This window comes from Magnolia sinica, chromosome 14, assembly GCF_029962835.1.
Source record: "Magnolia sinica isolate HGM2019 chromosome 14, MsV1, whole genome shotgun sequence".
Taxonomy (NCBI): domain Eukaryota; kingdom Viridiplantae; phylum Streptophyta; class Magnoliopsida; order Magnoliales; family Magnoliaceae; genus Magnolia; species Magnolia sinica.
Genome location: NC_080586.1, coordinates 20147659 through 20219747, shown reverse-complemented (window position 1 = coordinate 20219747; position 72089 = coordinate 20147659). Strand labels below are relative to the sequence as shown.

General features: G+C 42.5%; 2 protein-coding genes across 3 annotated transcripts; one reads left to right on the top strand and one right to left on the bottom strand.

The window, feature by feature from the left end:
* The first annotated feature begins 17363 nt into the window (after nucleotides 1-17363).
* LOC131225316 (uncharacterized) lies at nucleotides 17364-29874 on the top strand. Its single transcript, XM_058220838.1, has 5 exons — nucleotides 17364-18041; nucleotides 25245-25362; nucleotides 25944-26296; nucleotides 26403-26501; nucleotides 28035-29874. The coding sequence occupies exons 1-5, from the start codon at nucleotides 17407-17409 to the stop codon at nucleotides 29368-29370; spliced, it is 2541 nt and encodes an 846-aa protein (XP_058076821.1). The 5' UTR covers nucleotides 17364-17406; the 3' UTR covers nucleotides 29371-29874.
* Nucleotides 29875-31307: 1433 nt separating this feature from the next.
* Nucleotides 31308-45103, bottom strand: LOC131225640 (BTB/POZ domain-containing protein At1g03010-like). Of its 2 annotated transcripts, none has more exons than XM_058221204.1 (4): nucleotides 44884-45103; nucleotides 35142-35208; nucleotides 33042-34232; nucleotides 31308-31987 (listed from the first exon to the last, which is right to left on the bottom strand). In XM_058221204.1, exons 1-4 carry the CDS (start codon nucleotides 44973-44975, stop codon nucleotides 31475-31477), a joined length of 1863 nt encoding a protein of 620 aa, XP_058077187.1. In that variant the 5' UTR covers nucleotides 44976-45103; the 3' UTR covers nucleotides 31308-31474. The 2 variants fall into 2 exon arrangements, with proteins under 2 accessions (XP_058077187.1, XP_058077188.1); XM_058221205.1 differs by lacking the exon at nucleotides 44884-45103 and adding an exon at nucleotides 35294-35471.
* Between the last annotated feature and the right edge of the window lie 26986 nt (nucleotides 45104-72089).

The following is a 72089-nucleotide window of genomic DNA, read 5'->3' as shown; positions in this document are numbered from 1 at the left end:
ATCATCAGTAATGATGGATTCTGACCATGCAAGCTCACTCGATTACATCTAAACCAAAATGCACCTGTTGATCGACAAACATCCGCACCAAAATCATAAGCTCATACGGGTGCTAGTTAATCTCAAATGACCTTAAAAGATGGTTACAGAAACCTATAAACTCTGCCTTTTAGGGCAGCCATCGTCCAAAAGAAAGAAAAAAAAAAAAAAAGAAGAAGAAACGTGAGAGGGAGACAGAGAGAGAGCCGCTCGAGACATTCTGCTGCTGCACCAAGTCACGGACTCGGCCAAGCTGCTATCTGAGTTGGGTCCGAGTTCGAGCTAGGCTTCGTCCTGGTCCGTTGATGAGAAGAGAAAAGGGAAGAAGCATGGGGAGAAAAGTGAGCGAGGAGTGTTGTCACACCCCCTGTTTCAACATGAATCAAAGGGGGCTGCACCCAGCTGCTGGGACAAGTCCAGCTCGCGCTGATCTTAGTGCGACTCAGGCGCTGGTCTGCTCTAGCTTTGGCTAGAGATTCCAAGAAGGAGAAGAAGAAGAAAAGAAAGAGAAATCAAGGACGGAAGAGAAAAAGAGAAGCAGAGAAAGAAGCAGGGGAAGAAGGGGAGAGAGAGAGTGTGTGTGGGTGCGAGTAGCACCTTGACTCGCTGCTAAGTTCGAGCCGAGTCTGGGTCCGAGTTGGGGCTTGGACCCGGTCCAGATTTGGGTCATCCAAACCCATTGTTGGAATTTCAGCAGGAAAGGAAAAAAAAGGGGGGGAGGGAGAAGGAGAGAGAGAGAGAGAGAGAGAGAGAGAGAGAGAGAGGAGGGGATGCACTGTTGGGAAGAAACTGAGTTGAGTTAGTTGAGTCATTGAGTCCCAAGGTTGCGGCTAATCTTGGCCCATCTTCGTAGCTGCCGACCTTTGCGGTTCTCGCCAATTCACTATTTTGCTGAATCGAGGTCACGTTAAGCCAAACTGGGCTTTGCCAATTTAACTAGGATTCAAGGTGAACTAGCATTTACTTTTATTAATTTGAGCTTAAAGGATAACTAATCCATGATTTTTTTAAATTTCATATTTGATTGGGTAATGTAGGGTATGATCGTTCCCCGAAAGGCAACATTCCAGTCTAGCCGGTTATGTTCATTGAATCTAGATAGGGTACGCTAGTAAGCTGCTCGGAGTAGTAGAATTTGGGTGCTTTAATTCTACAATAATCCCAGATTAAGCGGGAGAAAAACCCACATCTAAGGTGAGGACTCACCCTTTGAGCTTCCCACTTGATTTCATCAATCTAGATATAGATTATGACATGATTTCCTTAACTGAGTTACTTACTTTACTATTGAATATGCTAACTTGTTGTATAGTTAATTCATGTGTTAGACGATAAACGTTTCTTTTAAATTATAACATGCATGAATGGTTCGATGATAACATGTTATTCTTTATTGTATATGTATTAATTTATTTATACGCTACCACTTGTGCTTGAATGATAAATTGAATGGAACTTACGTTGGACTTATGATCCTACGGTCCACATTTGCCTCACACGGCTTGAATCGCACATTTGCCCTTGTGGCTTGGATGGGTTATTGGTGCCCTTCATGGCTTATTGGTTATATTTACACATCTTGTTGTTTCCTAGCTATCTTATGGTGTTCAGTCGTACCATAATTTCTGGGTGGAGCTGAAGTTCGTTGATCGATTTTCTAGCCATGTTGCGGTGTTCACATACGATATGATTTTCGGGTGGTCTAGAGTTTGTATGTTGATGTCTCTTCATCTTATAAAGTTCAGTCATACTATGATTTTTAGGTAGAGCTAAAGTTCGTTTATCAATTTTCTAGTCATCTTGCAGAGTTTACGTACGACATGATTCCTGGGTGAAGTGGGGGATTTAAAGGGTGATTTTCAATTCGCTTTGCGAATTCCACTTGTACCATGATTTTCGGGTGGAGCTGAAGTTCGCTTATCGATTTTCTAGCCATCTTGCAGAGTTCACATACAATGTGATTTTGGGCACAATAGAAAATCATATGTTTGATTGTTTGGTTATTTGGACATGTTTCTTTGTATTGCAATTGCCATTATATTTTGCTTATGATGAAATTCTGTTGATTGGTTCGATTTTCTTAATATGAGTATGACTATGAAATGCCCTGTTTAGTGTATCTAATTTCATGACTTGTAATCTATGCTGGATTATGAACGATGAGTGCATAATCTTAGAGGGTGCTCCTCACTGCAATAGCCATTGACGCTATCAAACCGTAACAGTTAATGCAGGTATAGAGCGAGTCGATGCTGTTCACTAAGTTGCTAGAGCAGGTTGGATAGCTGAGGAGCTAGGCGGGGTCCCTGCGGCCCACATCGATCCCCCACCACTAGTTGATGGACTCATATTTTTGCTTACCTGAACCTTGTTATTTGAGATTATATAAGTCTTGTATGGGTGCTACATTTGGAATTCCATTATGGTTGGAATGTTCTTATTCAATGCATGGTTTATTCTAGCTTCGTTGCTGTTAACTCTGATTAATGATAAAGGGTTCAAATTTACACTGGATTTTATAAGCTAACACTCGGGTTTTTGAGAAACGGGTTATATACTCGGGTCCTGAAAACACGTGGTGTTACACGATACCATGGCACGATTATTTCACCTATCACTGCACTTTGATTTGTGAAAGTCTTCAAGTATTCTTGGGTCTTTGACTATCAATGGTGCTCACCTGGACTTGACGACGCATATCACATATAATTGACAAACTTTTACACTTACACCCACTGCTTTCTATGGTATGGTCCACTTGAGCTTCAAATCTGCCTCATTTTTTGGACCATGCCCAGAAATGACCACGTAAAATGGATGGATGGTGTGGATATAACATATGCATCATTGTGGGACCCATAAAACTTCGTGATGTCAACATGCTATGGAGGTCGGTGGTGTGTGGCACACCATGCAATCCGTTCAACTACGTTGACACTGCTCACTACTCTGCTCTATGGGGCCTACACTGTCCATCCATTTTTACTGCGCATTTTAGGGAATGATCCCAAAATGAGTAAGATCAATGGTGACTGAATGCCCACCATTAAAATTTTCTCAAAAGCCATAAAACTTTTGGATCAAGCTGATATTTATGTCTTCTTTTCATCTGGATTTTTGTGACCTAGTTGGATGGCAAATAAACATTACAGTGGGCGTTAGTGTTCAATCAACACTGTGTTTTCTTATTTTGTATGTCCACATAAGATTTTGGATATGCCTTATTTTGTGGATCATGCCGTAAAATGATAAGCCAAAAATGGATAGGTGGTGTTTACACCCAATTTTAACACCTTGACGTGGACCAATCAAAGGTCGTCACGTGTCAACACCACGTGACCGCAACTGGCATGAAACATACTCTCATCCGTGAGTATTATCATTTGTGTTTCCTTTGACAATACACATTTTGTTATAAATACAAAAGCACGAACCCTTATGGCCTTTAGGAAAGCAAATCATCACATGCCACATGGGCCATGTTTATTATGCCCATTAATGTGGTACTGTACCTAGCACATCGATAAGAGATTCACTGAGAAAATAAATCTAACACAAATATGGTTATGATATTCTCGGTGATATCGTCTTTCATAGTCCTTCCAGAATGGGAGATCTCCCCATAAATGTTCAGAGAATCAGTAGCGTTCGAGAAGATTTCAAAGATAAGATCGATGTCGAAGCGAACCCAGCCCAGATCAGGAGAAACAGATACATCAGCTTGTGTAAGACCCGTGTCCTAGTCCGTACCGTTCCGTTGCCTTCCGCGGTCCTTCCGGTCAAATTCCGGCAACCTTCGCACCATAACCGACGATTGCGCGCGATCCTAAGCCAGGTCCCGCACACCGATGTCAGCTCGACCCGAAACTTGTATCATAGCGACCGCGTCGTCACCGCGGTTCCAACGCCGTGACTCGCGCACCGAACCATTACCCAAGCTAAAAGATGTCAATCTGCGTTTATTCTAAAAAAACGCAGCTCGTTGCGAATTTCGAGGAAATCTCTACGATATGTCTCACCAATCAATGTCAAGTACAAGTCAAGTCACACCTTACCCAAGTACAACAACGCATCCCTCTTTCTCCACAAAGTTAACTCTCTCTCTCTTCACCCATTCCTCTTTTTCTAAAATTTCAACCCAAACCATACCTTCTATCACCTCTCCTTACATCACCCATCACTCCATCACCTCATATCACCCATCACTTCTCTCTCTCCCTCATTTCTTCCAAGCAAAAAAATTCACACGCCCACCCCAGGTCTAAGTGACCTTGTACACAAGTTGGGCGGCAAATAAATGTCACGGTGGGCTCCCTGCCCACGTGACCTTATCAACTGTTGGATGGCAATAAACATTACCGTGGGCCCATGGTCCACGTGACCCCTGGCCGTTTGGGTGGCAACAAACATCACTGTGGGCCCTACCCTCCTATGGTCCACGTGACCTTATGAATGGATTGGATGATAAATAAATAGTGCAGTGGGCCCTAGGTTTGAGTGACCTTATGAACAGTTTGGGGGGGGGGGGGGGTCATATAAACAGTGTAGTGGGCCCTAGTCCAGTGGGCCCTACCCTGGTCCACATGACCTTATGAATAGTTGGTTAGAAGATAAACATTATGTTGGGCCCTAGGTTGCTTGGAAAATAAACATTACTGTGGGTCCCGGTCTGAATGGCCTTATCAATGGGTTGGATGAGAAATAAACATTATGGTAGACCCCACATGGGACCCACTTATTTATGTATTGTAAACCACACCCTCCATTAGAGTGGGCTCCATCATGATGCATGTATTTCATCCAGCTGTCCAACCATTTTGGAGATAATTTAAGGCCCATTGTGAAGTATGTAAGACTTGTGTGTTTAAGCCCAGCTTGATGTATTTGTGGCCTGCCCACTAAGGCCCACTTGAGATATATGAGCCCATGGTTTGAGGCCCATTTGATGTATTTAGGCCCTTAGGTCGAGGCCCATCAAGATCTATAAAAGGCCCATTACAACGTGATTCTACCATGGTTCATGTGTTGATTATTGTAGTAGGTCATGCCTTGGGAACAATGTTAGTTTGACGTCCACATTGCAAGTACAATGTTGGTTAAATGTCTGCATTGTCACTCTCCCTAAGGCCCATTGATAGGCCCATACTTGTAGTAAGTAGGCCGTCTAGGCCTATTTCCGTTATACACAGAGTCCATCTCTTTATACATGTTTAGTATAGGTCCATGATTCATGATCATACGCATCATATGTATGCCTGATATGAGGAGTGACCAATCATAGCATATGCTTTCGGACGGACTGTTTATGGGCTCCCTGATAGGTGGAGTTGCCGCATATACGTGCATGGTACACGCAGGACTGTTGCATGACTGGTAGTGTGACTCATGCACTTGCATTTGTGTGATTGTAGTTACTATATGCCCTAGCGACATCAGGGCCATAACCTCCACAGACACATCATGGATGGTAGGATTGGATACCGAAAATATTTGGTTCTAGCATACGGGCGTCATAGATGTCCCTAGGTGAAAATTCCTAAACCCGATGGTACCAGAGGATGACTCCAACGTCGAGACCGAGTGGATACACGAGCGCGCGAGGGCCGTATACCAGTAGGCCTCGTCTCCCACTGTGTCGTGGTCGGTTGGAAAGGGGTGTGACCTTACCCGCCTGAGTGAGGGGGCAATTTATAGGTTGAGTTTGACCAGCTTGAGGAATCGGTCCACTATCGACGAGCCGGGCCTGATATTGGCAGGCGGATAGTGAGGTCTCTTCCATCCTCCCAGTTGTGCGTCCGGATAGGGGCGACAGCTGGCGTAGAGTGTACTTGACCCCCAGTGATTATCCATACTAAGAACCGCACTGATTTGATGCTCTAGTGAGGAGCTGCATTGATATGTGGATGAAGATTGACATGTTTGACTTGCATTCTACATCGCATGGCCTTGGTATGGCTGATTGCATACATATGTTCATCAGCATGATTCCGCATTACTCTGACCTTGCATTCTGAGCACGCTTATATTGCGCACACACTTACACCACCCTTTAAGCTTTCTATAAGCTTATGCACGATTAATGCGTGCAGGTGATGCCAGGATGCAGTCATAGCCTCGTCAGAGTTGGAGCGTGCAGTCGAGCTTTTGGAGTTCCTGTTATTATCATCAATTTGTATTTCCCTTTCAGACGCATTGTATTCAAAAGTTTTTTATCATAGTGAATTTTGTGGTGGTGTTCTTGTGGTTATTGTTCGTGGGTTATGCTTTTGGTTATTCTTATTATGAATCAGACTGATGATTATAAATTCTCCTTGTAGTATCCCAGGATCGGAACCTGGTGAATGAGTGCCGGGAGCTAAGAATGGGGTTCTACGGAGGCTGCCGGCGCCGGATTCGGGGATCGAAAATTTTGTGAGCCCGGTTTTCGAGTTCGGGGCGTGACAAAAGTTGGTATCAGAACATAACTTGGGAGTAACCGAGAACAACATCACATGTTTGCTATGAGTGTAGGGCGATTAGGTTCTGAGTGCAATTCTCAAGGGTGATTAGTGTCATTGTTCTTTCCTATAGGACATGCCGCCTAGGAGAGTGACTCGAGCGCACCCCGCTCCACCACCTGATGCTCTAGCTTTACCGCCTGCGCCTCTCGTTCCACCTCCAGAGATCCCTGCTCCCTTGCCTGATGATGTCGTTCCTCCACCCAAGGCCGGTGCGGACCCGACCATGCCTGTGAGTGCCTCGCAGCTACAACAGATGTTGCAGGCTGTGACGGCTGCACTTCAGGGGCAGGGTAGGCGCCCAGTTGTTTCTCCAGCCCAAGCCGAGCAGGAGCGTGCGAGCGCCCTTCTTCATGAGTTCAGACAGCTTGATCCTCCGCGTTTCCAGAGCGAGCCAAATCCGACAGCAGCTGAGAGATGGCGCTCCGATGTGGAGAAAATTTTTGATACCATGTCATGTACGACCGAGCAGCGAGTCCAGTTGGCAGCATTTCTTTTTCAGGGTAAGACCGAGCACTGGTGGACCTTCGTTACCCGCGTCGCAGGACCTGTCTACGTCTGGACATGGGATGACTTTATCGACCAGTTCGAGGAGCAGTATTTCCCTGACCACATACGACGTCAGAGGGCACTAGAGTTCGAGACTCTGGTGCAAGGGGACATGACAGTGGTACAATACATGGCCCGTTTCGTGGCGCTATCAAGGTTCGGGCCATATATGGTTGATGATAAGGGGCGGAACCCGCCGTTTCGAGAACGGCTTACGTTACGGCCTTCGAGGCCGTGTGATTGGGCATGAGCTCCCAACTTTCCAGGTAGTAGTGCGAAGGGCTCAGATTTATGAGACAGAGTCGGCCGACACGCAAGCCGACAGAGATCAGAGGAGGGGTCAGAAGAGGCAGGCCCTCTCCAGTAGCTCCCAGCAGCAGCGACGACCACAGAGGTATAGGAGTCACCCACCTGCCAGAGCACCAGTAGCACCGTCGGCACCCCTAGTGACACCACCGCTGAGACAACTTTCTGACACTTGCTATGGATGCGGTGGGATAGGACACCGTAGGTGGGAGTGTCCCCGACCTCGGTAGCAGCAGCCGAGAGCACCATAGCAGCCTCCACAGCAGCAGCCGAGAGTACCGCAGCAGCCTCCGCAGCAGCAGCGACAGCAGATCCCACCACCGAGGCCCCCTCAGCAGCAGCACCATCCTCTGAGACCCCAACAGCAGAGGCAGCAGTTTCGAGCGCCTCAACGACATCACCAGCAGCAGCATCCTCCAAGGGGACAGTCGCCTCCCCAGCCAGCTCAAGCTAGATTCTACGCGGCTCAGCAGGACCCGCAGTCATCCAGAGGAGTTGTCGAGGGTATACTTCACATCTCTTCATGCATCGCCCGAGTATTATTTGATTCTGGTGCTTCTCACTCATTCATGTCTGAGGATTTCTGCCGATCGACTGGATTACCGACAGATTCTACTAGCGAGAGATTGACCGTATCGATGCCCTTGGGGAGGACCACAGTATTGGGTTATTTCTGTTCATCTTGCCTTGTTCTGGTCGGTGATATCTTTTTACCCGCTGACTTATTTGTGCTGCCGATGACAGATTTTGACGTTATCTTGGGCATGGATTGGCTTGCCGAGTACCACACTATCTTGGACTTTTCTGCGAGGACAGTCACATTCTATATACCAGGCTTGCCGCAGTTTCAATTCGTTGCAGAGCCCCAAGGAGAGCCGTTATCTTGCTTGATGTCTTGCGCAGTCGAAGAGCCTATTGCTTTGTGTATTGATCGGTTGCCGGTGGTCTGCGACTTCCCCAACGTGTTTAAGGAGATTCCGGGATTGCCTCCTCGCCGTCATATTGAGTTCCAGATTGATCTTGTGCCCGGTATCGCGCCTATCTCAAAGGCCCCGTACCGTATGGCACCGATGAAGTTGCATGAGCTGCAGCGTCAGTTGGACGAGTTGCGTGATTTGGGATTCATTCGTCCGAACAGTTCGCCTTGAGGAGCGCCTATACTCTTTGTTAGGAAGAAGGATGGCTCGTTGAGGCTCTGCATGGACTACCGCGAGCTTAACCGGGTCACGATTAAGAACAAGTACTCGCTCCCGAGGATAGACGATTTATTTGATCAGCTGCAGGGTGCACAGTTCTTTTCGAAGATTGACCTGCATTTTGGTTACCATCAGATTCGTGTCCGAGAGGAGGACGTCCCGAAGACGGCTTTCAAGACGCGTTATGGTCATTTTGAGTTTCAGGTCATGTCCTTTGGACTAACCAATGCACCTGCAGTCTTCATGCAGTTGATGAACGAGGTCTTTCGTCCATATCTCGATCAATTTATTGTAGTTTTCATCGACGACATTCTGATATATTCGAGGACCCTTGAGGACCATATGCAGCATCTGGAGATCGCCTTGCAGACCCTTCGTGCCCACCAGCTGTATGCGAAGCTGGAGAAGTGTGAGTTCTGGCAGGAGGAGGTGAGATTCCTCGGTCACGTGGTGACGAGGGAAGGTGTCGCAGTGGACCCCTCGAAGGTTAGGCAGTGCGTCAGTGGAGCCAGCCCACGACCGCGTCTGAGATCCGCAGTTTCCTTGGTTTAGCGGGATATTATTGGCGTTTCATTGAGGGCTTCTCCCGTATTGTAGCCCCATTGACCAAGTTAACTCAGAAGGGCGCAGAGTTTATTTGGGGTGATGCCTGTGAGTGAGCATTTATGGAGCTGAAGAACCGTCTAACATCCGCTCCTATCCTCACTCTTCCTTCTGGGAGTGATGGATTCGTGGTATTTACTGATGTTTCGCGTATTAGATTGAGTGCTATCCTAATGCAGCACAGCAGACCTGTAGCATTTGCATCTCGTCAGCTCAAGGTTCATGAGCTGAACTACCCCACACACGATTTGGAGTTGGCAGCAGTTGTCTTCGCACTGAAGGTGTGGAGACACTATCTCTATGGGGTTCGATTCGAGCTCTTCTCCAACCACAAGAGCTTGAAGTATCTATTCTCTCAGTCCGAGTTGAACATGAGACACAGACGCTGGATGGAGCTTCTAAAGGACTATGATTTTGACCTCCAGTACCACCCAGGCAAGGTAAATGTGGTGGAGGATGCCCTCAGCCGTCAGCCACGAGGCCTGGTGGCACACATGATGATTCAAGAGTAGAGGATATAGCAGAGTACGACTTTGATTTTGGTCTGCAGTCTTCTATCGTTCAGTTATCGAGCCTATCGATTCAACCCTCTCTTGTCGCAAGGGTGATCGAGGCTCAGCAGACAGATGAGTTGTTACAGGATTAACGAGCAGAGGCGGTATCTGAGAGTCAGACAGATTGGCAGATTGGTTCTGATGGTGGACTTCGCTTCGGAGGCCGATTATGTGTCCCGGATATTTTCGAGTTGCGCAAAGATCTTATGACGAGGCACATCGATCGCGATTTTTTATCCACCCTGGCTCGACGAAGATGTACCGTGATATGAGAGACAGTATTATTGGGTGGGGATGAAGCGTCAGATTGCCAGTTTTGTGGCCCAGTGTGACACATGCCAGCGTGTCAAGGCCGATCATCAGAGACCCCCTGGTCTATTGCAGCCATTGAGTGTCCCTACGTGGAAGTGGGAGCATGTATCTACAGATTTCATTATGGGTTTGCCGAGGACTCAGCGCGGTCATGACGCCATTTGGGTCGTCGTCGATCGTCTGACGAAGTCGGCACATTTTCTTGCGATTCGTGCCACTTGGCCTTTGAACCGGCTTGCGAGGTTATTCATTAAGGAGATTGTGAGACTGCACGGCGTACCAGTCTCGATCGTTTCTGACCAAGATTCGAGGTTCACGTCTCAGTTTTGGAGGAGCTTTCAGAGAGCTATGGGCACTGATTTGCAGCTCAGTACCGTGTATCATCCGCAGACTGATGGCCAGACCGAGAGGGTCAACCAGATCCTTAAGGATATGCTTTAGGCCTGCGTGATTGACTTTGGTGGTAGCTGGGATGAGCATCTGTGATTGGCTGAGTTCGCATACAACAACAGCTATCAGGTGACCATTGGCATGGCTCCTTTTGAGGCATTGTATGGCAGACCGTGCAGATCTCCGAGTTGTTGGACCGAGATTGGAGAGCGGCGTCTCCTAGGTCCCGAGCTTGTGCAGGAGACATCTGAGGTTATCGATATCATTAGGCAGAGGATGTGCACAGCTCAGAGCAAGCAGAAGAGTTTTACGGATCGCCGGCGTCGTCCCTTAGAGTTTGATGTAGGGGACCACGTGTATCTTAAGGTCTCGCCTATGAAGGGCATAGTTCGATTTGGAGCGAAGGACAAGCTTGCCCCGAGATTCATAGTTACTTTCGAGATCACTGAACGCATTGGCACTGTGGCCTATCGGCTTGCCTTACCATCTCAGTTGTCTGGCATCCACAATATTTTTCACGTCTCTATGTTGAGGAAGTGTGGGTCAGACATAGTTCCTATTATCGATTGACAGCCGTTGGAGGTTCGTGAGGACGCTTCTTATATTGAGCAGCCAATACGTATCCTTGATCGGAAGGAGCAGGTCCTCCGAACCAAGGTCATCCCCTTAGTGAAGGTTCAGTGGGGTCACCATTCTGTTGATGAGGCATCTTGGGAATGCGAGGCTGAGATTCAAGAGCGTTATCCCCATCTCTTTGATGATTGATTACATGTTGTATCTTGTATGCTGTCTTCGATTTGATATGACGATGCCTTGCTTCTTCTTCTATTATGATTTATGTTTTCTTGTGATGATTGTATAAATTTTGAGGATGAAATTTATATTTGGAGGGGAGAGTTGTAAGACCCGTGTCCTAGTCCGTACCGTTCCGTTGCCTTCCGCGGTCCTTTCGGTCAAATTCCGGCAACCTTCGCACCATAACCAACATTTGCGCATGATCCTAAGCCAGGTCCCGCACACCGACGTCGGCTCGACCTGAAACTTGTATCATAGCGACCGCGTCGTCGCCGCGGTTCCAACACCGTGACTCGCGCACCGAACCGATACCCAGGCTAAAAGATGTCGATCTACGTTTATTCCGAAGAAACGCCGCTCGTTGCAAATTTCGAGAGAATCTCTACGATATGTCTCATCAATCAATGTCAAGTACAAGTCAAGTCACACCTTACCCAAGTACAACAACCCATCCCTCTTTCTCCACAAAGTCAACTCTCTCTCTCTCTTTACCCATTCTTCTTTTTCCAAAATTTCAACCCAAACCATACCTTCCATCACCTCTCCTTACATCACCCATCACTCCATCACCTCATATCACCCATCACTTCTCTCTCTCCCTCATTTCTTCCAAGCAAAAAAATTCACACGCCCACCCCAGGTCTAAGTGACCTTGTAAACAGGTTGGGCGGCAAATAAATGTCACGGTGGGCTCCCTACCCACGTGACCTTATCAACTGTTGGATGGCAATAAACATTACCGTGGGCCCATGGTCCACGTGACCCCTATCCGTTTGGGTGGCAACAAACATCACTGTGGGCCCTACCCTCCTATGGTCCACGTGACCTTATGAATGGATTGGATGATAAATAAATAGTGCAGTGGGCCCTAGGTTTGAGTGACCTTATGAACAGTTTGGGGGGGGGGTGTCATATAAACAGTGCAGTGGGCCCCAGTCCAGTGGGCCCTACCCTGGTCCACATGACCTTATGAATAGTTGGTTGGAAGATAAACATTATGTTGGGCCCTAGGTTGCTTGGAAAATAAACATTACTGTGGGCCCCGGTTTGAATGACCTTATCAATGGGTTGGATGAGAAATAAACATTATGGTAGACCCCCACATGGGACCCACTTATTTATGTATTGTAAACCACACCCTCCATTAGAGTGGGCTCCATCATGATGCATGTATTTCATCCAACTGTCCAACCATTTTGGAGATAATTTAAGGCCCATTGTGAAGTATGTAAGACTTGTGTGTTTAGGCCCAGCTTGATGTATTTGTGGCCTGCCCACTAAGGCCCACTTGAGATATATGAGCCCATGGTTTGAGGCCCATTTGATGTATTTGGACCCTTGGGTCGAGGCCCAGCAAGATCTATAAAAGGCCCATTACAACGTGATTCTACCATGGTTCATGTGTTGATTATTGTAGTAGGCCATGCCTTGGGAATAATATTGGTTTGACATCCACATTGCAAGTACAATGTTGGTTAAATGTCTGCATTGTCACTCTCCCTAAGGCCCATTGATAGGCCCATACTTGTAGTAAGTAGGCCGTCTAGGCCTATTTCCGTTATACACAGAGTCCATCTCTTTATACATGTTTAGTATAGGTCCATGATTCATGATCATACGCATCATATGTATGCCTGATATGAGGAGTGACCGATCATAGCATATGCTTTCGGGCGGACTGTTTATGGGCTCCCTGATAGGCGGAGTTACCCCATATACATGCATGGTACACGCAGGACTGTTGCATGACTGGTAGTGTGACTCATGCACTTGCATTTGTGTGATTGTAGTTACTGTATACCCTAGCGACATCAGGGCCATAGCCTCCACAGACACATCGTGGATGGTAGGATTGGATACCGAAAATATTTGGTTCTAGCATACGGGCGTCATAGATGTCCCTGGGTGAAAATCCCTAAACCCAATGGTACCAGAGGATGACTCCAACGTCGAGACCGAGTGGATACACGAGCGCGCGAGGGCCGTATACCAGTAGGCCACGTCTCCCACTATGTCGTGGTTTTGGAAAGGGGTGTGACCTTACCCGCCTGAGTGAGGGGGTAATTTCTAGGTTGAGTTTGACCAGCTTGAGGAATCGATCCGCTATCGACGAGCCGGGCCTGATATTGGCAGGCGGATAGTGAGGTCTCTTCCACCCTCCTAGTTGTGCGTCCGGATAGGGGCGGCAAGCTGGCGTAGAGTGTACTTGACCCTGGTGATTATCCATACTAAGAACCGCACTGATTTGATGCTCTAGTGAGGAGCTGCATTGATATGTGGATGAGGATTGACATATTTGACTTGCATTCTGCATCACATGGCTTTGGTATGGCTGATTGCATACATGTGTTCATCAGCATGATTCCGCATTACTCTGACCTTGCATTCTGAGCACGCTTATATTGTGCACACACTTACACCACCCTCTAAGCTTTCTATAAGCTTATGCACGATTGATGCGTGCAGGTGACGCCAAGATGCAGCCGTAGTCTCGTCAGAGTTGGAGCGTGCAGTCGAGCTTTTGGAGTTCTTGTTATTATCATAAATTTGTATTTCCCTTTCAGACGCATTATATTCAAAAGTTTTTGATCATAGTGGATTTTGTGGTGGTATTCTTGTGGTTATTGTTCGTGGGTTATGCTTTTGGTTATGCTTATTATGAATCAGATTGATGATTATAAATCTTCCTTGTAGTATCCCAGGATCGAAACCTGATGAATGGGTGCCGGGAGTCGAGAATGGAGTTCTACGGAGGCTGTCGGTGCCGAATTCGGCGATCGAAAATTTTGTGAGCCCGGTTTCCGAGTTCGGGGCATGACAGCTTGGTTGGGTCCAGAGTCGTGCCCTGATCAGAATAGGGAGAACGTGAAGGGGCCCCGAAAAAGGATATGATATGACTGATAACGGATTAGTATCGGACAGATCTAGACCACTCATTAAGGAGATCGGAAGAGTTAAAGAGATCACCTAAATGCCTTACGGGGTGATCCGATCTCATGACCGTGGTCCCATTGGAATTAAATGAATGGGAGATCTCGACTTGATGGATCTAGCCCATCTTCGATAATAGATCAGCATCAAGTGTCAAAATTCCACTCTTATAGTCAGGAACTGAGTGATCTAGACTAGACCACTTGGGTGAATGGTCGTGATGAATCTAAGGGTTGGATGCCCCCTCGATTAACGAGGATCTTATATGGGAGTATCTACATATAGGAGTGGAAATCTAATATCCAGTGGCTTCACACTTTTCAAAGACCTTTCTAGTTAGGAGATTATGGATTTGCTAAAGAGAATTTTCTTATCCAAAATCGCAACACAAGAGCGAAGGATCTAGGATTAGCAAGGAAACCCCAACAAGTGTTTCATCACCTCGACAATCAATAAAATGAGTAATAGAAGGAGAGCTCAAGGCCCCATGTTAAACACATCAACCTACCTTTTAAATTATCTTTCATTTATCTTTCTTAACATAACCAAGCCTAGTATAGTTTTACATAGCTACTACCTAGTGGCTCCCGCTACAGTACCTTTGGAGTACAAGTAAATTTTTACAACCTTAATTTATAGGACCATGATAATCTAAGTTCCAATTTAGCTAAGCAAACCCTCTTTGATCGTCTGTTCCAATAGACACATCCGGTATTTATCCTTTTCTTTTTATTTATTCATTTGGGTTGTCTTGCAACTTGTCAATTATAATGAGCATCATTTCCAAATATTAATGAAATCGATAACATTTTGCATTCTTTAATTTGTATGTGTATCCTTATTCAATTAAAAAGTATATTGGACTTAAAATGCTAGTGAAAGAACAAGTCGTTAAATTCGTAAACTCAAGTTCAAAAGTGTAGACACCACACCTCGGGCCGATAAGCTTGAATGAATAGAAACCATGATCCATACCCTTATCCCTAAGCCATACCCTTTAACCCTGATCCAAACTCTAATCCATACCCTTAACCTTGATCCAAACCCAAAATCTCAATCCATACCCTTAAACCTAAATCCAAATTTCTTAGAAACCCTAAAACCCTAGGAACTAAACCTAAAACCCAGTTATCCCATTTGTCGTAACCCAACGGAACCCTAAACCTAGACCCGAACCCAAACCCTAGGAAAAACCTAGCCTTTAGAGTTAACCCATGAGTCAACCCACTGAGTCAACCCCTTAAGTTAACTCACCTAATCAGCCCACATAGCCTACCTAATCAAATCACCTTGTCAAACCAAGTTCATAATCCGTTTAGGCCCAAGCCCATTCCGAAGCCTAATTCAAAGAAAAGGGGAGACAACAAGGAAGCTTCGGATGACCAAACATGTCTACGTGTATAGGGGAGCCTCCCTCCAAACTTAAAACAAAAAAGAAAGGACGAGCGACACTACTCATCATGTGGCACTAGCCATACTTTGGACGTCTGCCCACTCGTGTGCTATTATCCTCCCCACTTATTTCATGCATGTGCAAAATTTAAAAATTACTTTGATGCCCATCTCTTGAGCCAAAATTATACCTTATGTCATCCGAACCAACACATGAGATCTTGCCAATGGCATTCTTAAATCTCAGTCATCCAAATCCTTTTTAACTTCAAGCTTTGCAGAAATTACCAGAAACTGGCATAGAGGGATATAAATACCCCCATTCCCTTCACATTTCAAACAATCCACTCCCATTTCAAGGATCCCCTCTCACTTATAAATCCGTTTAAAAAAAAAAAAAAAAAACCCTTAGCCATTCCCCACCAAGGAAAGTGAGAGTGAGGAAGAGAGCTTAGCCCGAGTCCAACCCCTAACACTAGCCTCTTGAGCTAACGCAAGTTCATTCCAAGCCACTCGATACGATTCTTGCGACATTACTGTCCACTCAACTGTTTTCAATCAAGCTTTATCTAGCCATAACATTTGTATAACATAAATCTCATCACTCAACACACTTTACACTAAATTGGTTCAGAAGTATGCTTTGAGGCTTGCCAATTTAATCGGATTCTATTAAACAGAAAACCTACCAATTATTTTACATTTTTGTCACAAACATTACATACATTCATATAAGAGAATTGAATCCTAACCCTTAAAAAAAAAAAAAAAAAAAAAAAAACCCAAGATCCTATGAAGTAAATACCGTATATCTGTACAGGCAGAGCGGGTGCCTAACACATTCCCTCTTTGTAACCATGGTCCCTTAGAATCTCTGAAGGTAGAACCAAAGAGTCATCTTAGGACATGAAATCTTCGGATCCCTACCCTAATATTTCTATAGGGTCTAACTAACTGTAGAGATGAATAAATTGGCTAATGGTGGCTTTGGTCAAGCATGATCAATCAACCACAATGCAAAGCCCTCAAAAGAGGCAACAGGTGGAGAAAGCGGCCTCAAGTCAATTCTGGCCCGAGATCTCAACATCCACAAGAAGGAAGCGCAAATATTGGCGGTTGAGAGGACCTTGGATCTTTAATATTAGTCTCCAATTTGTTCAACTCAATGTGACGGAACACTAGCGGTTCAGTCAAACTTTGAGTTGAGTAGACTTAGGAACGCCTGCACATTTTATGCACACACGAAAATCCAATCTAGACCCTCGAGCACATGAGTGGTCCAATTGGATTGAATTGGCGACAACATATAGGCATGAATAAAACATATACATCATTGTGGCTCCATTAGCACATGTAATCAACATCTCCTTTGACAATTATCTTGATCAATGGGAAGCTTAATAAAAAGTTAATTTGAAAAAGTATAAATATGTATTAATGAGGGTATTAATTAGATTGTACTTTTTGTAGAATCCTTATACTTTTAAATTGAATTTTGATTTTTTTACAAAAAAATAATTTGCTGATTGAGTTAATGGGGCTTTGGACAGTCAAGTCTAAGCCCAGTTCACTTTAGAAATGGGCTAGATTTTTAAGCCTGAGCCAGCCTCTGGTCTGTACTCCAGCCAAGACCCGCCCGGGGAGCCAGGCCTGGAAGCCTGTCTGGCCAGCCCGTGCCATCGACAGCCCTGGTACAAGTACTTAACAGAAAAAACCTAAATATCCTCTGTCTAATACCTCTCAGCTTATAAGCGAAGGGTTTAAGCAATCCACTTCTTACATTTCACACAGCACATGAGCACAGCACATGAGAAGGGTTTAAGCTCTCTCTCTCTCTCTCGTATGGGGGTTTTCTCTTTCCTCCGGAAATTTTCATGCCAAAAACCCCTCCTCCAATCTCTCCTTCTGAAAACCAGACCCTTTATCTTCCCCTCTCATGGCTGCTACTGTACCAGCAGCAGAAGAGCCTTCTCTTCTTCTCCCTCTTCTATCCTCCAACCAGAAACCCCTCCCGCAAGCCACCCAGATCCCAAAACCACCCTCTCTGCCCGCATGAGCTTCGTCTTTGATCAAATCGACACCATTGAACGCGAACGGGCTGGCAAAGACGAGGCACTGCAGCGGATTCGCGCCTGGCGTGAAAAGAAGCAGCAGAGGGCCGATTCCAGGCTGCTGGATGCTGCTGCTGTTGGTTCGGTTCCGGAAGCTACGGAAAAGAAAGTGAATTTGTTTTCGACAACAAAGGAGGTGGAGGTTGTCCATCCGTGGACTGAATGGATTGAATTGATGGAACGGTTGGTGGGTCAGAACTATTTTGATCATCGGCGGAAAAATGAAGATCAAATGGTTGAGGATGTGCTGCAGGTTGATGGTAGTGGCTTGGGGTTCGCAGAAGAGGGGTTTGATTTTACAAGGGATTGGACAACTGTGCGGACCGCGTGTCTCAACTTTGGTCGCGATCGGTTCGATATCTTGAGGTAGTCTTTTACACCTTTATTTTTTTTGTTCGGTGGTTTTGGTTTGAGAATTATATTGGAAAAAGTCGATGTTGAGATCGATATATGATGAAGGTTTGATGCAAAAGGGCATGTTTCGATGCACAATTGAAATGAATTGTGAACATTCATTGCCATCAACTAGAATTAATGAAATCTTTATGGCTTTCCTAATATCTGCAGTGTAGGAGAAGCCCTCAAAATGTTGTTACGATGCTTTGAGGTCCAATTTCTAAGTAATGTGTTTGCAACTTAGTGCTTAGTTCTTCAATCCAAATACTAACAATGGTAGTTACAATTTTTATCATTACCACTATATTGAACTAATTATTGAGATTTAATTCAATAGTGCATCCAAATGTTGCCTAAGTATGTTATATGGAACTTATGCTTAATGGTGCACCACCTAACAGGTTGCATTTGATTAGCTTGCGTTGACCATGTGATGCAGTTCAGGACTGCTCCAGTTGACGGAAGCTAGGAAATGCTATCTCATGCAATAAAGGGAAGGAAAAGGGAAGGGAGATCAGGGATTTCTAAGGTGATTTGGATCGCAATGTGCAATCCAAACACCCATCCAATCATGGAGGAGGCTGCTTTCTCAGCTCTCTCTCAAATTGTCTCAAATTTCTTTCAAAATTAATCAAAACTCAAAAATAATTACAATCCAGGAAAAAACGGAGTATTAATAAAACTCCTACAACTAACCTATAACTAATTTTGAGATAAGTGTGCTAATCACAACTAGTCCTCAACTAACACTGATCAACCTTGAAGTTAGTAAGCTGGACCATGGGAGGCAAATTTTAGATGGTGCTTTGATTGTGCATGAGTGCATTGACTTGTGGGATAGGTGTGGTAGCAAGGGAATCATATGTAAGCTTGATCTCAAGAAATTGTATGATCATGTGGATTGGCATTTTAATTCTCAAAAAAGAAAAAGAAAAAAAGAAAGTGGATAGGCATTTTCTTGATTATATGTTGTGCTAGTTGGGGTATGGTGCGAAATGGAGAATGTTGATCATAGAATGCATTTGGTTGGTCAAGTTCTAAGTGTTAGTGAGTGGTTCGTCCAAGGGTTTGTACTAGTCATTGAGAGGTCTCCGACAAGGGGATCCCCTCTCCCCTTTTTTATTTGTGGTGGTATCAAAAGTGCTAAGTAAGATTTTGGAAAAGGGGGCTTTGGTAGGTCTTATCAATGGCTTTAGGATGAGAATGTTGCATTTTCGAAGTATCTCATCTATAGTTTGTCAACAACACTCTCCTCTTTTGTGATGCAAATGTAGTGCGGGTGCTAGGTGGATAGTATGTGAAAATTGTTCAATACTATGCAGTTCGAAGGTGAATATCTCTACAAGAGTGAGATGTTGGGTGTCAGACTCAGAACATCCAATGAGGAAGTGGTGAGCTAGTAGAGGTGTTTGAGTGTTGAGTTGGAAACTTTGCATCGTTGTATCTTGGTCTTCCATTGTGCATCAACAAGCCAATGAAGCATTTAATAGGATAAGGTGATCGAATATGAGCTTTCAAGATGAAAAAGGTAGGCATCTCTCTTTGCATGGAAAGCTAACCTTTATCAAAACAACTTTGTCAAACATGCCGGTTTATTTTATCTTCGTTTCATTGCCCAATCTCTTTTTTGAGCAAGTTGGAAAGAATTAGAAGTGAATTCTTATGGAAAGAGGCAAAATATAAGCAAAAGATTCATCTTGTAAGCCAACTTGGGGGGGGGTCCATGGAAAGAGGTTATTTCTAGCGAGTATGTTGTGGGTTTGGTGGGTGGCGCCAAGGAATCATCTTTGTATAGGTCATCAACATGTGGAAGGCGATTATCAGACTGGTTAGCATGTTCAATAAAGGTATTAGCTTTGTTTTTAGCTTTATTTGGGTGCTCGTTCATGCACCCATTTATGGGATAGGTTGCTTTGTATTTCCTTTTCGAGGTTGGCAAGGTTAGCCCCATAGGTGAAAATGGGAGGAATCTAGAAGGTTTTCAGTTCAATCTTTTCACTGAGCAATCTCTATCCATGAACCCATGGCATTATGTTCCCATAAAAGGTGCCCTGCCAAGGTTACGGCCTTTGTTTAATTTGTTGAAAGGAACAAGGCACTTCCAATTGATAACTTTTAAAAGAGAAACATGTTGATTCCAAATGTTTGTGTAATGTGCATGAGGGACACAAATAGTAGACCGTCTTTGTCTTTGTCGGCCCTTTGCTAGAGTGGTATGTGAAACTTTTAGTATTATTGGATGATATTGGACTTATTCATAGTTTTCTCTTAGCATGGCATGGGGGCGGAGCAGGGCAAAAAGGGAGGAAGATGTTGAGTTCTCCCTCCTTATAGGACTTTGGCAATATGGGGCGAAAGAAACGACGAGTGTTTTAGGAACCGGAATAGGTGCTCGGAGGAGGTCTTCATAATGACAAAATTAGATGCGACGGTGATGCAGGACAATTAACCACTTGCTCTAAAAGCTCGAACTGATAGAGTTTGGCGAATCAATCCTTTTATCTCATAGCCTAGGCCCCACATCCCATGGGTTAAGACCTTGGCCGAACCCCCCATGTGGGCCCCACTGCACATGGGTTCCGCTTCACATGAGTGGGGCCCACCTTACACGGGCCACCCGCCTCGAGTGTGCCCCTGCATCCCACATGCCATTCCACTCGAGCCCGGTATGAAAATGCCCCTACATTAATCACCCCTGGTGAGGATTCTCGAACACGAGACTTCCTGCTTTGATACCACTTTGATGTAGGACAACTAACCACTTACTCTAAAAGCTCGAACTGATAGAGCATGGTGAATCAATCTCCTTCTCTCATATAGTCCTGGCCCCACATCCCATGAGTTAGGACCTCGGCCGAACCCTCCTCGTGGGCCCCACTTTACATGGGTTCCGCTTCACATGAGCTACTTGCGTCACACGGGTGAGGCCCACCTCACACGGGCCACCCACCCTGAGTGTATCCCTGTTGCATCCCATAGGCCACCCCACTTGAGCCCGGTGTGAAAATGCCCCTGCACTAGACGGCTTGGGCCTCTTCATTTAAGGACCTAGCTAGTTATCTTTTTCCTTCATTTTCTTGGTCTTATATTTACTTTTGCTCTATATTTCTATTCTTTGCTAGACTAGAATATAACGAGGTGAAAAACAAAGCAGGGGAAGCGAAGCGGGAATTCGGATGGAGACGCTAGGAAGCGAGTGTCAGTGAGCTTCTAGAATGCAAGGAGGCTTTTCAAAGCCCCTTTAGGTCTCTTCGTGGGGATTAGCTTTCTAGCTTAGCAAGTGTTCGATCATGAATATAAGACACTTGTCTTTTCAGGTGCACTAACACACGTCATGGTTTGGCATTTGCTTAGCAGCCTTATTAATAAAGTTATTATCCTTCAAAAAAACACATCATGGTTTGGTGGTTTTCCATGGTCGAGTTGTCAATAAAATTTCCCATTACCTCTAAAAAACCACCAATCAACCTTGATCTTTCTTGGTCATTGGTTCTATGATTTGGAAGTTAGAGGAATTCATGGTTGATGTTTGTTGTTGGATGAGAATGGGAAAGTGTTATATGCAATCTCCAGTCTCGTCAGGGCGGCCTCCGTGATCCAAGCAGCCATCTTGGTAATTAGGATTGTCCATTCTCATTGTAAGAAGTAGCAGATTGTGGTCGAAGGGAACTTTTTAGATGTAATTAGTTCGGTTTGTGGGGGTTTTTTAGGTGCCATGGGAGCATCTTGTTGTTATTCAGGAGGCTAATACCCTCACTTCTAGGCAAACATTTTATTTACCCGGGCAGTGGGGTATCAACCGTATTGTTCTCGAGCTTGTGCTTTCAGGAACTAAGTGGCTTTCTATGTATTTTGGGAATTTCATCCCTCTTTAGATTATCTTCTCTTTGAGAGAAAAAAAAAAAAGGAGGAAGAGAAACAAGAAAACACTGCCGACCTAATTAACAGGCCTAATGGCCCAACTAACAAGCTAGGAAATTCTACCCCCAACCTGACCCCAACCTTGAGACCTGGGATGTTACTGGCCCTTGTTGGCAAGAAAAAAAGGATTTTCACCAGCTAGGTATGGATCTCTGGCTTTTTAGCATTCCTGCCTCCCCAAGATCCTCCTTCATAATGCTTGTGTTGGCTCTCTCAATGGTGGACCGATGGAGGTAGAATGGCCCATGGTTCAAATACATCCTTGGGGGGCTTCTCTCTAGGCGTTCTTTGGTGCATTCAAGTGTCCGGATGTGGGATCCAACAAAGTGTTTTGCCGTCCTCTCGTATCAAACACGAATGCTTGCACACTTGCACATGACTCACTTTCCATCGAAGGCTCCAAAAGAGCATACCATTGTCCCCTTGGAGATCACAAATTGAAAGGGCTTTACCAATCACCGCACCCCTCCCCCAGTGGGACAAAGTTCACATCTTTCAATGCTTGTTTGGGAGAAGTGGAGCTGTCTGGTGGCATCAGCTGTGGATGATGAGGTGAGATAAATGCTCCTGTTAGCAAAGTTCATTCCAACGTGGGACAGAATTTACATCTTTCAAAGCTTGTTTTGGAAAGTGGCACCGTCTGGTGCATCATCTGTGGATGATGAGGTGAGATAAATGCTCCTGTTAGCATAGTTCACACCAAAGTGAGAAAGGAACAATAACAATCGGGACCTGTTATCATCCAATTTTCAGTTGTAGAGAGAGAAAAGGAGGGAGGGTGGGGGAAATTTTGGTTGTTTTGGAGAAGTGAAGCCATCCAGTGCATCAGCTGTGGATAATGAGGTGAGATAAATGCTCCTGTTGGCAAAGTTCACGAGAAGGTGGGACAGAATTCACATCTTTCAATGCTTGTTTTGGAGAAGTGGAGCTGTCTGGTGCATTAGCTGATATAGAAAAGGAGGGAGCGCAAGGGAAAATTAGCTTGTTTTGGAAAAGTGGAGCCTTTTGTTGCATCGGCTAATGAGGTGAGATAAATGCTCCTGTTAGCAAAGTTACACCAAAGTTACCTTTACCCAAAAAAAAGGAACCTGTTACCATCTGATTTTCAATCGTAGAGAGGGGAAAAGAGGGTGGGTGAGGGAAAATTAGATTGTTTTTCGTCCTCGTTGCCTGAAGATACAACCGTCCATGCCTTTTGCCTCTTTTGTTACATGGGTAAATGATTTTTTTTTTAGCCTGCAGGGGAGGCCAATTTCATGAAAATAAACAGAAACATCCAAGGCTTGCAAGTTTGGGGGAGCCCACAACATGACATTCCAAGAATCTCCTTCAACAATCAATGAACTGGAAAACAAGCTATTCTTGATATTTCGAGGCACTCCCTTAATGCCAAAGCTTCTGCTTCAATTGCCTCTGCCCAACCTAACAGCCCAGAGAAAAAGATAACTCCACAAGGGCCTGAGTAGCGATGGACTGTCTGTCCAGTCCATATTCTTAGGAGACTCAAAAGACACTTAAATATTGAGAAGATTTTTTGGGGGGAGGAGGAACCTTTCTATAACATGTACCAAAAGCTTCTGTAGGTTACTGATTCAAGAGCTTCCGGAAGAGGATGATTGAGAATGTTGCGCTTTTAAGGAATTTAAAGTAACTTGAAGTTAGTATTATCATTACTCATGTAGGTTAGAAAAGGCCTTCATTTCAACATGGGTGGTTGGTAGGAGAGACTAGAGAGTGGATGTGGGATTCCAAAAATCTGTTTGCAATCTTCTCATCTTCAATGGTGAAGCTACATCCCTTATTGCCAAGATATGATCAATGTTCAGAAAAATTGTGTTTTTTCATATATTGATGACTTGGGCTAAGAAAACATGTATCTATATCAGGTAAAATATTGTTGTCTAGGGGAACCATTAGGAAAATGGTGGTATTTTTCAGTGACACTTCAGATGTTAGAAGACATGAACATACCAAGAACTCTAAATATTATTTAAAAAACCAACTAGACACAATAGGTTTCCATTGTATGCGGCCCCAATTATCTGCTGTTAGACAAAAATATTAATTAATAAATATGATGCTAATGCACTAATTTTTAAGAAATAACGCAATAATTCAACACATACAAAGCAATAATTTAAAGGAAACCCATGGATAGATCTTCCCAAATTTTGAATTTTTTTTATTTTTTATTTTTTGAGGGGGGGAGAGGAATTTTGCAGGTATTAACACTGGTATTGTTGATAATAGCAATAATATTGCATGATATTGGCAATATAGTGTTTTTTTTTCAAAGGAATGTCGCCAATATCTTGCTATATCATTGATACATGTGACAATATTGGTGATAATATTGATACTATTGGCAATATCATGCAAATTTTATTTTACCCCCATTAATATTGATACTATTGGCAATATCATGCAAATTTTATTTTACCCCCATTATTTGTATTGTTGACCCAATGATACATGTGATAAATATTTTTTTAAAGGGATGTTGCCGATATCTCGCAATGATATCATCGATAAGTGTGATAATATTGGTGATCTTGTAGACAATATCTTGCAAAATTTTGTTTTACTCCCAATATCTGTATTGTTGACCCAATGATACATGTGATGAAAAAAGTAAGCGATGGAGGGAGGGGGAGAATCGTAATCAAATTAGGAGGGAGGGGCAAAATCACATTGGAGTGGTGCATGATGATAAGTTGATAACATGGAAGTTAAAATAGTCCATATCACATTCAGCACTACCAGAGATATTGATTTTTATGTACCAGAAAGTTGTGCATTCCTTGAAGGCCTCAAAATCTTTAAAGATTTGTTGATTGGAGAGCTTATTCCAGAGGTCAACTTGTTCAAGCCCTTGGGATTCAAGGAAAAGTTTGGATGCTTTGATTAGTGAATATTGTATATAAGATTTTGGAATTTGCTAGAGGTTTAGATGTTCTCCTTGAACCTTGTGAGATTGCAGATAGTCTCACATGCAAAGGTATGTCTAGAACTTCTCTTTGTTTTGAGCAATCTCCACCTCATTTTTTCTATGCAATTTATTTTATCACTTAATAAATTAGTCATTGAGAAAATTATATATAGTTGATTTGGTTTGTAGGTTTCATTCATTAACATCATTTTGTTGATTTTATCACTTCGTTTACTGCTTCCTAACTATTTTGTTAATTTTGTTACCTTTCTTTTTTATTAACATCATTTTACTTGATATGGTGATCTTATGATGGACTCCAGATCATTGTCAAGGAAGGATATTCAAATTCTAGTTGGTTATGGATGCCCTTCAACGGATGTGAAGGTGGTTTTCTCTGCGAAGCTATTGCGGAAGCATGTTCATCTTGATGAAGGAGATGTATGTATTGCATCCTAAATTTTATGGTTTTTAATGTCAATGGTTTCTGAACGAGGCCTTTCTTGTGTTGGGAATCTAAGTACAAAGTTGTGTCATTTTATAGTTTTAGCTAAGCCAACATTCTGCCAGGTCCACATGCAAGAACACGTGCAAGTATGGCACGCGTCTATGAAATCTGATCTTTTCATAACGTGAGTTAGACTGTTTGAATCTTCCAGCAAAAAAATTAAAAATAAATAAATAAATAAAATCAAGCCTTTTCACTTTTCATATGGGGTAAAATGAAAATGTTGTAGCCATCATTTCTTTAGTAAAATTTGGCCCACCTTATGAGCAAAATGGCCTGACTTTCATGACAGCAGATCTAACAGTGTGTCCCACATAATGGATGGATCGGATCTATCAGACCGATGCCATATTAGCACGTCTGCTTGTGGATGGGCATAGCTTTACACACTTGTGGGCTTAGCAAAACCCATTTTATACTCTGTATTGTTATACATATAGAATCCTCAAGGATTTATTAGTCTTTCCATATTGGTTGTGTAGCTGCTGATGCCATGGTATCCATTCATTTTCAGGTTTGTAGTTCATGTAATCTTAGAAGCTCCTGCAGCCGTGCATATCTACTTGCACGTAAAGAAGATGAGGCACGGACCCTTGATGTTATGCGTGTCCTATTGACATTTGGCTTTGATCCTGTGATTGGGTCAGTCGAAAACAAGCCTCTTTTGAAACTGAAACCTGTGAAAACAATAGTTCGCAAGTTGCTGCATGAGGTAGTAAAGCTGAGTGCGGTTCCAATAGATCCAAACCTTCCACCGCCAGTAATCAAGAAGCCCCCACCCAAAGTCAAGCAACCACCTCCCCCACCAAAGAAACGAGTAGGACGGGATGACATTGAAATGAAGAAGGGAGACTGGCTGTGTCCTAAGTATTTATCATATTGCCATTTAACAAATTTCTGTTCCATTTCTCTTTCGAAGTTCATTCTACTTTCATCTAGTTAGGTGGTTAAGTCTGTTAATATTTACCCTCAGGTGTGACTTCATGAATTTTGCGAAGAATACTGTCTGCTTGCAGTGTGATGCCAAACGCCCGAAGCGGCAGCTGCTCCCAGGGGAATGGGAATGTCCTGAGTAGGTTGCTCTGACTTTTATTTTCTGAAGTTTTATCTTGATTTAGTGTGCATTTGGATGCTCAATTGAATGAATCATTATTTATTCATTTTGTTATATATGGGAAGGGTGTGCTCTGGTGGTGCTGGTACAATCATGAGCTGTGGTGGTACTGGCACAAGTAGGGTCCATGAGATGTATTTGCAAGTCACAATCAGTGTTTTAAATAGCGAATAGCGTGTAGCGTAGTGTTCACCCCCTTTGAAGCGTGAGATGTAAGCTACATAGCGTGTAGCGTAAACTACATGGTACTTACAGATTTTTAATCAAAGTTGCGCTTGGTTGCGCTAATTCCATGATATTCACCAAATTAGATTGATTAATAATGAAATTTAACAAATTTTCATGATATTTGGTGCAACCAAATGCAACTTAAAGGAATAGAAAAGGATAATCATCAAGTATAAAGGTAAAGAAAGACTAACAAAGCTGATTTAATACTATTACTTGTATTATTTTTACTAGAAGCATTAAATATTAGAAATAGAAAAATGTAACAAATCAGTGAAATATTATTTGATTTTAATGTTTTAATGAAAAATAACTTGTAATGTGAGGTATGTAGCATGTAGTGTAGTCTATGTAGCGGTTAGCGTATGCAAATTATCATGTAGCATAGGCTACACATGACTTAAGCTATTTTCGTGAGTTACGTAGCATGTACGTAGCGTAAGCTACATGCTACATAGTGTAGCTATTTAAAACACTGGTTACAATATCTGACCCATCCATCAGATCCTTTGCTTCATGTTACCTCCAGGGCCCAAGAGTCGGACCAAACAAACTCCAGTCGGCCAAAGAACCAAGGACAAGTTGAGAGGGGATCCTCACCCTTGTATTTCGTGGGGGGTCCACCATGTTGTGTATACAGAATCCAGACTGTCCAGACCCTTCATCTGCCCTGGGTGAAGGTTTAGGGTAAAAGTCAGACTGTTCTACACCTTAGGTGGGTCCTAGGGATAATCGAGGGTGGGCATCTCCTCTCAACTTGTTCCCTTTACTATGGCTCACCAGAGTTTTTGATTGAGCTAATTTCTGGGACCGTATGATAACATGTGGGAACACATCTGATGGACAGTTTAGATGTGATACATACACCATATGGGCTGCAGATCTACCGCATATCACCATTACCAGTAACACCGGAGCACACCTCATATTGGAAATGACCAAAGTGGGACTGCACCATTTATTTCTGAATGACAGCAAAACCCCAAATTGTAATTCCATTTGTGTCAAGTGGACTTGTAATTGTAGAAATTGCAATTTGGGAGTGTAGACTTTCATGGTGAATCATTCAAGTTGGGATCAGACCAATTTGGTCATTTCTACTCTTTTTTAAATTGAAATTTTTGCAATTCAATTCAACTGAACATCCAAACATGGCCTTAATCAATGCACTACTAATATTCCAGGTTAGTGTTTTGCTTCCTTGTGCGGTTTTTTGCTTACAGTGTAAAGCATCTGATTTCTGTTCCATGTATTATTTTGCAGGTGTAACTTCTTGAATTATAGGCGAAATATGGCATGCTTTCATTGCGAGCACAAACGCCCACCAGACGAGTTCATGGAGAATCAAATTCAGGCAAAACCACGTGGCCCTAGAACAGGGCTGGAGAGGGGTGCAAGAATTCCGGGCGTTTCTGATGCATGGAATTTCGATTTTGATGACAATGAATCTGACGGTGCAGATGTTGCTGCTTTTGAGTTTGCAGATTCTCCTAGAATGGGCGACGGTTCTCCTTCTGATGCCCCAGCTTATACACGAAGTTCTAGGGATTCTGAAGATGATGATTCGTTCGAGACCAGCGGAATGCAAAGGGCCCGTGAAAGAGTCAGATATCCCGAGCCTTCGGATCGAAGGATGCCCCCTTCACTTGTTAATGGAACAGGATTTGACGATTTTGATGATGAAGAAGACGACAATGTTGATAGTTATGAATTGGACGTTCCAAGTAAAAATTCAAAACAGGAGTTTTCTTCAAAGAACTTCTCTGCAGTGGAAGACTCATTCGAGGCCGATGATTTTGATGATTCAGATCATTATGGCAACGCCCGCCAGAGAAATGATTTGCGCTCTTACAATAAGCCATCTCGGCAAATGCGAGGACAAGCTGCTTTCTCAGGCTCTGATGAAGATGAGCAAGATTTTGATTCCGACACTGAAGAATGGAAATCTAGTCATGTCGCAGATTCTAAACTGAGAACAGGACGTAGGGCTGGAAGTGGGCCATACAGAGGGCTTTCTTTCGGTTCAGAAGATGATCTTGGCTCAAATTCAGATTCTGATGACAATATGGACCTGGGTGCCACGCCTAAACGAAATAAATGGAGTAAGCAGACTTCAAAGAGAAAGGGTCTTAGGAGGGGAAATTCTAATTCTGACAGTGATGGACTTCTGTTTGGCTCCGGCTCCGAATCTGATGACAATGATGATCTACGATCTCGTAGTAATAAGATGAGAGGAAATAGGGCTGGTCCCGATAGAAGAGGAAACACTTTCCGGGGTCATAGTCGATCAGGCCCAGCAAGAGATTCACGGTTCAGATTAAATAATCTGATGAATGACCGCAGGAACTCTTTCGAAAAAGATGATCGTGGTAGATCTTTTCGTGGTCCTGGTAGGAATGACAGAGGATCAAGAGGGGCCGGCTATGGTGAGTTTAGAGCAAATGACAGAGGAAATGATTCATGGAATTCCAATAGGCGGGGTCGAGGGGAGGAATTTGGATACAGGCAACGTGGAAGGTCTAATAAATTCGAGGACAGATCGGAGGGAGGAAGAAGCTTTGGTGATGATAGACCTCGCAGGCGCATAATCGAGCGGTGAAATTGGCATAACATGCTTCAATACAGTCTTATTGCAACTCTTTGGGCCCATGAATAGGACCTGTAAATGGGATTCCCATGCAATTTGGGAGTCCTTTGCTCAAGCAACTCCTGTCACGAAGACTTGGAAGTTGGAGGTTGAATTCCTGTTATATCAAATTCAGAGAACTTACTGGGAGTTTCCGAATTTCTATCAGCAACCTGTGCAGAGTATGAGATTGGGTTTCTCCTTTTTGGATCTGACAGGAAATTCCAGCCTCTTCTTGAGGAGATTTATGGGCATGCAAAAGGTTAGTTATCTTGACAGGTTTTTTATTTGCCAATGCAAGTCTCACAGAGCGGTTGTATTCCAATTTTGACCCTTTTTTTTTTCTCATTATTTTCTGAATGCATGCTGTCGAGAGAAAATTGTGTCTCGATTTTGAGAAATGTGAAGCTGTTACTGAATTTTCTGTGATAATGAAAATAACCTTAGAATTCAACAGGAACTAGAGCATTTTAGTGAGCCATCTGCCTGTTTCTTTTTTCTTTTTTTCTTTTTTCTTTTTTCTTTTGCTCCTTTTTCGTTAGATGACATTTGGATTATAAGAAATCCTTAGACAATCCATGTGAGGAGATATAAAGTTGGAATTTGTGGCACACCTGTCAACATGGTACATTTGTGGGATCTGGACCACCCATCAACTGGGTTCCACTACGATCAGGCCCTGGCCTGAAAATTAGGCCAGTTTAGTAATCGGTTGAGCAATAAGAGAGGGAGAGGGAGGGAGGAGACCTAGCTACAAGTGCATATGAGATATCCAGCTTTCAGCTTTCAGGTATGCCAGGGTACCAGTGTATTCACTACCAGTTCCTCATTGCAGATTGCAATGCTATAATCATTGTTCTGAGTATAGGTGATGTTATAATATTACCGATAATTGGTATCACTAGCTCAGCGATACAGATAACATTAGCAGTGTAATTTTTTTTTAAGGTATCGGCGATATATTGCAAAGTATTGCCAATTTATCGATATTGCCAATGTTTTTTTACTGTGTAAATTCTAGGTTTCGCCTATATAGCCAATGTATCGGTGGTGTTTTGATAACATCGCCAATGTATCAATATCGCCAAAAATCTGTTTATTAAAAAAAAAATCCATTTCAATTTTGCTTTTTTTAAAAAAATTAAAAAAAAAAAAATGGATGCATGGTTGTATGATGAAATTGATGTTTGTATGTGTATTCGTATGCATGCATAGATGGATCAATCATGCATGCGTGCATGCATGAATGGATGGATGGATGGTTGGATGATTGTGTGTGTATGAGTGTATGCATGCACGCATGGATCGATGGATGCGATGGATCATGTGCGCTCATGTGTCATTGTATGTATGTATGTATGCATGGATGAATGGCTGGATGGATGGATGTATGAATCCACCATTTTCCCCATGTTTCCCCCAATGTTTCCCCAAGTCAACGTTACATGCTTTTAGATCCTTATTAAAGGAAAAGTTGTTATTTGATTCCTAAATGTGCAAATATGCATCTTTTTTACTATTATTTGATTATTAATATGTAAATATGTGTATTTTAGCATCTCCCGAAGTATCATTGAAAAATTCCACCATTTTTTCCCATGCTTCCCCAATGTTTCCCTGAGTCAGCATTACACACGTTTAGGTCCTCCAAGTCAACCTACATGCATTTTGGTCCTCATTAAAGGGAAACTTATTATGTGTCTTTTTTTGGCAATTATTTGATTCTTAAGTATGCAATTAAGTATGCAAATGTGTATTTTAGCATCTCTTGAAATTTCATTGAAAAATTCCACCATATTTCCCCAATGTTTCCCTCAGTTAGCGATACATTTCCATGTATTGGCGATAATATTGGTGATATCAACATGTTTTTCCGTATCCTCAGCCAACGATACATGTAACGACACCAATACTATGAACACTGGCTACAATCATTCATTTGCTACACTAGATCAATCGAGTACCTTTGCAACTCTTCGATGGAAGCCATAATAGAAATTCAATCGAAGATGGGTCTCTAGGTTATCTATAACTTAACACAATCACGATATTTATACACTCTTATACATTCATAGATTCAAGAAACAGAGTGTCGCCTCCGCTTCTGAAACAGCAACCGAGCTTCTGAACTAGATTTTCCAAACTCTACCCGGAATAGAGCATTGAGTTTGCTTAGTTTTCTAGTGAAAGATCTGAGTAACTTGTTGGCGGGATTTGTTCTAACCATCTCCTGTTTCATTGAGACATGGTCTTTCTCTAAATCGGTCAGTCTCATCCTCATTCTTGCAACTTCGAGCTTCAGCTCTCGATTTTCTCTCCTCACCGATGCATAATTATCTCTTGGGGAGGCGGCTCCACTGCTAGAACGTTGTGGGTAGTGGCTGTTGGTGGACCCAAAGAAGATCTGGGCATGTCCTCCATTCATGGCGTTTCGAAGCCGTATCTGCTCAAAATACAGAACTTGGACCGCCATTTGCACTGGTAGCCGTTCATTCTGAGCTGCATGGCTGCAGGCTTCTTGGGATAGCTTTTGACAGTCAATGGTTTTGCAGAGGCGGTAGCGTTCAGAATCCTTGATATTGGGATGAACCTGTTAGTCGGAATAGAATGCACTTCTTAGATACAGCACAATAAATAAATAATAAAATATAAAAATAAACAAAGCTGGTCTGATGAGCCAAAGGGAAATCATAGTATAGAACCTCAACCCAACTCGACTCAGTTGCTGTCTGATTGACTTGAGGACTCATATATATATATATATATATATATATAGACACACACACACACACACACACACACACACACAAAAACATATCACATGCAATTCATGAATTAGCTTATGAATAGAAAAACAGAAATGATCTGATACTGGTTATATTGATACAGCCATTTATTTCTTTCCTGCCAATGTGTCATGTATTAAATATCCAATCCATGCAAAAGGTGGGACACACCACGATGATCGCTTACTATGAAAATCAAGCTGATCAACTGGTTGGGTGGGTTACAATATCAAAATCTATGACAACCGATGGAATGACTCATGGTACAGGTGTGGCCCACTCAGTGAGTGGATCGACCTGATTTTCATACCATGTGATCATCATGGTGTGGCCCACCTTTTGCACAGATTGGATATTCGAAAAATGAGAAAGTGCTGTATCAGATACATGTGCTGTATCTGATCATTTCTTATATAAAAAACTTGGAAACAAATAGTGGAAAATTGAGACCCAATTCACTCAACTTCCAGCCAGATCATATAAACACCAAGACTCACTGAGTCAACTCAGAAGACTTTTCTAAATATTTAAATAATATAAAATTATATACACAGACATGTCAACATGTGTAATTCAAGAATTAGCATTAGAATATAGAACTGGAAATAAAAAGTATGCATCATTAAGTACTACCACCCACAACTAAATGACCCATTTTCAGTTTGAAAATGGTTAAACCCAGTTTTTAATACAACCCAACTCAGAATTCAACCGAGTTGTAGCCAACTCATTTGAGTTTCAAGGTAGCTTATCGAGTTTTACAACTACGATGGTGAAACAATGATAATATCTTGTAATTTCTAAAGCAATTGTTATTTGAATTAGATATGAAGTGATGCAACAGGAATTGGATCCCACCTTTAGGAAAATATCGACGGCTCTGTATAATCCATCACTCACAACTCGGGCATGGTCAGGTAGTAACTCAGCTAGAGCAATGAACTTTGTTGGCATCAAGTTCGCGTCTACTGCTATTTCTGCCAGATAAGTGTCCAAGAGCTTTGATACCTTCAGAATTACACTTTGTTTAGGAGACCTTGGGCTGTCATACTCAAAGCTCATGTCATTCTCATCCCTTAGATGATTTGTGTCATCTTCTTCCTCATCCAAGTTCAAGAAAATGGAGAAGATCCTTGAAATTAAGTCCGTGTCATACAACGGGTGGTTGTTACCGAGCGGGATTGCTGGAATCAGGATGTCTTCGAGAATCGCTTGGTCTAATTGCAACCCAATTCTTCTCTCTAAATCCACTCTGCAAGCGGCTGATGCGGAGCCCATTATAGCAGTTTTCAACAGACTTGAAAGGAATGCGATTGGTACCAAACTTTTCCTTGATTGGGTAGGTAGTAAACCAACTATTGCTTCGACAATCACCCTCCGTTTCTTTTGCAATTCCAAGTCCAGGAAGCTTCCTTTAACCGATTGGACATCTCTAACCATGAGACCTTGAAGAGAATTCTGAGAGTAGTTTATCAAGATCTTGCCAATCATGTCCTGATTTAGACCCTTTGATTTTACAGCGGATAGGACTCTTTGGAAAAAATCAAGATTAAGAACTGTAAGGCTCTTACCCCACCAATCCGATGGAGTCTCCGCTTCAATGGTTGAGGTTCTGACAGGTAGGTTATGCTCGAGTTTGGATAAGCCAGATGTAAGTTGCTCTTTACAGGCATTCGATGCAATCCCATTGATAAGTCTACTAACCATGTTGATTTCTTCTGCGATGGGTAAGAGAGTTTCGCAACGATGAAGAACAATTATCGAGTTGGAGATGTTGGGGATAACAGTTTCTTTGAGATAGATCTCAGTGAGGATTTCTAAGTTCCTATCGGCATATTCCTCTGTCATTTCGAGATAATGGGACGCACATCGCAGCATGGCTACATTTAAGAGTGTGATATCAATGGCTATACTGTAACAGAACTTTGCGGCTAACTCAAACGCTTCCGGGCCACCTGGGAAAGCTTGAAAAGTTATCCTCGACTGTTTTGTATCCTTTGCTTCAGACAACAGTTTTCGGATCTTGCCGCTCCTAGAAACCAAAGGGAACTGTAGAAGAACCAGTATATCATAAGAAGGCTGATATAGAAATCAAAAACAACGAATACATTTCCAACATATACACAGATAATACATGCTGTTGTTCTCATTTAGGACCTGTTTGGGAGTGTTGAAAACTTTGAGCAGAAACCATCTCCATGGAAAGGCCACATTATGGTTGTCTGTGGAAATGACCCATTTCAATGAATTTGCATTTTCATCCATGGTGTGCTGTAACGGCCATTATGAGGCTGTAAATGCCGTTACTTAAGGGTAATGGTGGCAACTGTTACACGTATGTGATCATAAAGCTCATAACAGCTGTTGCAGAAAAATGATCCGTAACTATTGGTACAGCTCCCATGACAGCCCGTTACGTGGATGGTCTGTTATGGGGCTAATACAGGTTTTCCATTTTTTTCTTTCAATAAAAAAGAGAGACTGCACCACCGTTACAGAATACCTTGTTTCAATCATATTTCCATTTCAATAGAAAACCATTGTCTGGAAATCAATTCTAAAATTGAACCCATCCTAAGTATTTCCAAAACCCCAGAATTTGGATGTTATTATGGATTCCATTGCCTTGAGGATTAAGATAATTAGGAGAAAATTAACAGAAATATATGTATTGTAAATAGGCAAACTAGCATGGAAAGCAAAATGCTTAATCTACCTTGAAATTCCTTCAATACCAAAAATTCCCAACATATATATATATATATATATATATATATATATATATATATATATATATATATATATATATATATATATATATATATACCCATAATGAGATTTAAAAAGAAAAAAAATCACCAACAATGGAAAGAAAAAAATCCCTGACAATGGAAATGATTTGAAGTGGTAATGATGGAACTACTTGCTCATTGTCAACAATCATAGTATTATTTTTACCTTATGTAGTGAGAATTTCGTGGCTCCAACTTCGACTGTAAGATCGCTAGAAACATCAGAGAGTGGCCTGCAACAATCAGAAACTTATTAGAATTTGAGAGAGGAGAAGCTAAGAATCTAACAAGGTGGAGAGAACTGAATCTTCAACCTACATTTTTATTTAATGCCGTTAGCCTATTGGCAAACCCAAGCAAAGCTACCTAAAATGCCGAATGTTCTCAGGACATCAGCTCGGAACCAGGTTTCCTTCTTTTATGTTTTCATTGGTGTGGTGGGGTCCACTTCTTCTACAGTTAGATTTCAAACATTCGGAGTCATCTTCTTCTTCTTCTTCTTCTTTATATATATATATAGTTTTATTTTAGTCCGTCCAGCGGATAATTTCCAACCCTTGCAATAGGTTGGCCCCCACCACAAGAATCACTTATTGCAAATATCAGCCTCATCTACTCATCAGGTTGGCCACACCAAAGAAAAAATATCTAGCCATTGATAAATAGAAAAACACAAGTGTGGTCCACACGATGAGTGGCTGTGGTTGATTTTTGCTCAAGGTGATCCTCATGATGGATCCAACCTATTGGACGGGTTGGATGTCACAGACTCATGGAATCATAGCTGTCCATTTAACAGACTGTTGGATGGTTAGAATCATTCAATGGGTGTGATTTTTCATGGTAGCTAATGAAATATGTGGACCTAATGGATGGTCCAGATCAATCAATTGGGCTCTCCAGATGTCCAGAATCTAATAGGAGCACTGTAACTTGAGTCATCTGAGGGCACTGTATCGTTTCTCTTTTATGTGGAAATTTCCAATGTAGGTAGAGCATGGCCCTAGTGCAATTTATGCTATAAAGATGGAGATAAATGAGGAAGAACAATATGCGAGTGGACCACACAGAATTTTGGTACCAGTCAGAATCACCACCGACGCATTCCAATCAAGATTAGGACAGATTGTGGGGCCCACCTTCTTGCTACAGTAGCCACATGTATCAGACCAGCTGTGGGAAGGCAGTGGGGCCCACACATAGGAGGTAGATTAGGTTTAGACAGTCGTGACATGGACTCATATTGAAGTTGGGCGTTGTTTTCTTAGTTATGTTATGAAGTTGCTGATCTTCTAAAAGTAGAAATATGTATGCTATAGATAGAGCTGGCACGGGACGACTTGACTCATTAGACTCATTTAGACCTGCCTTGATTGGAAACGAATGGGTGAGTCGGTTCGAACCGAATAGGCTTCGCCTAATCTGAACTCAAACCAAGTCGAGTCCGAGTTACCTAGTAACTCAACCCGATTCGACCCAAAACTCGATCCAGTCACACCTGACTTGATCCGAAACTCGACTCACCTTGGATTCGAGTGTGTGTGTGTGTGTGTGTGTGTGTGTGTGTGTGTGTGTGTGTGTGTAAAATCTCAATTTTTAAGTATCTCTAGCCCTACCCGCCACACCTGACCCCAAACTCAACCCGATCCCAAATTCTCTCTCCCCCTCCCTCATCCTCCTGCTCTTCCAAGCCCGGCGGCCACCCACCACAACCATCACCCTCCTCCTCCTCCTCCCCTCTCTCTCCTCTCCACTCCCTCCCTCATCTCTCGATTCGATTCGGTGCCAACTTGACCCGACTTGGTACTTTTGAACGGGTTGGAATCAGTCCGGATTAGTCCAGGCTAGGCCTGGACTCAAATTGGGTCAGGCATGTTGGACTCGGTACTGAGTTGAGTCGAGTTCGGGTTAGGCCTATTTCAAAACTGGATCGAGTCGGGTCAGCCCTAACTTGGTTTGACTCAACTCGATGCCCAGCTCTAGCTATAGAGGGGTTGCAATGGACCGGGCTAGCTAGTCCGGCCTGGCCCTGGCCTTACAGGATGGCCCATGCAAGGAAAAGAGTGAAATAATCAAAGGTTTGAAATAGTCTAATCTAACAACTTTTTTTAATATCTCCTCCATCCATGATGAGGCCCATCACATGAATGGTTTTGATCATAGAAACATGATCATGTGTGACCTTGCAAGTGTCTTTAAATTGTCCATTATTGTGTAATGGTGATCAACATGATGATTAGATCACTCGGCACCGTCAGATCACTAAGGCTGACTTTCGTCCCTGTTCAACAGGTGGGTCTTGTAGTCAAGCTCCCTTTTGCCTTTGCACTCGAGGGCCAATCTCCGCCCGGCGCGGTGTGGGCCGGCTATTCAGCATTGTTGGCCTAGCCCCACTTTCAGAACAAGGTTCTGCCTCGGCCCAAGCTTGGGGACCCAAGCCCTGATCTAAATGGCTGGGCTGGGCCTTGCGATCCATTGCCACCCCTAATGCTATATGAATGTTAGCTAGCCCCAAATGTAGCAAGATGTGGACCTGACACATGTGCAGGATATCTGATCCGTTTATCGGGTGGGACCCATCAGATGATCTGGCTAAAAGCTCAGGCTGTTCAACTATCAGGTAGTTCAAATGGGCTAGAAACACTTGCAAGTTTTATCTAGACCTTCCATTATTTTTCTTATATGTGTGGCCTAACCTGATTTTGGCAAAATGATTTACATTGTTGGTCCCACCTGATACACGGATGGGATGACCAACACACATCAACGGTCCACATGATATCAGCATGATCTTCACCGTTTATCCATTGGCCTCCTCTTGGAGATGCCACAGTCTAAAAGGCATATGGTTGAATGAAACTAAACCATCTGAACCGTGGACTATAAATGGGTGGTAAAAAGCCGAATACCCATTTGACAAACCCCACAATCCAACGGTTGGAAGTGTCTGTGAGTGCATTCTTAGAAATGGGGTCTTCAACGGGAGAGCCGTTTGTGAGGTAGAGGTCCAGATCATACCAATCGGAGGGTGGATCAAGAGTGTCGTCCCATGGATGGATGCCTAGTAACCAACGCTAATGAAATAAATATGATTAGTGGTCCGGTAGCTGGGCCATTGGGAACGGTGCAAGTCCTATTTCTGAAGGCGAGTCTCATCATTGATGCAGTGATGACGTGTAGAGGTCGAGCACGTCTTCCTCGTATGGATAGAACTTCTCCGGACTACTCACAGATATACCTCAAATCCACGATAAACATAGAAAATAATTTCTAGAAATTCTTAAATTGATTGATAATCTAAATAAACGAGTTTACAATTAAGCTTTGGAATAAGTTTTGGAATCATACTATAACTAAAACTCCTAGAAATTAGGACTTACTATGAAGAGTAAACTTTCGTGATTCCTATTAGTAAGCATGGTTTTCGGCCTAAAATAATATCCGATTTGGTGGACCATACACAACTCCTAAAAGCCAAGGAAGAGTAACAATCAAACTAAAACTTACTAAAAATAGTATAAATGAAAATAAATAGGGATTTCAACCATCGTTATGATGGAATCTCGCAGATTCGGCCTGCGCAACCTGCTACGGCATGCCCAGCCCAGCCATTGCGATCCATATATGATTTTGGGTGGCTAAAGTAGCTCGTCCTACCCAAAATCATATATGGTACATCCGATAACTCATTTCGGTTTGTGAGATACCTCCGTTTAGCTCAACTGGCGGACTGAGTTGAGATACCTCGTTTCAACACTTGGGGTCTTGGTATCAATCCCTAGTGGGGGTGGCTAACATGGAGTGTGTGTACTGACATGGGTGTGTACTAACAAGCTAACCCAAAAAAAAAAACAAGAGTCCTTACGGTCCGGATCACCTCCGTCTCCGATCAAACCTTTTTCAAGTTCCTCTCAATCATGGAATTATCCATGACCCACTCTACATCAATCATCAATGGACCATGTGGAAGGACGTTTTGTGGAAATCATATCCTTGGTCTATTAGGTGGGACCTACATCTTGAACGGCTGCGATCATAGATAAGCCAACTAGTGGACCGTTAAAGTGAAGCCATAGTCCGCCTAGTCCAAGAAAGGCCCAAAAGAAAATGTAAAACCTTACCATCGGAGCCGTACGACAGGCCCGCTCCTATCCATGGGTAAGCGGCTTGTCTGCAACCCCGGACCGCATGAGGAAGCTAGTTGGCCCACCGTGATATTAGTGAGAAATCCTCCGTCCATCCATTTTTCAAAATCATTTTAGGACATGCGACAAAAAATGAGGCAGTTCCAAAACTCAAGTGGACCGCATAACAAGAAACAGTCGGGATTGAATGGCTACCATTGAATCATTCATGTGTCCCGATAAGGGTGTAACCAAGGAAGGTTTCAACTGCAGCATTTTCCTCCCCACCATTTCCTCGAAACGGATTGGCTACTCCCCCTGCCACTAGCCCGGTGGCCGATGGTAGGTGCTCTGTGGGCCCACCATGATGTATGTGTTTCATCCATTTTTATAGATAATTTTATGGCTTGATCTTAAAAATGAGAGGGATATAAATATCACGTGCACCACAACACATGAAAATAATAGTGTTTGGATATACAACGTTAAAATCCTCCTAAGGCCCATTGTACTGTTTACTTGACATCCAATCTGTTAATTAGGTCATACAGACCTAGATGAAGGGAAAAAACAAAGATCAGCTTGATCTAAAACTTTTATGACCCTTAAAAAGTTTTTAATGGTTAACATTCATTCAACACTGTTTCCTGTAATGTGGTCCACTTGAGAATGGGATATACCTCATTTATGGTCTCATACCCTAAAATGATCTAAAAAAATAGATGTAAGGCATGGATGAAACACATACATCATGGTAGGGCCACTTAGCATCGACCATCAGCCATTGGCCTGTGGCAGGGGAGTAGCCAGTCCGTTTCATTTCCTCTGGTGTGGCCCACTTCAATTTTCGTCCTGCCTCGTTCATAGCCTCATGTCTTGACAATAGCTGGCAAATTAAATGGGCAGCATGGATTTCTCACGAACATCACATCACAAGTCATATATGTCAATCAATGCCATGAGGCTTGGATACTGCCCACCGCCGTAGAATTTGATTGTATTTGTACAGCAGTCCACTATAAAAGATAAAATTAAGTCTGACAACTCACAAACATACATCACGTTTCGGTAGTGGACCACTGCCCAATCAAAACCTACTACGTCAGTGCTAGCAATGGCAACACTCAATCCACGTCCCTGTCAATATCAGCTGTTTTAGCTCAGATTGCATAGGGACCCTACCACCGACCAATGCATGTGGTAACCTGAAATGGCAGGATTTAGTTGGATCCTGTGCCTACCTCGAAGACGCGCCTATACCTATAATGTTTAAAAGTTTTTAGGTGCAGCTTATGTAGCCTATCTCATACAGCAGCGCACGTGTCTCAGTCAAAAATCATCATTCTAATAGAATGGATATTTATTTGTTGTGTGGAGTGGATACCACCCTCACCTAACTATACTTAGTTACATATGAACAGTCCTGTCAGGATATTTATTTGCCCACTGTGATGTACGTGTTTTATCCACGCTTTAAAGTATTATTTTAAGCTATAATCCCTTAAGAGGTAGACTAGAGGCTCAAGTGAATGGCACCACATAAAGTAGTAGGGATTGAATTCCTACCGTTGAAAATTTCTTAGGGCTCGTTGAGATGTTTACCTAGCATTCAACCTGTTCATAAGGTCGCATAGATTGTGTGAAAGAAAAAAATAAATATCAGATGTGCATTCTAGTAGTTTTCAACTGTGAATTTTCAATCCCCACTGATTCCTGTGGTGTGGTTCACTTCAGCCTCTAATCTATCTTCTTTTTGGGCTCATTGTTTAAAATGATCCACCAAAATAGATGAACAGCATAAATAAAATATATACATCTTGGTTGAGCCCCACGAAGACCCTAATAGGACCATCAGTCTTTAGCCAGCACCATTGCCTAGTCTCTATCCATGGATGGATAGTTATGTGGGCGGGCTCATCATCGTGATGTATTTATATATCTCCATCGCCCATTCCTTATTTCACGTTAAAAGTCATTTTAACATAAAAAATTAGATATATCCAACGCTCAAGTAGACCGCACCAAAGATGACTTTTGCATTTAATGCCCTGTGCATTTAATATAACTTAAGTTTATTATTTGGTGTGGTCCACTTGGGCGTTGGATCAACTTCATCGTGAGAGAATGGATAGACGGAGTGGATATACAGATACATTACTGTGGGCCTGCCCCCACAAAACTCCCCTGGCTAGAGACCTGCGGGGGTAGGACGCAGTCCACCTGGTGGGGTAGTTCGCGCCTGTCTGCCTACGCGAGACCATGCAAAACTCGTGATCCAAACTGTTTATGTGATAGGTCCACCCCTGGGTGGAGGATGACAGAAAATTAAAAAACAAAAAAAACAAAAAAACAAAAAAACACTCAGAAAGAGTATTTCAACCGTTGATTATACAAAGGTTCTTCTGACTGTTCATATTCAAAGCAAAAGAGATAATTACCTGAGGGTTAAAATTAGGGGTGTACACGAATCGAGCTAGCTCAGCTAGCTCGCTCAACTCGACTTGAAAAAGCCCGATTCAACTTGGTTCGGAGCTGAGTTCAAGCCGAGTCAAGCTGATTTTTTGAGCTCGAAAGTGAGTTTGAGCTGGTCTAGCTCGACTCGACTCGAATTGAATCCAACTTGAATAGAACACGGACTGAACTAATTCAATGACTCTGTTACTTTGATATTGATGTTGCTCACCAAGTGTTTGATGAAATGACTCAACAAAGTGTGGCCGATGGCAAGAAAGGTACCTATATAAAATCAATAATCTTTTTTTTTTTCTTTTTTTTTTCTAATGTTGCTTAGAAGGTGTTTGATAAAATACCTTAAAATATTGTTGTTTTACCTACAGTGAAATTTTGAAGATATGATCCAAGTATTTGTAAAAATGTTGTACAAGCAAATTTAGCTCGAACTGGCCCAAGCAGCTAACCGAGCCAAGCTGAGTTCGAGCTGGATCAGCTAGTGGTCGAGCCTAGGCCAGCTCGACTCAGTTCGACTCGATGTACACCCAAGTTAAAATATGCCAATTAAGAGATTTCATTTGTTGTCTGTCTACCATAAAAGCCAGACGCATCGTTTAAATGATTCAGATCATCGGAAGATGACCCGGATTCAAAGGCTATCAAGTCCAATGGTTTGCTTTTCGGGTCTGGCCTGGAAGGACCGGAATATGGACCCGAAGGACCGGGATATACTCAGAGCAAGGACACGAATTTCATGTTACCCCGATCACAGGCCCTGCGACCATAAGCTCTGTGAGGCCCACCACAATATACTTTCGACATCCAATCCGTTCATCAGCTTCATCATATCACATTAGGAATTATACCAAGAAAAAAGAAAGATCAAAAATTCAAGTGGACCACACCACATTAAACAGCACAGAAAGAAAGCATTGAACGTGAAAATATCAATTAACCCGAGAAATGTTCACATAAAATTACATGAACTTGCACATACAGAGGTTTATTTCACAACAGTGTCTCAGGTGTCTGTAGCCGTGAAAAATTCTGGCCATGCTCTAAAGATCACTTCCAAATAAAATCAAGACGATGACCTAACTCTAAATATGGGTGTGTACAAATTAACCAGTGGAATAATCCAAAATTTCTCCTATCTGATCTTTATGGTGTTGCCCACCTTTTTCACGGCACAGATTTTCTACCCAGATGACACTTTGGTGGGAAATAAAGCACTGTATCTTGTATGCGAACAATTCTCAATTAACCGAATTTCTTCGCGATAATGCAAAGGGAGGCGGATTGCGTACTGAGTAACTCTGTACGCTATAGCGTACTCAGTAAACTCTGTGGGGGCCCACTGTCATGTATGTGTCTTATCCAAGCCGTCCATCTGTTTTATTAGCTCATTTTCAGTATGATTTAAGAAATAAACATATCCTAAGATCAAGTGGACCACAAACAGAAAATAGTGGGGATAATGACGTCCACTGTTGAAACCTTGCTAGGGCCCACATTGATTTTGAAATCATTCTATTGTGGAGTGAAATGAAAACCGGTGGTGGTGGTCGGGCGGGCGTGCGGCTAGCAGCTGAGAAAGAGAAGAAAGGGAAAGGAAAAGGGGTGCGTGTCGGGTAAAGACTCTAGGGTTTATTTTTTATTTTTTTATTTTTAAGTTTAAACTTCAAACTTATATATATATATATATATATATATATATATATATATATATATATATATATATATATATATAAAATAATATTTAATATATTTATTAATCGAGCCGAGTCGAGCTCGAGTTCGAGCTTCGAGTTGAGTCGAGTTCGAGTCGAGTAGAAAAAAGAAAGATCAAAAATTCAAGTGGACCACACCACATTAAACAGCACAGAAAGAAAGCATTGAACGTGAAAATATCAATTAACCCGAGAAATGTTCACATAAAATTACATGAACTTGCACATACAGAGGTTTATTTCACAACAGTGTCTCAGGTGTCTGTAGCCGTGAAAAATTCTGGCCATGCTCTAAAGATCACTTCCAAATAAAATCAAGACGATGACCTAACTCTAAATATGGGTGTGTACAAATTAACCAGTGGAATAATCCAAAATTTCTCCTATCTGATCTTTATGGTGTTGCCCACCTTTTTCACGGCACAGATTTTCTACCCAGATGACACTTTGGTGGGAAATAAAGCACTGTATCTTGTATGCGAACAATTCTCAATTAACCGAATTTCTTCGCGATAATGCAAAGGGAGGCGGATTGCGTACTGAGTAACTCTGTACGCTATAGCGTACTCAGTAAACTCTGTGGGGGCCCACTGTCATGTATGTGTCTTATCCAAGCCGTCCATCTGTTTTATTAGCTCATTTTCAGTATGATTTAAGAAATAAACATATCCTAAGATCAAGTGGACCACAAACAGAAAATAGTGGGGATAATGACGTCCACTGTTGAAACCTTGCTAGGGCCCACATTGATTTTTATTTGTCATCCAAACTGTTCATAAGGTCACATAGAGATGGATGAACGGAAAACACTAATATCAGTTCGATCCAAAACTTTTGTGACCCCTAAGAAGTTTTCAACGGTACACGTTCAATCCCTACTGTTTCCTGTGGTGTGGTCGATTTTAGAGTTGAATATGCTTCGATTTTTTTCTCGTCCGCTAAAATGAGCTGTTAAAACGGATGGACGGCTTGGATAAGAGACATGCATCACGGTGGAACCCACGGAGTGTTACTCAATACGCAATCCGCGTCCAATGCAAAGCCAAACTTAGCAGAAAAACCCAAAGAATATCTATTGACGGTGACTTCTAACGTGCGCCCTCGCAATATGATAACCGGCGCCACCCATCTGTGACCAAAACTCGAGATTTGTCGAGTTCAAATTACATTAGCCGGGTAATCAAACATCAAACACTCTAGGCGCATGTTAGTCCCCACCAAAAGAAATGAGAAAAAAAGAAAAAGAAATGCGGCTTCTAAGAAATACAGGGAAGTGATGCATCACTCGGTGATACAGATGGTAAGGGGATGTATGAATCAGAACCGTCCATTTAGTTGGCCATATAATGGATGGCCTATGATTCTTAAAAAGGCAGCTGCGGACAATTGTATCCTTTCGTTTAAACGCTTCTTCGAACTGAATCTCGTCCGTTGAGAATTCATCTTTTTTGCCATTTCTTTGAGGGCCACCAAATTGGATGATGCTGATTTTTGAACCATATGCCATCCACAGTACGGCCAGAAGGATGGACAGTCCTGATCAATGAATCTCCCTACCACATGACTCTACTGGATCAGCATTTCCCATGAAATGTATACATACCATTCCGTAGCGTGTCGGGCGCTTGAACTCGGCCGAAACGATCTCTTCCCCGAAACACTCGGCTTCAATTCACTCACCGTAGCCACACCCATCTCTCTCTCTCTCTCTCTCTCTCTCTCTCTCTCTCTAAAATCTAAGCCATTTTCATTTAAGGAGTGGTAGAATCTCTCTCTCTCTCTCTCTCTCTCTCTCTCTCTCTCAAATCTAAGCCATTTTCATCAAAGGAAAGAGTGGTAGAATGTGTAAATAAATGAAGATTTGTGGGCTGATTAAAGCTCTCCTTGAAAGCTTGGAGTCTTCTTGTCACATTTTCAGTGGGTTTGCTACAATACCTCCTACTTATAGTTATAGTGTACATCCAGACTACAGCCGTTGGATTTGTAGTTATTTCAGTAATCTAAACCGTTGATATGACGAGATGGGTAGCTGATGGTGGATATTGAGAAAATTGTCAAGATTGAAGAATATTATGCTTCTGATATATGTCCCATAAAACACCGCTTGAGGTGATGGTCCATTTTCAAAGGAAAAAGTTGAATAATTAAAGTTTGAATTATTACAATCTTTGAGATTTTTGGGGTGTCCAACATTTACGGTGAGTCCCATCATATAAACGGTTTGGATCTTTGAAATATTATTCAAGATCCAACGGCTGCAATACAAGGTATCATATAAACAATGTGGGCTGAAAAAGTAGCTTAATAAAGAGCCTGATTAGTGTAGGAGAATTAAGGGAGATGCTTTCATGCTTTGATGTGCTTTTGATTATAATTAAGAGAAAAAGATTGATAGTCCGCAGCACCATCATTAGTCATCAAGACACTCTATTATTCACCCCATGAGGCTCACTATCCATAATCCGTACCGTCCATGGATGGCCTACAGTGAGAAAATAAATTCTGAACGGATGAAAGTGTGGGCCCTACCATTCCTTAAAAAGATAGGTTGAATCTAAAAACGCCAACCGTTGGTTGTCCATGTCTGAAGTCATATGAATGGATTGATGGTTGGCTAATATCTTTTGCATAACGGACCATCCATTACGGTGGTCAGCAGCTGAGTGGTCCCGATCACTAATATGGGCCCCATGTGCGGTTGTGGACCATGGGACACTACGGTTTCGAGTGGTCCCGCTGGCTACTAGATTTGGGTTCTTACATTAGTGATGACCTAAGTCAGAAAATGCAGCTCCAATCCTCTTTTCGGTGGAAGTGGGCCACTTTTAATTTGATTTCGGTTGCAGGAATCCTGAAGCCTGTAGAGCTTTTAGGGGTTGTAATCATGACCACTGAAAGCTGTCTCCATATAGAATGGAGCGCTGCTGAGGCTGCTGGAGTATCAGGCACACGTGGCAGTGGCACACGTGTGAAATATGAGGACGCTCATCAGGTGGGCCCCACATGTGGCCCAAAAACCCAAAAGGAGACATGGTTAGGAGATTCACACCAAGCTAATTTAGGGTTTTCTTTAAGGCACACGTGTGACAGATTTGGACCGTTCTTCAGGTCGGGGACATGCCCTGACTCAGATGGCAGGCTGGTAGACTCATCAGTTGGACACGTGTGTGCGCTGAATAAGAACCATTTCTATCCGTCCATTCTTCTCGTATTTAAGTTGCACACCTGATGAATGGATCAACCTGATACTAGCGGGAATTGACCGTATAATCCTTCGGAATGATATGATACTTGTAAATCATACTCATGAGCATTATCTACGTGGCATGGATCAAGTCGATCCAGACTGTACAATTACATATCTGACCGTAGTTGGCCCATGCTCTGCTTATAGATCATACTCATGCACATTATCTACATGGCATGGATCAAGTCGATCTAGACCATACAATTACATATCTCATGGTAAGTGGCCCATGCCCTGATTAAACAGTGCTAAATATCTCATTACTGAACATGAATGGACGATTGTTAAGAGACGTTATCAATAAACCAAATTCAATCAAACTGAAATCCAGATAGTTAGGATTATCCTCACTTCACCCACATTTTGAACGGTCTAGATTGTTATATACATATGACGTGTATGGTGGAGAGTACAGTCCATATATTTTCTGGAAGGGGATTGCCTGCAGCAATCACCACTAGAGTTATCCCTGGTGGCACAAAGTGACCCAAGATCTGTGGGGCTCCACACGGTCCATCCATTTTGTCAGTTCATCTTGGGACATGAGTGGCAAAATAAGGCATGTCCAACGCTAAAGTGGGCCACACTACGGGAAATTGTAAGAATAACGATGCCTTTCATTGATACCTTTTCGGAGCCTAATGTGATGTTTATTTACCATCCAACCTTTTCTTAAGCACCCTAATGTGATGTTTATTTGCCATCTCACACGTATGGCTCCTAACACATGTTTCATAGGTATATTTACCATAGTTTCAACACAAGTTCATAGGCTCAAGTACCCACTGCGGTGAAAAAATCTACAGTGGTGTAAGTGCATGTGAAAAAAAATTTAAAAAAAAATAACCTCGCACACCTCGAAGAAGGAAAAGCACAAATACAGTTTGATCCAAGACTTTCATGGCCTCTTCCCATAGTTCCAAATAAAATGGCTCGCTTGAGTTTTGGATTGTTTTATTTTTGAGCTCATTATTTTACCATATATATATATATATATATATATATATATCTATTGTGAGAGAGCCCGTTAGGAATGGACATATGTCATTGCAAGAGTATTATAAAATATGGATGAAATTTACTAAGATATTTGAGATTTTTGGCAAAAATAACAGTTAATGGAATGTGGTCGAAAAATCAGAAGTAGAACGTGATTGAACAAGAAGAGCGGTTACTAGAACAAATGTCAAGAAGAGAATAAAGAACCTGTAAGGCTGAATTTGGAAAACTATAATAGTACTGAAGTGGTTGTTGTAACCGATTGAACGTGGGAAGAATCATTCATATGATTGTTTTAGAGAAGCTTATAAATAACAAAGGAGCTCAACAAAGCAATGTGTCTCATACCCACCCAATCAAACAAATCAAATCTATCAATTATCCTATGTTTCTTAGCATAATCTATCTTTTACATCCCTTACTATAACCAGTTGCATAATCTTACATTAGGAGTAGCAGTAATCTACTAATTGTAATCAGTGTTCGAAATATTGGTATCGCACAATGTATCGCACCCTAAGGATATAAATACGTATTGATTATCACACGGGATATATCGTTTGTATCGCTTAATTTATCGCACCTTTTGGGAAACATAGGAAAATATTGGGAAAATGGTTGAATTTTTCAATGAAACTTCAGAGATTATTAAAAAAAAAAAAAAACTTAATACACACTTTTAAATAATAAATTTTCAAAAAAAAAGTGCACATAATATGTTTCCTTTGTATAAGGTCCTAAGCTATGCACTGTTCAATTAAACTAAAACAACTATATTAAAAAATGATGCATAACATTTATAAATGTATCAAGATGAAAGATACAACCAATGCATTCAAAAGCAAAAGATATTAAAACACATACATCATGGTGGGGCCTTAGTGAGTGTTACTCTAACATGTGGGGCCCACCTTAATGTACTTTTTTATATCCATGCCATCTATCTGTTTTCCCATCTCATTTTAGGGCATGATTCCAAACTTGAAGAAGATCTAAATCTCATGTGGACCATACCACTAGAAACAATGATGAATGACCATTAAAAACTTTTTATGGGCCACAAAAGTTATGGATCAAGATGATCTTTGTATTTTCCCTTAATCCAGGTAGCAAAAGTTGTGGATCAAGATTATCTTTCTATTTTCCCTTAATCCAGACCTTCTGTGGTGTGGTCCACTTGAGCCTTAAAACGATCTCGTTTTTTAGACTAATGACCTAAAATGATCTTCCAGAATGAATGGACAGATTAGATAAAACAAATACATCAAGTGGACCCCACAAAGCCCGTAATAAGAGCATTTGTCTCGAGCTAACCCCATGCAACATGAAGGGGATTGGCTTTGTAGCACACCACCAATGTGGCTAGTGTGTTGACATCACATCACCAAGTTTTGTGGTTCCCATAATGAGGTATATGTTATATCAAAATTGTCCATCCATTTGGCGAGCTCGTCATAAGGCTTGAGCCAAAAAATAAGACAAATTCAAAGATCAAGTGGACCACACTGTAAAAAGTAGTGGGGAATTGAACGGCTACCATTGAAACCCTTTTGGGGTCAATGAAGGTTTGGATCAGTATGATATTTGTTTTTCCTCTTCATCTAGGTCTGTGTGACCTTATGAACAGATTGGATGGAAAATAAATGTTATGGTGGTTCCTGTGAATGTTTTAACGGTGAGAATCATTGTCCCCATTTATATTTTTGGTGTGGTCCACTTGAGCTTTGGATATGACTCATTTTTGGGCTCCTACTCTAAAATGATCTTGGAAAATGGATGAACGGTATGGATATGATAAATACATTATTTTGGGGGCCATTTTGCTCTCCTTTAGACCGTTCATACGACTCGGAGCTTGAGGAGAGTCAGGCGCTTGTCTTCTTCGCAAGACACGTACCCACATGCGTCTTGTTCATGCACAAGGATGCTCGGTGGGGTTTACCTCCATGTATTTGAGAAATCAACCCCATCCACTCTATTTTAGAAGACATTTTAGGACATTTGCTAAAAAATTAGGTGGATCCAAAACTCAAGTGGGCCACACGAGAGGAAACATATGAGATTTAGTGAGCACCATTGGAATATTCTTTTGGCCATAAATGTTTTGTATCATGCTAATTTTTTCATGTTTTCAATTCATCCAAGTGGTAATGGCCTTATAAACGGTTTGGATGACATATAAACATCAAGGTGAAGCCCAGGAAGGCTTCAACGGTAGAAATTTATTTCCCCAATTTTCCCTCTCATGTGACCCACTTGAGTTTTGAATCCACTTAATTTTTGGTTGCATGTTCTAAAATGACCTAAAAAAATGAATGGATGGAGTTGATTTCTCCAAAACATAAAGGTGGGCCACATCCAGCATCCTTGTGCAGGAACTTCCTGCGAAAGGCTTTAGTAGAAAATCCCGTCCGTCCATCACAATTGTGGGCCGGCCCAACATAATGTATGTGTTGTATCCACACCATCCATCATTTAGAAGAGATCTATTTAGGGCATGAGCCAAGGAATGAGGCAAATCCAAAGCTCTAGTGGACCCACCACAAAAAATAGTGGGGATTGAATGCCCACCATTAAAAACAAAAGGGGGCCACAAAAGTTTCCGATCAAGCTTGTATTTATGCTTTCCCATCATTCATGTCTTTGTTAACTTATTAACAGGTTAGATCTCAAATAAACCTTATGATGGGCCCTAGGAAGGTTTCAACAGTGGGCATCATCGTCTCCACTTTTTTCTGTGGTGGGGTCGACTCGAGCTTTAGATATGCCTCATTCTTTGTACCATGCACTAAAATGATCTCTCCAAAAAGATGCGCAGTGTGGATACAACACATACATCTTAATGGGGTCCACAAAACTTAGTGACATCATTTCAGTTGCGAATCTCTCTACTCAAAGCTAATCCACTGCCATTTTCGAAAGAGGAAAGGGTTTCGGAAGGACCGGAACCCTAAAATCTTGTTTATTCTCATTCAAACCCAAATCTTTAGGGCTATTTTTTTTTCCAGATTTCTTACTGAAATCTCCCGGCCAATTCGAATCTAGCTTCGCTGTGGATTGATAGATCGAGTGGCCCATGCACCAATTTCTACTTCCGACAGGTACCAAAATCCGATAATATATATGATATCACTAAAAATTGTGCGATATCAATACATGATACTTCGAAATCTATATATATATGAGGGGTTTCGAATGATTATCGTATCACTGGTCAGAGATAACGATATTATCGATATTACGAATACTAGCCGTAATCCTTAGCGGTAATCTAAGTCTATGCTCATACACTGGACTATTTTCATTTTAATAGAAGTAATTCTTTTATCAGAAAGGTATTTTATAGTTGCTCTATACTGTCGACGGTAAGCGTTTCCTTTTTCTATGCTTTTTTATTTGAAAGTCCTTTCATATGAAAGGCAAGGTGCAACCCATTTTCGGAGGACAAACCCTACTATCCGATAATTGTCTAATTATCTTAAATAACTTGTGAGTAGTTGAATAAGCAATTAGTCTTCTCAGATTTCAGTCATATACAGTCAATTCTGATGTATTTTCCTATCTTGGCGCTTGGGGTCAAAAGTTGTTCAGTTGGAATCGAGCCACACAGTGGGTTCTGCCATGCCCACACATATCAAACGTGACTGAATTTGAAACTAGGAGGCAATATTTTTTACAACACGCAGTGAGACCCCAAACCTATATGGCTACCATAAATATTCATTGTGCACTAGTCGTGTAAAATTTTTCGGCATGCCCAGTGGGACACCTGATTTGGTAAACATACAAGTGTGATTCTATTCTACTCAATTGATCCAACTTCAAAAATATGAGTTGAATGGTTACCTAAAACTCTTCTGGGGCTGATGAGCACGTAACACCTTCTACACTACCTCTGCTCAAGGAAATGCAGGTGCAGCCAACATATGAATTCTTGAGTTCGTCATCAAACCCACTGCCCAATCCTTAAAAGTAAGAGGGTGCATCATTATCTCAGAGCAATCCTCTTGAGGTGATATCAGTTGTATGCGATATGCAGATGGGAATCCAACATATTGCAGAGCAAGGGAGTTCTCAAGCAGAGCAAGAACGAGCTCAGGTAGAGCAATTGCGAATTTAGGTAGACACCTTCAATAGGTGGATGCCCAACGAAACTGAGAACTTGAAACAGATGGTGGCTATCCTTGCCAAGAGGGCGCCTAATGCACCTCAACAAAATGTTAAGTTATGTGGAAAAATTGGTGCCAGTATCGTTAGTACCTTCCCCACAACAAAATACGCATCCTGCTTTAACATAGGGTATGTGGAATGCACCTCCACTTGCTGAATTCAAGTGACTTGATTAGGAAGCCAGAAACTTCATTCCTAAAGTTAGAAATCAATGAGTGCCTAGGGACTACCATTTCCTTTGGAATCTACCTTACAATACCCGATAGGTTCAGATCCACCACTAGTGGCTGAACCTAAATATCTGGATCACGCTCAGGTTATACAACTGGTTCAAGAAGTGGCGGGCTAAGTTCTCGGTTGCACTACTACTTCAGTGTACCACAAACCTTATCCTGAATGAATCAACTGATAGTATCCTTTGCTTAAAAATTATCGACCAGACTTTGCGCTTTTCATTGGTGACATAGGTCAATTGACCATAGAGCACATGGGCTAATTTACCATACAATGTAGTGAATTGGCTAACAATGATTATTATAAACTATTCGGCCATTCCTTAACCACAAATGGCCTTTACTTGGTATTCTAATTTTTTTTGCCAAACTCCATCCAAGCTTAACAAGAAATGGAAGAAAAATTACATGCCCAATTCTTCTACAAGGACAAGGAGATTTCCATGGTTGACTTTGCATGTTTTCGGCAGTTGCCTAATGAATCGGTCGAAAAATATATTGCCCAGTTCAAGAGAACAAAACCCAATGCAAGGTAGTCACGACTGAGGCCGAGTTCGTATACCTCACCTAGGATGGTTTGAAATACAAATTCTGCAAAATGTTTATCAGGATGGAGTTTGTGGATTTATACGACTTGACCAAAAAAGTATCCCGATATGAAGCCCTTCTTCAGAAAAGAATAATGCAAAAGAATTCGTCAACTGGGATATGCTACTATGATCCTAATAACTACGAGGTGGCTATAGCCGAAGTAGTACCAAGAAGCCATTTGTGTGTTCGGCATTGGTTAGAACGAAAGCAATGCACCGACCACACAAGAAACTCATAAGATATATACATTCAACATTACTCGGGTTGACAAAATCTTTGATATCATGTTGGCCGAAAAATTCATTAAAATTCTCATTAACCATAAAAAATACCCATGGTCGAAGAGTTAAAAAAGAATAAGTATTGTAAGTGGTATGGAACCCATTCTCACTCCACTAACAATTATGTGATTTTCATATATATCATCTAGGACTACATCAACCAGGGATTATTGAAATTTCCTGAGAAAGAAAAGCAAGCAATGTTGATCAATACTGATCCATTTCCACCTAACTTAGAGATCAACATGGCCACGATCAATCTTTAGAAGTTGGCTCGACCGTGAGAAAAGGTTGACCCTAGGCCTTATGATCACCAGGTTGTGGCACAACAACTTGGCAAGAGACATTATACGCCTTGACAGGTGGCCACAAGTGTAGAAGCATGGCTAAGAGCATCACCACACATCAACCGTGAACCACACCTATGCAGTTGATGCACAAGGTTGATTTGGCCGACCAAGCTTTTCCCTGGTTTGTCTGGTCAGATTAAACCCTACTTTTCGCAAAGGATAGAAGGAGGGGCTCCTATCAGTAGTGAAGAATGTATCAACCTCATATTGACCAGTTTTGGCCAGCTCTATTGCTGAGACGTAAAATGGTCAAACATCGCTCTACTTAGGAGAATATTTGGAGGAGAGTGAGTCACCCTAAATTTCCAGCCATACATAAAGGGATGACTCACACTCAGAAGTGACGTTGGCAAAGACGATAGTTTGTTAAGTGAAGGGAATTAACCTGTGTAAAGAATGAGCCTTAGTCAGTGGCCATGCAACCATTGAAGATTCCTCAGCCAAGGGATGAGCAATTAGCTGTGAACATGATTGATTTGGGCTTGAAACCTGTCCCGGATGATCTAGCTTAGGAAAACCAACAAATTAATATGGAAGACAGGAAAGATACTGAAAAATTTAAAGGCTCGACAATGCTTCTCAGATGAAGACTTGTTGATCGAAGAGCTTTTTGCTACTATAAAATTGTTGAAAGAAACCCCATATAGTCTTGAAGAGGTACGGGTGGCTCTGTTGGTGAATTGCCCAAGTATTGTACCCACTGTCAAGAATGTTAAAGAGTAACAAAATTTAGAAATGCTTGGGTGTTGAGGCTGAAAAAAAAAAATACATGAAGGCCACAGGAGATTGGCTTGTTGCGCGGTCACGCAACAGGAGTGTGTTGCGCACCCGCGCAACATAGAGAATGAGGCCGGAGTTGTTTCGAAGGCGGAGTGTTCAGATAAGTGAAGTAGCCTATTGCGCGCCATGTAACGGGGGTGTGTTGCGCGCCCGCACTATCGCACTCTGTTGTGTGGATTTTGGGGACTCACAAATATCGGCTTGATCCAAAAACTTTTGTGGCCCAAAATAAGTTTTTAATGATCAATTACCACTGTTTTCCATGGTATGGTCCACTTGAGATTTCGACATGCTTCATTTTTGAGATTATCCTCTAAAGTGGGCTTTTAAAACAGATGAACGATGTGGATTTAAGCAACATATATCATTGTAGCCACCACAGGGATCCACCAAAGCTGCGTCCTTTGTGGTGGGGGTGCTGCAGGCAATTCAGCTTCCGTAACTACCCTACAACTGCATGTTATGTCATGGGTATTTGGGGATGCTTCAGAATGAGATTGGAAATGATGATATATATGTATCATATTAGTCTCTCCTTATAAGTGGTACCGAAGTACATCTCTCCAGATCATCCAAAGTATGGGTCCTATCATAGATCAAACATATCTCTATAATCACACTGTTCATCCCTATTGTTCCCATTTTTACTGGGAACAATCAGAGAAAGTTACGTGTGATCTGAATGGATCTGCATGGTGTATTTGAAGATATGCGGAAACATACAAAGAAGATTGTATTGATGGTACAACTGGAATGCATCAAGTGAGGTTGTAATGTTGTGTAAGCGACCAATGGAGGAGCGATCATGTAGAAGCAGTTGTAGGATATATGGTAAGAGTAGAAGTAGAGTAGGCCACGAAGCGTCAAACGATTATAGCAAACATCAGAACATGAAAAGGATCTATATGGTTAGATTAAGGTTATAAATACCATAGGAATTCAGCAGGAAGATGCCGTCTCATACCAACCCAATCAAATCCAAACATTATCTTTCAATGATCAGCCTTTTACATTTCGTAATGTAAATCGTTTTACTTTTCTTGCCAAGTCAATTACATTTCTTAGTGTAATCTTTTATTTTCTGCTTATTATTCACATTTTCATAGTGTAATTCGTAGCGGTAATCAAATAATTGGTAGTTTTAGCTGTAATTTGAGTTCAAGCTCATACGCTGGATTTAGTTCTTCATAAAGAGATGTGTTTTGCAATTGTCCTTTGCAACCAACCATAGGAATCTCTTTTTCGTTCCTATTTTATCTTTATTAAAAAATCATTTCGTATGGAAGACAAAAGTGTAACCCATCATCAGAAGATGAACCCTACCCTCTAAATATTGCATAATCATGTTTACATGTTGAGTGAGTGGCTAAATAGGTGCCGATATCATCAGATCTCGGTCATACACTATATATTTGCCTATCTCGATGCTTAGGGTCGTAGTTGTTTAATTTGAATTAAGCTGCAAATTTAATTCTAACATACCCGCATTCAAATTGCGGAAAACAACGATTAACAAGTTTTTGGTACGCTTAGTGAGACAACAAACTACTTTGTTACCATAAATACTTGCCCAGCAAAGTAGCAAAATGTAGCATAAAATTTTTGGCACGTACAGTAGGACTACCACTAAAGAAAATTACTCGCCTGTTGAAAATAAACACTGTGCACGCAGATGCAGTAGCAAGTTTTTGGCATGCCTGGTGGTGAATAATTACTGTGCACTGGCGGTGCAAAGCAGCAACAACATAAACCATCCATTTGTTAAAAAAACGAACGGTCCAATATCGAAGTTAAAATTAATTAGTTTCTATCATCCTATAAGTTCAAATTTTTGGTCATGCTCCATTCACACTTGGGCTAGTCATTTGGACTGTCTGGATTTCCTTACAGCAATGGCATGTGTACATTGTGAAGAACCACAACCATTTTCTAAATGGTGGAAGACTAACATGAAGAGATTCCAACCCTTTTTGCATAAAGATAGATCACAGTTAAAAGGACCTTTTTTTGACTGATATACCCTTCCTTTTTCCTCGTTATTTTTGCATTAAATGCACTCATTTTTCCTCGTTATTATTATACTATTATTTTACGTGGATGGGTAGTTTGGTCCATGAGTGTCAGTTTAATGACATGAGTCACGTTGTGCCATTGTAGAGGCCGACACATGTTTTGAGCCGTTCAATGTAAAAGATGGAAAATCAAACTCAAAGAACGTAAAAGGAGAGGAAGGGACAAAATGGGAAAAAGGATTTTTCACGTGGAGGAGTTGAATCATGAATCATTAGTAGGGATGGTGAGTGGATGCAATCATGGTGTACCAAAAAACATGTGGGCCTCAATTGTATGTGATACTATCAACTAATAGTCTGAGTTGACATACTTTTACATTTAAAATTTGGACATTTTTGTGTGCCTACTGATTATGTTGCATATCCTGAAAATTAAACTGATCGGATGATCTTAACCATCGGATTTTGCAAATTAAATTTGGACTTGTGATTATTTCTTCTTGACCATACTTTATGGTGGTTAGGGCTGTACATGAACTGAGTTAGCTCAGTTAGCTCTCTCAACTTGACTTGAAAAAGCTCGATTCGACTCGGTTCAAAACTGAGTTCGAGCGGAGTTAAGCTGATTTTTTGAGCTTGAAAAAATTTTAAACTGAGTTCGAGCTTGCATGAGCTCGACTCGACTCGGATCGAACCCTAACTCGAATCGAACTCAGATTGAACCAATTCGGTGACTCGGTTACTTTAATATTGATGTTGCTCACCAAGTGTTTGATGAAATGACTCAACGAAGTGTCAATTGGTGGCAAGGAATGTATGTATATGAAACAAATACCATTTATTCTTGATTTTGATGTTGCCTGCAAGGTGTTTGAGAAAATACCTGTGAAACTGCTGATGCTATTTTACATACAGTCAAATTTTGAAGGTGCATTCCATGTGTTTGTGAAAATGCTGCATAGGCGAACTCGGCTCAACCTTGGCTTGCACTCAGCCCGAACTGGCCCGAGTTGCTTACCGAACCGAGCCGAGCTAGCCAGTCAAGCTCGAGGACCGAGCCAAGCTGAGTTCGAGCTAGGGTAAGCTAGTGGCCAAGCTGAGTCGAGCTATGCCAAGCTCGACTTGGTTCGACTCGTGTACACGTCTAAATTGGTGGTAGAAAATTCAACGGTTAAGATTATCAATCAGCGCGACTTTTGTGCCATGCCTCATCCACATTAGAGCCCATCATTTGAACGGTCTGGATCAGCATGCATTTATGCTATCTGTACAGTGGATGATTTGTTGCACCCATCTTTTGAACGGTCCGGATCACCACGTAAAATAATGGGTAGGGCTATAGATATATGGAAAACAAGCCCAAGAAATCAGAACGATCCAGCAATCCTCTCCATCCAATCTCAACGGCTGAGATCACATGGTTAGACTCTACCCCAAATCCAAGACTGGAACTTTTGACTCTTAAGGTCTGGTAGCAGTAAGTGATGATAATTATTATAACTTTTCACTTTAACCACTCCATTTATCATTAAAGTTGTTTTACCATCCTTTAAATCATGGTTAAAAGACTCGACGGCTTGCGGTGACTTGTAAAGTAGGGCTGTCAACTGGCCGGGCCTGGGGTAGAACTCTACTCGGATTTTGATCTGTTTCGAGCCTAACCATCGGCCTGGGCCTATTTTAAAATTTAAATTTTTGGCACGAGCCCGGCCCATTGACTCCCCTATGGTAAAGTCTGGGGTTGAGACTGCCATCTACCCGCGTCCACATGTCTTCCCACGTGAACACTCTCTAAGTCAAAGACGTCTCTTCCTCTATTTATTGCATCCGTACATAGGTAATGCTCTCTCTCCCTTTTCTTTTACCATGCGAGGGTTTAGGGTTCAGGGTGTACTTGTTTCTTAATTTTAACGGGGTTTTACTATCTCTCCAGACACGCACTGATAAAAGGAAGAACACACGTTGATGGTGGTTTTTTTTAAAAAAAATTATTTTTTCTTATATTGAGAATTCTCTACCGGTTCATTTCTATTGTCGCCGATTCCTGCCAAAGTCAATCAAAATGTGTTATGTATAATCTTTAAATGGATTTGTGTGATGTAATTGGAAATTTATTGAAGTATATAAAGAAGATTCTACCATAGTACAATTTGGGCATATCAAGAGATACCATAATATTGTTTAAGCGGCCGATGGAAGAGTAATTGTGTAGAAGTTGTTGCTGGACTGATGACAAGAACATGAGTATAGAAGGCCATGTGGTATTGAATGATGGACATGATAAGGCTATAAATAACATATGAATTCAATAAGAAAATTTTGACTCATACCAACCCAATCAAACCCAAACATATTTTTCAATTATCATTTCAATTACCTATCATTTTTATATTCCTTAATGTAATCACCCAACTTTTATGTCAAATAAATTACATTTTCTACTTTAATCCTTTACTTTTGGCTTGTTGTTTACGTTCCATTGTTTAATTTGTAGTGTTAATCAAGTAGCTGGTAATTTTTGCTATAATTTGAGTATACGCTCATACGTTGGATTCATTTCTTCGATTAGGAAGGTGCTTCGTAGTTTTTTACCGTGACTGATTATAAGAATTCCTTTCTTGTTTCTCTTTTACTTATACTGGAAAGTCCTTTCGTACGGAAAACAAAGGTGCAACCCATCATCAGAGGACGGACCCTATCCTCTTAATATCGCCTGATCCTATTTACATATTGAGCGAGTGGTTGAATAGGTAGCCGATCTCATTCGATCTCGATCATAAACTGCATATCTGCCTATCTCGATGCTTGGGGTCATAGTTGATCGGTTTGAATTGAGCCGCAAATTTAATTTTGGTAAACCTGCACTTATCACGTGACCGAATTATAAAAAACAATAAGAAACACTACCATGTTAGTTTTTGTATTGGTGTGAGTAAGATAAGTATTGTATTTTTGTATGGGTGTGAGTAAGATAAGTATTGTATTTTTTTATTTTTTATTTTTATTTTTATTTCTTCCGTTCTAATGGGAAAAAAATCGGTGTTGCTGCTTTTGGACATAAATATATTGTTGAGCAACATAAATCTTTGTATTTTTTTGTTCTTTTTTTTTTTTTTCCATATTCTTTTTCCTTTTTTCTTACTTAGGCTTAGTATTTTTCCGCAATAGAAACATGATTCCTAAGGGTGACTCCTAGTGGTTTTCCACAAAAGCGACTAGCCTGACTTGCCCCATTATTAAAACCATGGTTAAAATGGAAAGTTAAAAGCTTCATTAAAGGGTGTAGTTATGATTCCAGGGTTAGATTCAACTCCCCAACAAGGGAAATGATATATTGCATTGAGTGCATTGTAAGTACAATGCATGTAGTAGGATGGCTGTCGAATTAAATCCAATGGCTGCTAACAAAAAAGCACAAATTAAAGTAGTATTAAATACTTTTCAAAATTTAAAACAATTCCCTTTTTTTTTCTTCATCTATGGGACCATCATGTTGTATATGTAAAATTCACTTTATCCATCAAGTTATATTCTCAATGTTAGCCCATTGTCCAAAAATCAGCTGTCTTAATCTCTCGGGCAACATGATATGAAACATTCTCGATGGGATGTCAACTGTGAGGCCCGTATTATAGACCGTACCATTCCGTAGGCTTCCGCGGTCTTCCCGGTTGGATTCCGACAACCTTCGACCCTTAACCGGTATTTGCACGTGACCCTGAGCCACACGTCGTCAACCTGAATTGACTCAAACCGAGACTTGTACCCCTACAACCGCGCTGTCGCCGCGGTTCCAATGTCGCATCTCGCGCGCCAATCCGATACTCTGGTCAGGAGATGTGAGCCAGTGTTCGGTGTGAGGAAAACGCCGCGTGTGCGAATTCTGAGAGAATCTCTACAATATATCACATCAATCAATCCCATCATGTCAAGTACACATCACCTTTTTACCCATTCCCAAGCAACCCCAAAGTCAAAAAGTTCTTACACAAGCCCATACTTTTCTTATACCAAGCAACCCCAAAGTCAAAAAGTCTCTTACACACTCATCACTCACCACATCCATCACCCATTACTCCTTCTTTCTCTTTACAATCCTCTTTCTCCTTCATTTTCAAATCTCATTCCAAGCAAACCCAAAAACCACCACACGTCCAAGCCTCTCCCCATCTCTTCCAAGCTACAAGTGTGGCCCACCTTTCCTACCCTTTCATCTCCCATCTCAACCATCGAAATCTCATCTCCTCCGTTGGAATCAAAGCTAAGGAGCTAAGGAAGCCTAGGGTGTAAGAAGAAGCTGGTGGGTGATCGTGAATGTTTGTCTTTTATCCTTTTTTTTTTTAATTTAATGGTCCTTCTATGTGGGACCCATCTTGATTTATGCTTATATTCAAGAGAGGCCCATAGTGGCGGGGCCCCTCCAATATTGCCGATGTCTCCCTCTCTCTCTCTCTCTCTTTCTATGATTATGGCCCACCTAATATATGTTTGTCATCCATGCCATCTACCAGTGGACCCCATCTATGTGGGACACACCATGATATTTTTTTATGCCATCCCAGCCGTCCATAGGGGGCTCACCTTGATGTGGCTAGAGTGGGGTGTGGCTGTCAGTGAAGTGTGATCTGACGTGGGCCCACCCAGCTTCATAGCTCAGGTGGCAGGCCGAGTGAAAGATGCCTTGTTTCAACACAGGGGGTCTTGGTATTGATCCCTGTGGAGGTGGCTAACATGGAGTGTGTGCTGACATGAGTGTGTCCTGGCATGGGAGTGGACTGACAGTGGGGTCCATGAGACCCACCCACATCATCCATCCATTTTGGTGGGCCACACCGTACTGTATGTGTTTTATCTGAACCGTCCACCACCCTTGGACGGTGGGGCCCACGTCTGTGTGGCCCTCCTTGGTGCGTGTGCACACTCAGGTCCATGGCTCAACTGGCAAACTGAGTGGAGGTACCTCGTTTCAACGGTGGGCCCCATAGCTAACGTGGTAGACTGTGTGAAAGATACCTCATTTCAACGTTGAGGTCTTGGCATCCATCCCTAGAGGCGGTGGCAGTAGTGAAGTGTCAGCTGGCGTGGGGTCCATGGGACCCACCCACGTCATCCATCCTTTTCGGTGGGCCACGCCTCATTACCCAGCCGTCCACCATCTTTGGACGGTGGGGCCCACCCCACGTGTGGGGCCACCTTGGTGTATGCGTCAGTCCAGGCCGTCCATGGCCTGGACGTTGTTCAGATATTGAATATAATATTAATATATTATATTATATTAATATATGATATAATATATTATATATTATATTATAATATAATATCATACCTCATATTAATGTTGTGGTGGGCCCTACGTCGGATCCACCTCTCCCTTTAATGCCTAAAAGCTGCACAGCAGTAACTATTATACATATATAATATATACATATTATGTTATGTACTATATATGTATGTGTATAGGGATATAACGGTGGGCCCTACATGGAATCCACCTCTACGCCCCCCTTTTTAATGCAGATCAGCTACAGTTGCAGCATCTATATTATATATTTTATATATATACTGGAGGGTGGGCCTTATGTGGGACCCACCCCTGCTTTCCTTTATAGCAGCAATAGTTGTATGTATTGATGTCAGCAACTTGTGGGTCCCACCAAGTATGTGTTATATTTGATCGTCCATCCAACTGTCATACCTCTTGCGCCACCCATGATGCATGGTCCATTCGATGAATTCAAGACTCATGTGTAGGGCCCACATGTCATGTATTTGAGGCCCATGGGCAAGGCCCATTGTGATGTATTCATGGCCCATGGGTAAGGCCCATTGTGATGTACTCATGGCCTATGGGCAAGGCCCATTGTGATATGTATTAGGCTCATGAGTAGGGTCCACCTGTTACGTATATGTGGCCCTTGAGTAAGGCCCATTGTGTTGTATATTAGGCCTTTGTGCGAGGCCGTGGGCCCATTATATGTTTGGCTCTATGTGGCCATTCCTTAAGGGCAATGTTGGTTAAATGTCCACATTGTCGAGGTCGATTGTTGATGCTGGTTATTGATACCGATTATAAGTATGTGACAGCATAACATCATAATACATGCCCATACGCATCATCTGCATGTTTATTATGAGATGTGATTGACCATTGCATATGCCATAGGGCAAGTTGTTCATAAGGCTCCCTGATAAGCGGAATTGCCCCACATGAGAGCATGGCATGCACATGATTGATGCATGATTAGACTGTGTGACTCATGCATCTCGTATTTATGTGACATGACCACCATATGCTCTAGCGACATTAGGGTTGTAGCCTCCACAGGTATTTTGTGGATGACAGATGGGACACCAAAAATCTGTTCTACATGGGGTGTTATATATATCCCTAGGTGAAAGTTCCTAAACCCTCTTGTTCCAGAAGTTGCTCCAACGTCTAGACCGAGTGGATGCATGAGCGCATGAGGGCCGTATATCGTTAGGCCGCGTCTCCCACTATGTCGTGGTCGGTTGGAAGGGTGTACAACCTTACCTACCAGAGAGGATGGGGCAATGCTAGGCTGAGTCTGACCAGCTCGAGGAATGGGTCCGCTATCGACGAGCCAGGCTTGATATTGGTAGACGGATAGTGAGGTCTCTTCCACTCACCTTGTTGCGTGCGATGGGGCGACAATCTGGTTTGGAGTGTAATAAACCCCGGTGATTTCTCAGAGAGGAACCATACTGATATGTGGACTTATTGGGTAGGAATTGCATACTCATTCATTCATTCATTTACTATCCACTCGGGCTGGTGGTGCGCAATTAACTCTTGTGTACCTTCGCTAGGTTAGGATTTCGGTTGGGCGCGCGACTAACCTGAGATCAAGAGTCTACTACATTGAGTTTGACTATCCAAATTTAGGTATGGGGCGGGTTTGGATAGAAGTCCCTTGTGATGGACCCCATAGCTTGCGATACTACATACTATCATCCCGACTTCACTCCAGCTTGGTCATTTCATTCGCACCGCATATCGCATTGCATCCGCAGTACTTAGCATTTTCGATTGTCATGTTTCTGCATTGATATGGCCGTTAGTACTCACGCCTTGCATCATATAGCCTTGGTATGACTGATGACACTCATAGACTTATCAGTATATTTTCGCTTACTTCGATATTATATGATTTATGGTATTGTATCCTCGGCATCTAATATTTGGCTTGCTTTGACACCTCATTTGCATAACTGATTTACATTGTATACCCTGAATTGTATGACTCATGGACTTGTCAGTACTTCCGCTTACTCTGATTACTCTGATATTGCTTATTTGACACTTACCTTGTGCACACACTTACACCACCTTCTAAGCTTTCTATAAGCTTATGCATGATAGATGCGTGCAGGTGATGTTAGGTTGTAGTAACATGGAGCTTGTAGCTGACTTATGGAGCTTTGATTTTGACATATGTATTTTCCTTTCAGCATTGTACTCAAATGATTATATTAGTGGATATGTGATGATGATGTTGCCTTTATGATTTGGGTAAACTTGTGGTTATGCTTCTTACGAGATAAATGTACGTTGGAAAATCCTCCTTGTAGGATCCCAAGATCAAAATCTAGCGTATAGGTGCGGGAGCCGAGAATGGGGTACTACGGAGGCTGTTGGCACCGGGTTCGGCGATCGGGATTCCTATGAGTTCGATCTCCGGATTTGGGGCGTGATATCAACCATAGGTTTATGTATGTGATCATTATGTGATATGTTTCACCAAACCTGTTAATCAAGTGTAACTCACCACCACAGAGAGAAGATTCAAAATTCAGCATGAAACAACTCAAGCGGGCCAGATCATGTGTACTTAGCAATTTTGGGAGCAATTATTCATTACTCCCTTGGTGCGGTCCATATGAGTTTTTAATTGAAGTTAGTTATCTGATGGCCAGAGGGGATTTTCTGAATTCTGATCCTCTGCTTGCCACAAGTAGAAAAATCTTGTTTGTTGCAATTTAATTGAGCCACATCATCACGCTGCATTTAATGTAACATGGCTGATAATATCAGTGATGACGTGGACCAATCTCAATGTCGGAAAACATAATTTTTCTGCTTGTGACGAGCAGAGGATCTGGATTCAGATTTTATATATCGAACCTGGTGGACCCCACATAACTTGGGTGTCTTACATGATGCATAAAGTAGGAGTTGGAGAAAATTCCTCTCTCTCTCTCTCTCATAGTTAAATGATCCAAACCGTGAATATAATAGGTGACACCATAGACATCTGGGTGCACCAAAAATCTCCATATTAAAAATCATGGTCCCTATTGATGCAAAAATATGGCTCACCCCCTCTGAGCTTCAAGCACTCACGCCGAGCCCTGTATGCCTACACAGGAGGAATACAAAGGAGACCCTGGCTAGAGCAGGAGACCCTCTGATGCCGAAGTTAGGCTAGGAATCTGGGTTTAAGTAGTGTAGATGGGGGTTTAGGTGAGATATTTTTCACACCTGTCTATGCAAATGAATCCCCTATTTATACATTCTGAATAGAGTGACAGTGCCCATCATTCTCAACACAACTTATGCCATTTAGCGGGATGCATTCGCTGAAGTTGACAGTTATTCTGAGATCGCGCACTGGATATTACTCCACATGTGTGTTACTGGAGTTAAGCCCCAAGCCCGATTTTAGAACTTGTCTCTCCCCGAGCCGACCTTATAATTTGAGTCCTTCCTATGCTAGTTTAGTCATGTTGTCGATGAGCACCTACTCGGAGTCGGTGGACGAGGTGTGTAATGGCTTCTTCTGGGTTCCAAACTGATGTGAAAGCTCTACAAAAGAACTTGGACAGAGTAGTATGGCTTGTTCCAGATCACGGGTTAGCTTATCTTGCTCGGCCATCCCTTTTCCTTGATGCGGTCGCTCAACTGGCCGAGCCGTGCTTACCCTAATTGGAGTCGGCTCAAATTCTCCCATAACAAAAGCCCCCTACTCTCTTAGTTCGAGCTTAGACTCAGGGAGTAAATGCTTGGGGAGATGGTCCGTCGCACCCTCTACAATGAGGAGTAAGCAAAACCGAGGCATATAAACGAAATCATGATTCTTTGTTACTGAGGCACCGTACTACGGCATCAGATTTTTGATTTTGAGCCTATGGTTAACGAACAAGTGGCAACGGTTAAGGATTCGAATTGTTAGAGTGAATAGGGGGCTGCCGTGTAGACTTCAGGAGATGGGAAGACGTCTGCACATGAATTCCTATTAAATGCGAGTAGCGCGTGACTCGGTGGACGGAGTCTGAACTAACGGTTTGCTGCCACGTACACCGTAGGGTTTGGCTTTGTGGCGTTCCAACTTCAGATACAACTATTTGTCATCATTACGGACGGCCGATTGAGGCTATAAAAGCTGGTTCCTCCCCTTATTTTGAATCTCTACTCTATTTCTCTTGTAAGACGCTTGCTATTAACAAATCCTTAGAGCAGGCAATTTCTGGTGAGTTCTTTTTTTTTTTTCTTTCCAGTCCCCTTTTTCTCTTGTCTATTTCCTTTTCTATTCATTCTGCGATGTCGAATGGGTCGGGTGGATCTCATGAAGTCTATACATTTGAGGAAGATTTAGAGCCAGAGAGTGCAAACTCAAAGCGCGAGGCTTTAGAAGGTCCACTGGAAGCGATACCCCTCCGACCTCATGCCAGAAAAGATAAGGGCACTAAATCCGGAACTCACTCTAAGGGCTCCAAGAGAATACCTTGGGATCATATGGGAAGGGTGGTTGCTGGACCGTCAGGTGGCCCACCTGCCGAGCTCGTCCCTGGGGGCTCGGTCTTGGTAGAATCTTAGATGGATGAGATCCGAGCGAATTATCAGATTCTAAGCTTGGTGCATATTCATGCTCCAGCTCCTCTAGATGCCCCTGGGGACCCAGCTGAAGTTGAAGTAGCAATTTTTATTTGCGCCCTCTAGTACGGGCTCCAATTTTCGATTCACCCCTTCGTGCGCTCTATGACCGCACGTCTAAAGTTAGCTCCGGGCCAACTCGTCCCCAATGCTTGAAGGACGCTGATATCGGCCTACCTAATCTGACGTTGGCTCAAAAATCAAAAGCTGACGCTTGATGAATTCATGACCATCTACCAAGCCAAGCACGATTGCCACGAGTTGTGCAGGTATTATTTATTGGCGAGGGCTTAGCAGGGTTCTGGCCTCGTCACCATGCTCCTCACTTCCAATAAGGATTTGAAGAACAAGTGGTCTTGAGCCTCGAGAGAGTGGGAGGCGCCCGCAGCCAAACTCAGTGGTCTGCGGGTCAGGGTTCCCACCAAATTTTCTACTCCAGGTCGGATTTCTTGAGGTGTCTGTTCTGTCATGGATTTTTGCATTGTATTATTCTCACCCGACCTTAACTATTCTTTGGTAGATCATCCGAAGGATGTTCTCGAGCTCTCCTCCCTTCTTCGGGCCCAGGTTGCTAGGGCGTGATTGCTTAACACCGAGTAACGCATCTGGCACCACGTCATTAACCCGGATGACCTCTTTCAGTCCGAATTTTGTAGATTTAAACCCACCCCTTTCGCTTTAGGTTGGTATCAATACAAAGTTCTGTTAGTTGTGACTTTTTAATGAAGCTACCTCCTTTAACCGAGCTCTTTTGCGCAGGTATGGGTGAGGCATTGGGGTCAAGGAAGAGAAAACCTCCTCGTCTCCAGGAGATGCTGCACTCCGAGCCCCGAGTGAAAGTCACTGTTCGGAGGAAAGAGACTCCTCGAGTTGAAGCCGATCCAGCCACTGCTGTTGAGGCTAGGGTCATCGCCAGTCATGCCCTTGCCCCCGAATTGCCCTAGCTTGCCCGCCAGTCTGGAACCCAGAAGAAGCCATTATACATCTCGTCCGCCAACTCCGAGTAGGCGCTCATCGACAACACGACTAAATTGTCACAGGAAGGACTTAGATTATATGGTCGGTTCGAGGAGAGACAAGTCCTATAATCACGCTCGGGGCTTAACTCCAGTAATGCACATATAGAGTAATATCTGGCGCACGATCTCAGCATAACTACCAACTTCAGCGAATGCATCGTTCCCGCTAAATGGCATAAGTTGGGCTGAGAATGACGGGCACGGTCACTCCATCCAGAAGGTATAAATAGGGGATTCGTTGGCATAGACAGGTATGAAAAATCTCTCACCCAAACCCCCATCTACACTACTTAGACCCAGATTTCCAGCCTGACTTTGGCATTGGAGGCTCCTCTGCTCTAGTCAGGGTCTCCTTTGTCTTCCTCCTGTGCAGGCATACAGGGCTTGGCGCGAGTGCTTGGAGCTCCGAGGGGGTGAGCCAGATTTCCGCATCAACCATCCCAACCTGCATAAATCAAAAGCCTGACAGGGTTTGATTATCATGTGGGCCCACATTTACTTGTGCATGCATGTACCTCATGCACAAAACATGTACCCGCTCATGCACACACGTGTTCACATGTCCATGTATATTCATGACCACAACGCCATACGTGTAAGAGAGATGTACACATTTGTGTATGCGTGTGACAAAGAAACATTAAAGAGGGAGAACATAAAAGGAGAATTAAAAAATTTACTTACTTTAAATTTAAAAAACTAATTAATACATCTTAAATGGTAGGCTAGATGCACTAATCAAGCACACTATCAATCAAAATATTAAAGTTATACTCACATCTGAATTAGAAACATATCAAAGTATGATACTTCAGGTATAGAAAACATCACAAACAAAAGACCGTGGCATTAATAGACTACCACGTGACTATAGCCGACAGCCTCCGTAGAACCCCATTCTCGGCTCCCAGCGCCCATTCGCCAGGTTCCGATCCTGGGATGCTACAAGGAGGATTTTTTTAACTTCAGTTTGATTCGTAATAAGCATAACCAAAGGCATAACCCACAAACAACGACCAAAAACTCCATCACATTTCCACTATAATCAAAAACTTTACAAGTACAATGAGCATAAGGGAAATACAATGAATATAGACCAAAACTCCAAAAGAAGATCAGCAACGCGTCCAAGCCTCAGCGCTGCTGCGATCCAACGTCGCCTGCACGCAACGGTCGTGCATAAGCTTATAGAAAGCTTAGAGGGTGGTGAAAGTGTATGCTCAAGGTGATAATGTAGTCATGCAGTATCAGAGTAATGCGGAACATGCTGATGAATGCTAAGAATCTCATTAGCCGTACCAAGGCCATGCGGTGCAAAGAATGATGTCGGCCATACCAAGGCCATGCAAAATGCAAGTCAAGCATACAAATCCTCATCTAAGTCCACATGTCAATACGGCTCAAATCTGGAATATCACCGGGGTCTAGTACACTCCAAGCCAGATTGCCGCCCCATCGCGCGCAATAAGGTGAGTGGAAAAGACCTCACTATCCGCCTGCCAATATCGGGCTCGGCTCGTCAATAGCGGACTCATTCCTCGAGTTGGTCAAACTCCTAGCATTGCCCCCCACTCTCGGGCGGGTAAGGCCGCACCCCCTTCCAACCGACCACGACACGGTGGAAAACGCGGCGTCTGGTAATCGGCAATCGGCGCTCATGCATCCACTCGGTCTAGACGTTGGAGCAACCTCCTGGTACCATAAGGGTTTAGGGACTTTCACCCAAGGATATCTATCGCACCCCATGTAGAACAGTATTTCCGGTATCCAATCCTGCCAACCACGATACGTCTGTGGAGGCTACGGCCCTGATGTCGCTAGGGCGTACAGTAACTATACCACACAATGCGAATGCATGAATCACACTATTCAGTCATGCAGCAATTCCTGCGCGTATCGTGCGCTCATGTAGGGCAACATCCCCTGTACGGGAGCCCCTAAACAATCTGCCCGAAGGCTATGCTATGATCAGTCATTTCTCATATCAAGCATACGTATGATGCATATGATCATGAATCATGGAATTAAATATGTCATATGGGGTGGATGATGCTCATAATGAAGACGGGCCTAGACGGCCTACATATTACACATATGGGCCTATCAGCGGGCTCAAGGGAAAGTCATAATGCGGACATTTAACCACACTACACTTACAATGTGGACGTCAAACCAACATTGCTCCCAAGGCACGACTGCCACAAATATCATATCATAAGTTATTTTGGGATCACACATTGCAATGGACCTTAGGTACATCCATTGGGCCCTTAAATACATCAAATTAGCCAAGTCATATGGGCCTTATATTCATTAAGTGGGCCACACCAATGGGCCTTATGTACATTGCAATGGGTTATAACCCGGGGGCTTCAGAACATATCAAATAGGCCTAAGCTTATGGGCCTTACACGTGTCAAATGGGCCTCGACAGTTGGGCTCCATATGTACATCAAATGGGTCTACTCACCTGGGCCTTATATGTATCAAATGGGCCTCACCAATTGGGCCCCATGTGCACATCAAATGGGCCTCAACTCATTGGCCCCATTACATCAAATGGGCCTCGACCCATGGGCCCCTAATACATTAAATGGCCTCGACCCATGGGCCTCTAATACATTGAATGGGCCTCGACCCATGGGCCTTTTATATACATCAAAGTGGCTCTCAACCATGGGTCACAAGTACTGAGGTGGGCCTCAATCACGGGCCTCCACATTAGTAAAAAAATATATACATATAATATAGTATATAATATGTATATAGTATATAATATATATACATAATACATGTATATAATATTATATGAAGTATAATATTATATATATATATATATATATATATATATATATATATATACACACACACGCGCACACATCACAGTGGGCCCACACACTCATCACAGTGGGCCCACACACGTCACAGTGGGTCCACGTCCACCGTCCAGGCGGACGGTGGGAATGAAGCACATACATCAATGTGGGCTCCATGTGGGGCCCACCATAGTGTTTATATCCCATCCGGACCGTTGATAAGGTCCAGCAGACCTAGATGAAGGGTGAAAATAATTTTCACCCTGATCCAAAACTTCTGTGGGCCCAAAAAGGGTTTCAAAGGTAAATGTTCAATTTCACTGTTTCACACGATGTGGGCCACCTGAGTCTTGGAGCAGGCTGATTTTTGAGATGGGCCCACTTCAGAGAGTGGGCCACCTGATGAGCGGACTAGATGACATATAAACATCAACGTGGGGCCCACGGCTGCAGCCGTGGGTGGCTGTACGCCCGCAGCAACAGCTGCTGCTGTTATTTATTTATTTATTTTTTTTTTATTTCTGTTTTTTGATGGATTTTGCAGGTGGGGTCCATATCCAGCGAATCCACTCCGTCCAGTGCTCTCCCATGGCTCACCACGAGCAGTTCAAGTCCAATATCGGACATGTTTTGGCGTACAGGAAATTAGGGAAGGTTTCAATGGTGAAAACCGCCATTTGGTATGGTATGGCCCGCCCGAAGGTCTGATTAACCCCATCTTTTGGCTCAACGCCTAAAACAGATTTGGGAAAGGAATGGACGGCATGGATTTAATACATACATCAAGGTGGAGCCTACACCAGTGGGCCATCCCCAAACCAAGCAATTATATTTTTTTTCTTTTACCTTTTCCATGAAACGTCCAGCGTCCCTGGACGCTGGACTCTCTCCAAATATACTAGAGGTGGGCCTTGCTTATGTGGGCCACCTCATGGAGGATGGTGTGTATACTACACACAAGGTGGGCCCCACTCGTAGGTGAGTTGGATGGAATACATACCCTATGGTGGGGTCCATTCAAGTGGGCCACACATAACCTCATAAAAATAAAAAAAATAAAAATAAAAATAAAACAATTAAAAATAAAAAGGGAGAGAGATAGAGAGTGAGACCGTGTGATGGAGGGACCCCGGCACTATGGGCCCTCCCTTGCACTAAATCATACATCAAGTGGGTCCCATTTTATGTGGCCCATTAAAAATTAAATCCAACGGTGGAGATCCCTTCTCCACCAAATTAAACGGTCTAGATGACCCTAAACATACAAGAAAATAAACATCATGATGGGGTCCATGGAGAATGGCCCCATCATGGAATGATCATGATGATCCAAGTGGGCCATCGGCCACATCTTAGGGTCCAAAGTGAGATCCAAACCATTGATCGGTTGGCCTCACTTGGCCCATCTTAAAAATATGAAAATCTACCCTATCAAGGCACCCACCACTTGATCTTCTTGCTCCCTTGGCTTCCTTAGTTCCTTGAGCTCCTCTTTGATGGAGGAAGATGGGAAATGGATGGTTGAGATGAGAGATCAAGGGGTAGGAGATGGGCCACACTTGAAACTTGGGAGAGAATGGGAGAGGGTCTCATACGTATGGTGCTCTCTCTTGGATTGGATTTTTAAAAAAATGAATAAGAGAGATAGTTGTAAAGGGAGAGAGAGAGAGAGAGAGAGAGAGAGAGAGAGAGAGAGAGAGAGAGAGAGACGGAGAGGGGTGATGGAGTGATGGGGGATGGTTTGGGTTGAAAATGGTAAAAAGAGGTATGGTTGTTGTTGAAATTTGGAAAAGAGGAGTGGTGAGGTGGAAAGAATGGTGGACTTTTGTAAAAGGTGGTGATGGGTTGTTGTACTTGAGGTATGGGATGCTTTAATGGTTGATTGATGGGACTAATAGTAGAGATTCCCTCGAAATCCGCAACGCGCGGTGTTTCTTCGGAATAAACGCTGATCGGCATCTTCTTGCCTGAGTATCGGTTCGGTGCCCAAGTCACGGCGTTGGAACCGCGGCGACGACGCGGTCGCTATGATATAACCTCCGGACCAAGCCGACGTCGGTGCGCGAGACCTGACTTAGGATCATGCGCAAATACCGAATACGGTGCGAAGGTTGCCGGAATTTGACCGGAAGGATCGCGGAAGCCTACGGAACGGTACGGTCTAGGATACGGGACTTACAGCTCTCCCCTCCTAATAGAAATTTCGTCCTCGAAATTTACACAATCACCGCAACTAGGCAGAATTCAAGAGGGAGAAGAAACATAACATCAATATATAAACTCAGAGATAACATAAAACATGCAACACAATCAATCATCAAAAAGATGGGGATAACGCTCTCGAATCTCAGCCTCACGCTCCCAAGAAGCCTCCTCAACAGAATGGTGACCCCACTGAACCTTCACCAAAGGGATGACC

What these genes read in the sequence shown, in the direction of transcription:
- LOC131225316 (XM_058220838.1), top strand. Translation starts at nt 17,407, where the DNA reads ATGGGGGTTTTCTCTTTCCTCCGGAAATTTTCATGCCAAAAACCCCTC. An exon ending in GATCGGTTCGATATCTTGAG is followed by an intron (nt 18,042 to 25,244) that starts GTAGTCTTTTAC and finishes GATGGACTCCAG; the next exon opens with ATCATTGTCAAGGAAGGATA. An exon ending in TTCATCTTGATGAAGGAGAT is followed by an intron (nt 25,363 to 25,943) that starts GTATGTATTGCA and finishes ATTCATTTTCAG; the next exon opens with GTTTGTAGTTCATGTAATCT.
- LOC131225640 (XM_058221204.1), bottom strand. Translation starts at nt 44,975, where the DNA reads ATGGGTGTGGCTACGGTGAGTGAATTGAAGCCGAGTGTTTCGGGGAAG. An exon ending in GCCCGACACGCTACGGAATG is followed by an intron (nt 35,209 to 44,883) that starts GTATGTATACAT and finishes TGATTGTTGCAG; the next exon opens with GCCACTCTCTGATGTTTCTA. An exon ending in CGAAATTCTCACTACATAAG is followed by an intron (nt 34,233 to 35,141) that starts GTAAAAATAATA and finishes GTTCTTCTACAG; the next exon opens with TTCCCTTTGGTTTCTAGGAG.